The sequence below is a fragment of the Mesoplodon densirostris genome, chromosome 19 (genome assembly GCF_025265405.1).
Source record: "Mesoplodon densirostris isolate mMesDen1 chromosome 19, mMesDen1 primary haplotype, whole genome shotgun sequence".
Classification (NCBI taxonomy): domain Eukaryota; kingdom Metazoa; phylum Chordata; class Mammalia; order Artiodactyla; family Ziphiidae; genus Mesoplodon; species Mesoplodon densirostris.
This window is the reverse complement of record NC_082679.1, coordinates 48102210-48170844: the sequence shown is the minus strand read 5'-3', so window position 1 is coordinate 48170844 and position 68635 is coordinate 48102210. Positions and strand designations below refer to the sequence as shown.

The 68635-nt window shown below is 47.7% G+C and overlaps 1 protein-coding gene across 2 annotated transcripts; it reads right to left on the bottom strand.

The window, feature by feature from the left end:
• Nucleotides 1-13311: 13311 nt before the first annotated feature.
• On the bottom strand, nt 13312-57245 carry CDH3 (cadherin 3). 2 transcript variants are annotated; one of them, XM_060083197.1, is made up of 16 exons: nt 57186-57245; nt 56857-56977; nt 30493-30575; nt 29142-29267; nt 28756-28911; nt 28529-28673; nt 27084-27250; nt 26300-26428; nt 25194-25379; nt 23262-23503; nt 22732-22877; nt 21714-21938; nt 18423-18629; nt 15669-15799; nt 15152-15298; nt 13312-13521 (listed from the first exon to the last, which is right to left on the bottom strand). In XM_060083197.1, exons 1-16 carry the CDS (start codon nt 57243-57245, stop codon nt 13312-13314), a joined length of 2481 nt encoding a protein of 826 aa, XP_059939180.1. The 2 variants fall into 2 exon arrangements, with proteins under 2 accessions (XP_059939180.1, XP_059939181.1); XM_060083198.1 differs by having other exon boundaries at nt 29142-29277; nt 30485-30572; nt 56857-56971.
• Between the last annotated feature and the right edge of the window lie 11390 nt (nt 57246-68635).

The window sequence follows — 68635 nt, the reverse complement described above, 5'->3', positions numbered from 1 at the left end:
AAGTTATTCCCTGGGGGCTCATGAGTTGACATGTCTAATATCCCTGGAAAAATAAAACTGCTTCTGATGCCAGCCAGCAGGAGCAAAAGCAACCCGATATGCTTGTTGATTAAGATGAGGGGGCCTCCCTGGTGGCGCAGTGGTTAAGAGTCCGCCTGCCGATGCAGGGGATACGGGTTCGTGCCCCGGTCTGGGAGGATCCCATATGCCGCGGAGCGGCTGGGTCCGTGAGCCATGGCCGCTGGGCCTGCGCGTCCGGAGCCTGTGCTCCGCAACAGGAGAGGCCACAACAGTGAGAGGCCCGCATACCGCAAAAAAAACAAACAAACAAAAAAAAAAAAAACAAAAAAAGATGAGGGAAACTTTTCCCCCTTTATTAAGGGTCAACCGAATTATCAGGGAAAATAGAGTGACATATTAAAGTGAAATGACTTGATTTTATTGTTTTTTTCCTTCATGGAAACAATACATGAGATAATCATTTAAAATATTTCTCAAGGATGGTAAAGTGTAGTCCACCAAAACCAACCTTGACTTCATTTCCATAGAGACATAGAGAAGGAGGGAGAGGAGGGCCAGAAGGGTGGGGAGATCTCAGGAGGAGGAAGAGAGGGAATGTGGCCAAGCGGGAGCAGAGCGGTGGGGCCAGGGGCGGAGGGAGGAGGACGATGGCACAGAAGGGAGGCTAATGCGCTAGGCCTGGAGGTGGAGTGTGTATGAACCTCGGAACCGGAGGCCCAGCCAAGTTTCCCACCTTTCTTAGCCCTGATTTCCTTACTTGTCAAATGGGGGTCATAACGTCCTTGTCATATGGCACAATGAATGTTACTAGATCTGTATATTAAAAGGAGTCCACTGCCCTGGCCACCCGACTGGAGGGGGATAAAAGAAAGTTCTCTGCAGACTACCTGGCTTTTAAGAGTTTCCTTAAGAAAGTTTTGTGTGTGTGTTTTGTTTTGTTTTTGTTGTTGTTGTTTTTGCTGCACTGCATGGCTTGCGGGATCTTAGTTCCCCAACCAGGGATTGAACCTGGGCCCACGGCAGTGAAAGCGCCGAGTCCTAACCACTGGACCGCCAGGGAACTCCCAAGAAAGTTCTTAAGGTGAGGGGCTGATGATGATGATAGCTTTACTTACTATCATTTCCTTTTGGAGTTCTCATTGGCCCCATGTTATTCACAGCAGCGGTTAGGCTGCTCTTGTTTAAAACCTCTCTCATGGGGTCATCCAGGATGGGGTGCCCTCAGAGCTTCAGGACCGGTTGGTCCAGTGGCACCCCCTTCCTCCATCCCCAGCCTTCTCACTGCTGGGCCTTCCAGGGGTAGACAGCGTGACTTGTTCCTCTTAACTCCCCGCCGCCCACAACTGCCTGGCAGCTCATGAAATGACACACGCAGGGGCCCTGGAGCTCTCTCCTTCATGCCCTGTGCTCAGGCCTCGCCCCTCAGCTTTTACTTCTATCCAGTAAACCACCCCAAAGGAGGAAATGAGGAATGGGAAGTAAAGGAGGTGGGTTCCCTTCATGATATGGTGCCACCACTTCTCCTCTTCCTTCCTCTCTAGCTGACAGCAACTTCCCTCTCCCATCTCTAGTAGGAAGGAGAACAGACACTGTGAAGCTGGTACCAATGTCCCTCCCTTCCAGGGTCACCTGGCCTGTGTGCAGCCTGGAACCCTCTCCAGAACCCCACACCTGTAGAACCCTACTACACCCGAACATCTCCACTTACATGTCCAATAGGCGCCTCAAAGTGCTCAAAAATACAGGCAAGTTCAGAACCAAACGCATCATTGCCCTTCTCCAACCTGCTCCTGTCTTCATTTCAGAAAATGGCACCATTATCAACCCAGTCAACCCATTATCAACCTAATCTAGCGCTTAGATGAAGACACCTTGCAACCCTGCCCACCACTCTGTAAATAGTACCTCCATTAACTCTGCTCAGTTAATCTTTTGAGTTTGCCTGTTTCTTGCCAGCATCCTGGCTGATACATCTGGTCTCCCCTTTTACTCCTTCTCCCTCTCTAATCCGTTCTCCACACAGCAGCCCGAGGGCTCTGCCTCCCGCCCTCATTCCTTCTTTTCATTTTTCAAGTCTAACTTTTGAGATGGGTAAGGCGTTCACCTAGTTCAAAAATTACAGGACACAGAAAAGGTATAAAGTACAAGTGACCCTCTCATTCCTGTTAGTCACCCACCTAATTAATTCCCAGGCCTCTCCCCGCGGTTAACTACCTACTGTTAGGAGTTTCTTTTGTATTCTTCTAGAGCCATGCGGTCCAACACGGTGGCTACAAGCCACACGTGGCTATTAGATTTAAATCTAATCATTAAGTTAAGTTAAAAATTCTGTTCCTCGGTCACTCCAGCCGTATTTCAAGTGCCATGTGTGGCCAGTGGCTACCATGTTGGTCAGCAGAAATACAGAACATTTCCATCATCAGAGAAAATTCTATTGGACAAGGCTGTTCCAGAGTTTCTCTCTGCATATTTAAGTAAAAAATTCATATAGTCTCATTTTCCTCCTCTTCTTTTACACAAAAAGTAGCACATGTTCCACATTGTTCTCCAACTTGTTTTTTCACTTGATAAGATACCTTAAGGATCTTTCCACATCTGTACATAAAGAGCTTTCTTGTTGGTTTTCAGCTGTGGAATATTCCATGCTGTGAATGTGGCAGAGTTTATTTAAGCAGCCACCCACTGATGGACTAAGGGTTGTTACCAACCTTTTGCTCTTACAGTCAACACAACAACGGTGAATGGCCTTGTCCATCTGGAATTTTGCATGTATGCAAGTGTCTATAAAGAACACACCCATGAATTATCATTCTAGAGCACCGATTTGGTCATGCCTCTCCCCTGCTGAGCACACACTGCTCCTCCTGATCTCCTTCTCCAGCCCACGGCAAACTCCTACGCAGCCCTCAGGTCTCAGCTTGGATGTCACCTCTTCTGGGAAGCCCTCCCCGACTCCGCATCAGGTCAGACTAGGATCACCTGCCCTGTAATTGCCTGGTTCTTCCTGGTCTCCTCCCTCAGTCTGTAGCTTTATAAGGTAGGCTTGGGGCTGTCTTGTTTTTCCATGTATCCCCAGGGCCTGGTACTCAGTAGGGGCTCAATAAATATCTGCTGAATGATGAGGTGGGCACCAAGTTCCAGCAGTGGTTCTTTCTAGCACTTCGTGGGCTCCCAAACCAAGGAGCTGGCGAGGATAACCCCCAGCAAGCAGCTGATTCAGGTGGGGAAACTGAGGCACAGAGGTGGCAGCCTTTGGATCAGCCCCCGACTCCAACCTCTCCTTTTCTTAGCCCACCTTATAGTTAATAACAACAATAATAACAGTAGTAATATTACCTGTAAGGTTAATATTTATTGAGTATTTCTATGTGCTAAGTGCTGTTCTAAGTGTGTTACATGCATTAACTTATTTGATTGTTGCAGCAACTCTGTGAGGCATGTACTCCCATTATGCCCATCTTATGGGCAGAGGAACTGAGAGCTTGTGTCACAAATGGCAGAGAATGACTTGAACCCAGGCAGTGGGGCTTCAGAGCCCACACTCTTATGCCCTCTGCTGAGCTATCGACCATTCTTGGCAGCTTCTCCCTTTTCCAAAGCTCACTGTGGCTCCTCACTGACTCAAGCCCAGAGCTTCTTCTCTTGTCATCCCAATCGCCCCACCCTGCTACCCTGGGTCCCATCCCTCCCAGCTTGACTTTGTTTATTTTCTACTTCATTGGCTTCCTCCTGGAACAAGATCCTGAGACTGGAGCCAGACTGGCCTCTTCTATCCACTTGCTATAGCTACCTTCTGGGCCTCAGTTTTCTCATCTGTACAACAGGTCAATGGAAAGGGAAAGCATGGTACTCTCCTATCTTTTAGCCCCTTATCCAACTCCCATACATCTTTTAAGGACAACTCAAAGGGCTTCCTCCTTCAGGAAGTCTTCCCAGATTTCTCCAGCCCCTAAAGTTCCCTCCCACTCTTCCCTGAAGGCAACATTTAAGACTCAGATTAGCACTTAATTCTTCTTTTATTTTCTGGATTGTAAATTGTCCCCCACCCCCTCCCCACCAAAGAAAGTGATACTCTTTGAAAGAACATATAAGATAAAAAGTAGAGCTTCAGTCTTTTAAGTACCACCTTCATTGTTATTGGCATATCTGAGTTCCACCTTCACTAACCTTTACTTAATATTGTTTCTTTAAATGGACTCACTATTTAAAACATAAAGAAATTTATTTTAAGTAAAAAACTAACAGTATTGAAAATGAAAAAAAACCAGCATCACTTGCCGTAACTAAAGTAAAAATAAATACAATGATGACAGAACAGTGTCATTAATTTCTAGGCTCTCCTTCTCTGGTTAAGAGAGAGAACCATAAGGGTTAAAGTCATTAAAGATCTGCTAAGCATAAGAAAAGGGGGGGCTTCCCTGGTGGCACAGTGGTTGAGAGTCCACCTGCCGATGCAGGGGACAAGGGTTCGTGCCCCGGTCCAGGAAGATCCCACATGCCACGGAGCAGCTGGGCCTGTGAGCCATGGCCGCTGAGTCTGTGCGTCCAGAGCCTGTGCTCCGCAACGGGAGAAGCCACAACAGTGAGAGGCCCGCGTACTGCAAAAAAAAAAAAAAAAAAAGAAAAGGGGGACCCTTCCCTTGACGCAAGCAGGATTGAAAGAAAAGTGAAAATGGAACAACTCTGTCTGCGTGATTCAGGATCACGTAAGACTTTAATACCTTGCTCACACATCACCTCACACCATTCCACATCCCACCACAGGCCCGAAGCCCACACTCTAGGAAGCAATGACTTGATCAGAACAGACAGAACCAGCTTCATCTCCCATCTCTGCCCCTCTCCAGCCTCCGTTTGCTCCTCTGTAAGATGGAATGAGCATAACCACTCCAGGACTGATGCAGGGTTAAATGAGATGTCACAAGTGGCGTTCCTGGATTCTCTCAGCTCTGCTGCTAACCACCTGGGCATGACCACGGGTGACTTACCCTGCCTCGCTGGGCCTGAGTTTCCTCATTTCCAAAAGGTAAATTATAGGGGAATTCCCTGGTGGTCCAGTGGTTAAGACTCCACGCTTCCACTGTAGGGGGCACAGATTCGATCCCTGGTCGGGGAGCTCAGATCCCGCAGGCCACATGGCACAGCCCCTCCCCCCCCAAAAAAGAGGGAATTTATAAAACCTGCCTTGAGGGTCGTAAAGCATGTTTATTAAACAAACATTTATTGAATGCCTACTATGTTCCAGGCACTATTCCATGGGTTAGGGATGTAGCAGTGAAGGAAAGAAACAAAAATCCCTGCCCTTGTGGAGCTTATATTTAAATGGGGGGCAGGGGACAAATAGATAAAATATACAGTATAGTATGGTGAGAAGTAATAAATGCTATGGAAAAATAAGGCATGGTGGGTGGGGGCAGGGTCGCAATTCTGAAGTGGGACAGAATCTCTTGACAAGTGGACATTTGGGTGATGCCTGAAGGAGGTGAGGAGCCATGAGGTCCCCGAGGGAACAGCAGGCCAGCCAGGGGGCACAGCGAATGCAAAGGCCTCGAGGTGGGAAGCAGCCTGCACGATTCCCAGAAGAGCAGGAGGCTGACGTGGCCAGAACCACGGTGGGACTGAGGTCAGAGCAGTGGGAGGTGAGGTCCCAGGGGCAACGGGGTCAGATCCTGCAGAGCCCTGTGGGACATTTTAAAACTTTGGTTTTGATTTGGAGTGAAACTTTAGCGTATTGTCTTACACATGGTAGGTGCATAATTCACAGAAGCTCTAAAGGTAGTAATTCCCATACTTAGCACTGTCTGCCCAGAAGGCCTCAGTTGTCAGGTTCCAGGGTGACAAGAGACCTGCCCTTCCCTGCTCTATTGGCTGGCCCTGGTTTACTGGAAGGCAGTGTGGACCGGAATGGATGGAACCCAGCCCAAGCATTCCTGACCCACCCATCCCCTCTCAGATTGCTCTCCAGGCCCTGTCACACCCCTGCCGCTTGCTGGGCAGTGGGCACAGGAATGCTGAGGCAGCTGAGGGCTGGGCTCCACCCCTAACTTGGAGAAGGCCTAATAACAAGCCACAACAACAGTAACGATGGCAGCTTCCACTTATTGCACCCTAACTGCCAGTCAGGCAAAGCCCTGAGTACTTTTCACATGTCACCTCCCAGCGGCCTCTTTTCACCCCTTTGAGAGAGGTGTAGTCTTGAGAGAAGGGAGGCTGTGGGTCACACCCACCTCTGTGACCTCTAGGGGCTGCACTCTTCACCAGGACTCTGTGCCCACAGACTTGGGGCTCCTTTCTGACAGGCTCCCCGCTCAGTCCGGGGACCCCCAAGAGAGAAGAATCTTGCAACTCCTGCCTGCCAGCTCTGCAGCTGCCCGCAGGCCCGGACAGGTCCAGGCCGCCCCCTCAGTGGCTGAGAAGGGAGCTCTGGAGGGATCAGGTTTCTCCAGCTCCTGGATGGAGGCAAGATTGCGGAACCAGGCCTTTTCCCAGGGCTTCGTGAACTCAGCCTCCAGGCCGGCTGTGGAGGTGGCAGCCCAGGACTGGGCACCTGGGCCTCACCCCGTACCTGTCCGACCTCATCTCCCACTGCACTCTTGCTCGCTCCCTCTGCTCCAGCAGCCTCGCTGCTGAACTCGGCTGAAATCCCCCACAGCACTCCGGCCTCAGGGCCTTTGCACTTGTAATTTTTACTAGACATACCTGCATACTCGCTCCCCAGTACCCTCCAGTCTTTGCTCAAATGCTCCCTTCTCAGTGAGAAATGGAATAGTTCCTGCCATATCAATAAACAAAGGATGTCACAGTCATCAACGATTGCAGCCCTCCAATATGACCTGGTGAGCCCTGAGGAAACTGAGGAAGTGAAAACACAAGATACTGGCCCCAGATGTTGAGGTGCATATCAAAGGAATGATTTCAGTGAGCCCAGACTCTTGCATCTTCCCATACATAGAAAAGCGCTAAATTCCTTAACTTGAGATATATAGTTTTCTTTAATTAACTATAATCTTTTGATGCTCCCTGACTACCTGCCCTTTGTTGCAAAACTCGTAAATATCCTAGCTCCTCCCCTCGCCTCCTCGAGCAGTTTCTCAGAGCTATCTGAAACGCTGTCTCCCGGGCTGCAGTCCTCATTTTGCCCCAAATGAAACTTAACTTGCTGGGGGCTTCCCTGGTGGTGCAGTGGTTAAGAATCCGCCTGCCAATGCAGCGGACACGGGTTCGAGCCCTGGTCCGGGAAGATCCCGCATGCCATGGAGCAACTAAGCCCGTGTGTCACAACTACTCAGCCTGCGCTCTAGAGCTCCCGTGCCACAACTACTGAGCCCGCGTGCCACAACTACTGAAGCCCGCACGCCTAGAGCCCGTGCTCCACAACAAGAGAAGCTGCTGCAACGAGAAGCCTGTGCACCGCAACGAATAGCCCCCGCTCGCCACTAGAGAAAGCCCACGCGCAGCAAGGAAGACGGAACGCAGCCAAAAATAAATAAATAAAACATAAAGAAATTTATTTTAAAAAACCTTAACTCGCAACTCTCACGTTGCACATAACTTTAAAGTCAACATCAGCAAGGCCTTTCCCGACTACTAGAACTGAACCCTCACCCCAACCCCTTACTTCCTATGCCCCATCCCAGCTTCATCTTCCTCTATAGCCTCACCTTTCACTGTACCATCCATATTACTGAGTCATCTTGTTTATTGTCTGTCTCCCACTGAATGTCAGCAGGATCTCCCTTAGACTGGGCAGGAAGGGCCTTTGCCCTGTGCATTAGAAGGCTCTGCTCTGGCCCTCCTGCCCCTCCTATGGAGCTAAGGAGCTGTGACTGCTAGAACCTGTGCCCCCCACCCTGCCCTCTAGACCATTCCCTGCATAAATTGTCCCAGGCCCTCCCCAGGTCTGTCCTGAGGGCAGCCAGCACAGCCCAGGTGTGTACTCCTAGGCCCAAGGGGTGGTCAGTGGAAAGCTATTTGTGTAGGTCGGTGGACAGAGCCTGGACGGGTGGGCTGGGGTGTACATACACACACACACGTGTGCACAAGGACCCTCATGGTGTAGGATGGAGCCTGGGGTAGGTAGAGTAGTAGGCTGACCACCGCTCCTGGGCTGGGGTCTAACTCTGCCTGTGCAGCCGCATTCTGCCTAGTACTCTAGGTGTCTGGGAATCCAGATTAAAACCTGGCCTTCCAGATCGCCATGAAGACATGCTTGTCTATGTAGGAAGATAGGATATCTTTTATTTAACAGTTTTTGACCTAGACTCACATGGTAGGTGGGCCCTACACACATTTTATTTCCCCAGAGCCCCCAGTACATTAGGGCTGGGATTTTTAAGTTTTCTGCATTTCTGTATCCCCGGCAACCTAGAACAGTGCCTGGCATAGAACGCATACTCAATAAACAGTTGTTAAATTAAGGAATAAAGAAATCCTGGGGTGATGCCCCACATGCCCCAGATGCAGTTGGAAATGCTGTGGCTTTTGTGTGTCAGGACCTTAGAGTCTCAGGGTCAGGTGGGGCCAGCTCTGCCATGGAGGCGGCTAGGCCATACCTGAAGAGCCTCCTCCACTGCCTGCCTGCCCCATGTTCCCAATGTAGCTGGAGTTTTTTTTATTCCTCCTGGTAAAAAGAGCGCATACTAGGGAATTAAGGAGACCTGGACCCCAAAACTGTCTCCGTCACTTGTGTGAAGGGCACGGCCACATGTGTGGCCACATGGGTGAAGGGCACGGCCAGTCACCACCCGATAAACAGTGATCGCTAACACTATCACCATCACCATCACCATCACAGTGTCCAAGGCAGTTCCTGCCACATGGCAGCCAGTGTGGCTGTTCCACCCTCAGCTTCCCTTGCCCTCAGCGGCCAGGCTGGGAGGCGCTGGCCGTGCTGTGGTTCGAGTGGATGGTGCCCTCTGCTGGGTGCAGAGGGGAAGGGCCTTCGGGGAAGCCACAGCCACCCACCCTAACCACGGACGTCCCTTTCTGCAGTCGGAACACTAAGGGTAGGAAGGGCTGTTTTCGCCCAAGCTGTGAGTGTGGAGATAAAGGAGCAGGACCCTGTCAGCCTGTCAGCCACCACCACAGCAGTGATAAGAACAACACAGGAGCAGCGTTCCTGTGCCAAGCACCCTTCTAAGCACTTCACAGATACTGACTCATTTACTCCTCCACCTTCCAGGTGAAGAAAGTGAGGCACAGAAAGGTTAAGTGATTAGCCTAATGCATCGTGCCTGGAGGTGCTGGGATTTGAACCTGTGTCCAGAACCACGCCTCCTGGGTGGATTATTTTTGTGGGAGGTGGGAGGTAGGCTCTGCCTTTAGCCAGAAGGAGTGGAGCCCCCAGTGAGTCTGGAACTGGACACAAAGGGTGTGGGCTGCCCAAGGGGCTCCCCAGGGTGACTGCCCCCACCCTTTCAATGGCAGGACCGTTGCCCGGCTGACCTCAGGGCCCCCCCGCCCCTTACTGGCCATCCCTCAGCATTTCCTTACCTGGGTCTTCTTGCTGCATCCCTGTGTGGGCCTGTGGTTAAGGAAAGTCCATGTCTAGCATAGGAAGCCAGGAATTTGAGGCCTCGGCTACTTGCCAACCTTCTGGGGATGAAAGCCATCCCCTCAGGCCCCTTCAGGGACTGGCAAAGCCCACCTGGTGAGATGGCTCCTATCTTCAGCCTTTTGGGGAGGAAAAAAGAGATTGTCAGGTCAGCCACCAGGGAAAAGGCATGGTGAGAAGTGAGGCCCGGGCTCTGCCCATCTCTGCCCCGCTGGAGAGATCCTGGGGAGTCCCTGCTTTTGGAACCTCTATCTTTTCCAATCTGAAAAATGATAGGGGTAGATTGGGGGCAATTTTCAAAATGCTCTGCATTTGGGTTCTTAAGGAGAAACACTGGGAGGATGAGGCCAAAGGCAGGTCTCTGGGCACCCTGACCCCTTCTTCCCACAGATTTACTTCAATTATTTTCTTTGTTGGGTTCTGCAACTTTGGCTTTAAGTCTGGGGTAAAATCATTTAATAGAATGAGGCTGAGGGGTCCTTTCAGCACCAACCCGTCTGAACCCTCCACTTAGAATTAGGCGGCCTCAATCACAACCAGGACCACAGGCCCCCTCACCCCTCCCCAGTTGTTGGAGGGGCTGGCTTTTTTCTTTTTCGGCTATACTGCGTGGCACGCAGGATCTTAGTTCCCCGACCGGGGAGCGAGCCCGCACCCCCTGTAGTGGAAGCACGGAGTCTTAACCACTGGACCGCCAGGGAAGTCCAAGAAGGCTGGCTTTGAAGCATCTGAAGAGATGGATGCTCCAGGGAATTTATTTTATCATTATTAAGGGCGAAAAACTAGAAGCACTAATGTCCATGGATGGTAGTAAGATTAAATACATGCCAGCACATCCAAACTAGATGCGATGGAGACAATAAGGCAATCCTTTTACGTCCTGTTATGAAAAGATATAATGCAAAATGTGTATGTAATGCATAGGGGGGAAAAGATTGGAAGGATGCACGTTCAACTGTTAGACCTCAAAATGTGAAAGATTCACATTCAGGGTAGGCAAAGCAAACATGCAGGTGGTCCCCATTGGTATGGCGGGCCACACTGGTTGCTTACAGTTAGCACTCACTCTGAGTGGTTAGCACTGGAGACCTACCAGCTGCAAATAGTTTGACTTATTATTATAGGCCCTAAAGACCAGAGTCCATTTTGCAGATGAGACGCAGGCCCCGAGTGAGAGTGACGTAACGTGCATCCGCAGGTCGCAAGTGAGAGAGTGACATAACATCCATCCCCGTCACACAGCCCAGGCTCGTTCCTTCCAAATCACTCAGAGGCTGGTGGCGGGTTCCATCACCAAGGGAATCCAGATTCACCCGCAGAGACGAGGCTTGGCTAGGAAAGGCTGCTTTTTCTCCTCCACTCCCTCCAAAAATCTCAGGGGAGGAAAGCCAGCCTGGACAGTGGCTCCTTGGTTTTATTATTAGTCTCAGCTGAAGATAGGGTTTCAGGCTTTATTCAGGCTTCTCAGAGAGGCATTTAAGATAAGGGGCAGCAGGTGTTTGCTGGTTGAGACACCTAATCCTCCCCACACAGCCTTAGCAGTAGTAGCAGCAGGGCCCTGGTAGAGGGGAAGCTGAGGCTGCGGGAGTCAGAGGCTGCAGCTTGAGGGAGAGGCAGGAGGTGCTGTGACCGTGGGCTCAGGTGCTACGGTCGGGTGAGGAGCTTTCTTAGCAGACTCAGTTCCCTTTAAACTTCCCCATCCAGGGTCTGAGGCTTCAGGACACCCACGGCCTCACGCTTCAGAGCCTTGGTCTTAAACTCACAGGTGCATCAGAATCACCCGGAAGGCTTCTTAGAAAAGATTGCAGGGTCCTGCTTGCAGAGTTTCTGATTTGGCAGGCGATGCTGACACTGCTGGTCCAGGAACCGCACGCGGAGTACCGTCGCTTTAAAGAGTCCCTCCTGGGCTTCCCTGGTGGCGCAGTGGTTGAGAGTCCGCTTGCCGATGCAGGGGTCACGGGTTCGTGCCCCGGTCCGGGAAGATCCCACATGCCGCAGAGCGGCTGGGCCCGTGGGCCATGGCCGCTGAGGCTGCACGTCCGGAGCCTGTGCTCCACAACGGGAGAGGCCACAACAGTGAGGCCCGCTTACCGCAAAAAAAAAAAAAAAAAAAAGAGTCACTCCTGCAGGAAGGACACATTGATTTCAACTTCAGCGACATTTTCAGCTTCACTTTGGATTCTTTTCTTCTGGTTCATTGCAAAGACAAATTTAAAACTTCGCTTTAACAAGACACACATGGAATCCCTGCTGCCTCTTCATCCTTATTCCTGCATCCGTGCCCTGGTGTTGTCAGGAATGTTCCAATTTCATTGACATCCTGGGTGAGTTCTCTAATTTTCTGTCTGGCTTGATTTTGATGATGATCAGGCGTCGTTTAACAAAAACACAATGAGGCCATTCTTTAAAGAAGGAAGATCCCCTCAGAGGGTGATTACGAGGATTTGTTTAAAGGAAGTAATTGAAGTTAAGGGCTGTTTGGCTCTAAAAAGTACTGAATAAATGGTAGCTGTTACCAATGAACACAAATAGTGCTTACCATGTGCCAGATGTTAATTCACTTAATCTCCATAAAAACTCCCCATTTTATACATGAAAAATCTGAGGCAGGTAGAGGTTAAGGGACTTGCTGGGAAGGAGCGGAGCCGGATCCTCCCCACTCCCTGCCTTTCGACACAGAGTCCACAGCACAGAAGAGGAAATCTTCACGTACTGCACCACGTACGTGTGCGGTCACTGGTCCAGAAAAGACATCGCCTGCAGCCCTGGTGCCGCTAAGCCCAGGGGTAAGCAAGTTAACGGTTCTCACAGAGATAGCAGTTCTGAATCTGTAGGGAGGAGAGCAGAAGGTTTGCCCCTACCTGGGCCTGTCAACAGATCCTGAGCTTCCTCTACCATCAGGAGGAAGCTAGGCGGAAGCCCGCAGGGCTAAAAGCATTTTCTCCCCCTTGCACAACTCTGAAAGTTCTAGAAAACCACTGAATTGTACACTTTAAATAGGTAAATGATATGGTGTGTGAATTATACGTCAATAAACTGCTATTAAAAAAAAGTTCACTCCCCTGGCACCTCTGGGAAAAGTTCCTTTAATAAAAAAGTTCTAGTACATTTACAGCATTGTCATCACTCTTCCTCTACAGCACTCGATAGGGAAAGTAAAAAATAAAGGACCACCTAAACACGCTCGGTATAAAAACGCAGTAATCCATTCAAACAGGAGGCCTCGGGACCCAGAGATCAGAGAGAAATGCAATGCGTGAGGGCACGTGAGCCAGGTAGCTCTGGCCTGGGCTTCTGGAGGACCCCAGGGGCGGCTGAGGACCTGGTTCTAACTTTTTGAAAATAGCATTAAAAAAAAAAAAAAAATCCAGATTGCAATAAGAGGCCTCTTTCTAAGGAGGAGGGTCCATTCGAGAGAACGTCAACATGGGGCAGTCAGAGTCGGTCCAGGCCCGGTACACAGGGCTGAGCATCCTACGGCAGGGGAGAGACTCCTGGAAATTCGGCAACCCTGGCCGAGGCTAAGAGGTTTTCACTGTTGAAATCAAACTGCCCGGGTCCCTCCATGCTGAAAGGCTTAGAAACCTGCCCCTTTAACGTCACGCCTCTTCCCTCCAAGTTGCTAAGGCTACTTCTCAACAAGCTTCGAAGTCCCTGGTCGAGGTGGGGACGGAGACCCCTTGGAGATGCAGCTGCGGGCCTGGTGTTTAGGCCCCCGGCGCTGCAGGCGGGGAGGCCTAGTCGTCCTGGCCCCCGCCATACATGTCTGCCAGCTTCTTGAAGCGGCTGCCCCATTCGTTCAGATAGTCGTAGTCTTGGTCCTGGTCGGAAGCTGAGGAGGTGAGCGAGCTCAGGGAGGCGGCATCGGAGCCGCTGCCCTCATAGTCGAACACCAACAGGGAGTCATAGGGCGGGGCCGTGGGGTCCGTGTTGGCCGCCTTCAGGTTCTGGGGGACAGAGAGCAGGGGGTTAGGAGCTGCGGGATCAGACACCTGGCAGCTGTGGGAGCCCCGGCAAGTTAACTGAGCCTGCATTTCTTCATCTGCGAAGCCAGCTCTCCCCTCCTTTAAGGTTTTGAAGGTTGAAACTGAAATAATGCACATAAATCCTCAGCACAGGGCCCAGCCTAGAGCGAGTGCTCAGTGTGACAGGCCAGCAGTTCAGGGTGGGGGCTCTGAAATCAGACTGCACACACGATGTGTAAACTTAACCTCTCCATGCCATCTCTAAAATGGGAAGACTTCTTGTAGTTTTAGAGGAATAAATGAATATACGTAAATATAAAAACACTTATTAGCATAGTACCCGGCATATAGTGGAACACTATTTCCTCATTTGTGAAATGAGGAAGACAACAGGATTCCTACTCTGCAGAGTTGATGCAGGCAGGCATTAATTGAGACAGTATCTGCAAACTGTCCAACACAGATATTCCAGAAACTGTCTTCATCTAACTGAAGGGAAAATCTCCTGGTTATTTGGCTCCAAGGCAAAGTTGCCCTGAGCAACTTTCCCCAGCCACTTCTGTTTTTGCACAGGATTCTCAAATATGCTCAGGCTAAAGAAGAGAGTCTGACCACCAGCCTATTTCTAGAAAGCAAGAAAGGTAAGAAGGGTTCAACCCAGAGTGAGGTATCCTGACCACCCATTCAGCTCTGTGCCCACTGCTGCTTCCCTCAACTCCCCAAATCCATCCATCCTCCCCTCCTTCCTTCTTTCCTCCCTCCCCTCCCATCTCTCCCTCTTCCTTCCCTCCCTCGTATTAAAAACCTCCTTTTACTGCCTGCTGTCAAGGTACCAGGCTGTGCTAGGGTGATATCACTCATCTTCTATGTACCTAGGTTGTGGTTCTCACAACCCTGGCTATATATCTGATTTCTTTGGGGAACTAAAAGAATATCAGAGCCTAAAAAAAATGAATGTCTGGGTCCCAGGCATTGATATTTTTCAAAATTCCTCAGATAAATCAAATATGTGACCAGAATTGAGAATATCAGAGACACTTAGCTATTAGCAACAGTAGCTATCATTACCTAATACATGTTAGGTACCAGGTCAGCGGTTCCCAAACTTAAATTATCTGGGAATCTTTAAAAGAATTCTGAAGCTCCAGCCACATCCAGATCAATGGAATCACAGTCTCGGGGGGGTGAGTCAGAGGCATCGGTTTTTGATGTTCCCTAGGAGATTCCCTGTGCTAGCATGGTTCCAAGTGATCATGCATCCAATCCCTAAAGCACCCTACAACAGAGGACACCAACTTTGCTCCAGATTGGAATCACCTGAGATCTTTAAAAATTCAAATCCAGAGAGTCTGGCTCCAGAGTCTTCTCCTGACAACCACTATATTTGCTGAATAAAGAAGTAATTCCTAACCTATTCTTAACCACTCTGAAACTTAGGGTTTTATGGAGGAGGAACAGAAGCCCAGAAGTTACTCAAATATGCCAGAGGTCACACAGCAGGTTGGAGGTAGAGTCAGGATTTGAACCCAGAGCCAAGACTCCAAGCCTGTCTGTGCTCATGATGCTGCTGCTTGAATAAAGGGCTGCCCTAGGATGGCCCCCCTTGCCTCACCTCGATGATGAAGTTGCCGATTTCATCTGGGTTGGCTGGCCGTGGACGGTATGTGGGTGTGGGGATGAAGGTTGGTGCCACATCGTTGCGGAGAACCAACTCAGGCCGGGCCTCCAGGCCCCGGTGGAGTTGGGTGATGTCATAGTCCTTCATGAAAGGGGAAGGTCATGGGATGGAGAAGGACCCTTCCACTCCCCCCCGTTTACATTTTACCCTAGTTCCGTACCATTTGGATGTTCTGGTTCATGGGTAGGTCTTAGAAGACAGATAATGTCAGAGATCTCTGAAAGCCCTAGTTTCCAAACCCCCTCCTCCCCAGTTAAGCACAGGTTCAAGGTCAAGGTGGCTGGGGCCAAAGAGACTAGAGCCATGGACCAGACACCCTCTCAGAAGACGGATGCTTCAGACCAGGGTCTGGTTGACGCAGCTGACATGGTGAATTGGTTGACCCAACCATCCCTGCCAGTGGCTATGGGGGCCATCCACCTCCCGACCCCCAGAGCCCCCAGTGCCCCACCTGGTCCTCCTCGCCACCCCCCTCTTCGCCGTAGTAGAAGACGTTGTCACGGGTGTCGTCTTCTGGGAGCAGAAGGGGCTCCTTGATCTTCCGTTTCTTTCTCACCAAAAACAGGAGCACCAGCAGGAGGACTGCAAGAGATGGGGAGTGTGAATATTCACCCCCCAACAACCACACGGCTGGCCAGGACCCACAAACCCCCGGAGCCCCATCTAATTCTAGACCCCTCTACTCAGTAGCCAGAGCTTAACACACTTCAGTGGCCCCCTTGCACCTAGGAAAATCCCTGACTCTTCATCAAGGCTACAGGACTGGCCCCTGCCTGTCTCCAACCCTCCCTGCCACCCAAGTCTAGTCACATTGGCCTCCTCGGGGTTCCTCAAATATACCCAGCAGTCTCCCACTTCAGAACCTTCAACCAGGCTCGTGCCTCACCTGGAACACTCTCTGTGCATATGCATGGCTCTCACCCTTGAGCTCTCAGCTTAAAATCACCTCCTCCTACTGGCATTCTGACTTCATTCCCCCACCTGTAATTCTGTATCATTTTACTGTCAGTCTTCCCATATTGGTGGTACTGGTCCTTAAGGAAATCCTCCTTTGTGGGGATGGGAATCTCCCAGCAGATGTTACTTTTCAACATGACTCTTTTTCAGTCACTAGCTGTCCTCTAATAACCATAGACTTTAAGTTAAAAGCAAGACAGTGCAACTTTGATATAATGTAGTAATGTGAACTTAGGTGCAAATGCTATTTTGGCATTTTAAGAGAGGGACTAGGTTTTAGTAATATGGTTTGAAAGGCTGACAGTCTATTTGGACACAGTGGGGACTGGCCAGCTAGTGCCTAGTTGCTCGCCTTACCCCCAGTTAATCCCATATGAGGAGGGTACCGCCTGGCCCTCTCTATGGCTGTTTAATGTAAGAGGACAGAGCCACTGTTTAGCTTTATCCCTTTTTTTGCCTGCGGGTGGAACCACTGTCTCCCTCTGGCCAGACAAAACTGACCTAGCCTTCTTTGGGAGTCCATGGGTTCTCAGGATGCACACCCTCTGTGGGCTAGACTGTGACCCCTCCCTCACCTTTTCCTCCCCCCTGGGTCTGAGGAAAGGCAGGAGGCAACCCGGACTTCTCACCTGCACCCAAAGTTTATGTATCCAGCTGCCTACTGATACCTCCATTTGGACTCTTCCCACGGTCCTTCCCAAACTGGTTCATGGAAGCTCCATGTTTCTACTTGTTCAGGCCTTGGAATCATAGATGGCTCTTTTCCTCATACCCCATATGAATCTGAATCGATTCCACCTTGAAACATGACCACCTCTCACTCTGCCACCCTGGGTCTGAGTCACAACTACCATCTCACCCCTAGATTATGGCAGTAGCTCCATATGGCAATCTGTCCCCACCCTTGGGGCCCTCTACAGCCTGTTCAGTAGGAATCCTAGAAAATTCAAGTCAAATCACATTGTTCCTCTGCTTCAAACCCGATGACTTCCCATTTCAACCAGAGTGCTTACAATAACCTACAAGGCCCAACACGCTGCTCCGCCACACCCATCACGTCTCTGACCTCATCTCATCTCTTACTCTTCTCCCTCTTGCTTTTTCCATCCCAGTCATTGTTGTTTCCACACACAAAGCACAGAGCTGCCTCGGGGCCTTTGCACTTGATGTTCCCTAGATATCTGCATGATATGCTTGCTCACCTCTTTCAGGTCTTTACTCAAATAGCCCCTTCTCTGTAAGGCTACTTCTTGCCCACCCTACTTAAAATGGCAGACCTCCTCCCCCGACTTTCTTTTAATCCATAACAACACCTATTTCTCTGCCAGATTATTTGTTGTCTGCTCTCTGCACTGGAAAGTAAGCTCCATGAAGGCAGGGGCTGGTCTGTTTTGTTAAGTGTTGCACCCTCAGCACCTAACACAGTGCTTGCTACACAGTATGATGACTAACTAAAGCTTGCCCTTGTATTCGTATGTGATTGAATGCACGTTTTCTGTGTAAGGACAATTCAGAGAGTGAAAAAAGCAAATGTCATAGGTTCTACCTTTAGAGCAAAGAAATTAGTTTTTTTTTTTTTTTTTTTTTTTTTTTTTTTTTTTTGCGGTATGCGGGCCTCTCACTGTTGTGGCCTCCCCCGTTGTGGAGCACAGGCTCCGGACGCGTAGGCTCAGCGGCCATGGCTCAAGGGCCCAGCCGCTCCGCGGCATATGGGATCCTCCCAGACCGGGGCACGAACCCGTATCCCCTGCATCGGCAGGTGGACTCTCAACCACTTGCGCCACCAGGGAGGCCCAAGAAATTAGTTTTTAACTAAATATTTCTGCTCACTAGACCAATGGCTCTCAAGCTCTAACATGCATCAGAATCCCCTGAAGGGCTTGTTAAAACACAGATGACCGGGTCTTACCCCTAAGCTTCTGAATCAGTAGGTCAGGAGTGGGCCAGAGAATTAGCCTTTCTAACAAATTCCTGGTGATGCTAACGCTGTTGGTTGGAGACCATGACTTCAGAACCACTGCTCTAGCCACTAGATGATCTGACAGCAGGGTCGAGTCTGCTCCCAATGTATCCCCAAAGCCTGGCACCTTCCAGAACCTCCATAAACATCTATGGATTGAATGACACTCCCGGAATTAAGAGTACAAGGAACAGTTGCGCATTGTTGGTGGCCCCTTAGTCTGTGAAGTTCAGGGTAGAATCAGGTCTTCTATCCTGTCCTCCGAAGGGGAAGGGTGCCGGCACTCACACAGCAGAGCCAGGACAGCACCCAGGATGGGGAGGAGGAAACTCCCCTTCCAGCGTTCAGGGCAGGTCTCCACGTGGCCGTGGCAGTCACACACGGTGGCCCTGATCACCGTCAGCTGGTCCTTGTCGCCGTGGTCGGACAGAGAAAGGTGCACGTCGTATGTGTCTTGCTTCAGGAACTTCTTCAGGGACAAGGCCACTGTGTCTCCTGGAGTGGACAGATAATTATTCATCTCAGGAAACCACAAATGGTGGGAACCGAGCACACCATGACGGAGGTTTGAGGAGGCAGCCTCTGCATCTGGGCAACAGGAAGCAATATCCCCAAAGCACACTAAACCAAGTGTTAAAAACTGGTATTTGGCCAAAGCCAAATTTACCACTGTGGAAAGGATTATTTGGCTAGAAGAATAAATTCATCACTTTATTTAAAATAATCACAGCATTTTTTAAATACGATGTTTTTAAAAAGTCATGGCATGTAGAGCCAATAATTTCTCAGTACCATTAGCTGCTAGATTATTCCTTGCCACAAAACATTGTTCTTCCTAAAAGATAGCTAACCCAATCTGTTAATATTTACATTAACTGGCCACCTGTTTTCCTATTTGAAAGTTCACTACCATTTATTTCTGCAGCATTTTGCTCTTGCAGTAGTAAATATAGTGTTTATACCTCAACTGTATGATAGAATTTCAGTATCTGAAACACGGATAGTCTGAGTGAGCATCAATTATTAATAAATCCAAATGCATATGACTTGGTGATGTAACTGATGTTGTTAAGCAGATCAGAGAGGGTGCTAACCTGTGTTATCCCAGCATTAGCGACAGCACACAAGTTCAGAGATGCCGGCAGTGAGGCTGCAACAGGCACTGTGCTAACCAGCCTTCAAAGGCCCGGGGCGGGCAGCAGGCAGCCACAGAGCAGAAGCCAAGCCTCAGTGCAACGGGTACCACTCTGGGGAGGGTGTGCAGCACTCCTGGAGTGGGGAGGGGGGCTGTGTTTGTGGGTGAGAAATACAGGGTCAGAGGCCTCTCTGAAGAAAGGCCTTCAGTTTAGACCCAAGTTTCTCAAAGAGGGCGCTATTAGCTTGGGTGGAACTATTCTTCATCATGAGGAACCTTCCCAAGCATTCAAGTCCTCACCACTAAATGTTGGTAGTGTCCCCCCATCACTGGGACATTCAGAAACAACCCCCCGTTTCTAGCCCACCCACCCTCAGGCTTGCTGGCCTATTTCAGCAGTGACTAGGAGCCATTTTCAGTTCAAAGGCTCTGCACGCTCGCTGGGACCCTCTGTTAAAAGGCCAGAAGGGAGAATTCACCCTGTTGCCATTCAGCAGCAGCAGGCAGGGAGAGTTCTGTAGGCTGAATGTTTGGTCTACCAAGTGGAGAGGCCAACATGGGGTATTTCACCCAAACATCCCTCTTGCTATCCTGTTCCCACGCTGGAGGGCTGAGTTCTCAGCTGATGATGGTGCTGGTGGCAGCGTCAGTGACTAAACTGACACTTACTATGTGCCCAGCCCAACTCTGACATAGACCCCAACTGTAAGAGGCAGGTTCTGTTATCCTCATTTTACAAATGCAGACATTGAAGCTTAGGGAGGTCAAGTAAGCAGCCCAAGGTCACAGAGGTGTAGAGTTTGGATTAACTCCTCTGCCAAAAAAAAACACAGTCAGATAGAACAACTAAGTCAAAACCAAGAACCGGGTATCAATGCTAGTATCAAGTGTTGGTACCACTGAGCTTTGGGCATAATGCTCACACTTGACAGAGCCAGATCTGTGACTGTTGGGGAAACAGTGGTGGTGAAGATGGCCACTGGCGTCTACCGAGCACTGATATACCAGACAAGATGCCTTTCAGGCACTCATTTAATCTTCACAGTGATTGTATGGAGGTAGGTATTATTATGGCAGCCTTCTACAAGTAGGGAAACTGCAGAACAGTGAGGTTCAGTAACTTGCCCACAATCACAAACCTGGTCAATGGAAGGGCTGGATCTTGAACCAAGGCATTCCGGCTCCAGAGTCTACGCTTTGTAAACGATACAGTCAGGGAGGAGAAAAACTGGCTTCTAGGCCACAAGGTGGTGACAGGAGACCAACTTGGGTTCCCTCAAGGAAAGGTGCTGGATATATATCCCCAAATCACAGGAATCATAAAAATGAGACAATATGTGTGTCTGAAGCAGGTCTCCCCAGTCCTTTCTGGGCGGGGCTCAGCAGCAGTAATAGGTACGAGGCATTTCGTTACTTTGGGGCAGAACCTGAATGTTCTGGCTCCCCATTCCCCTCCTGGGGGACTCTAGCCCCAAGAGGAAGAGGAAGATGCTTTAAACCAGAGTGAGCAGGGTTTCTCCAGGGGCCTTAGTGGCACTTGGGCCTGGATGCATCTTTCTCACACACCTGGGTCCTTGCCCACTTGATGCCAGCAAGTCCCTTCTCCAGTCCTGTGACGACTGAAAAACCACTGAAGGCTGAGGAGCTCCAGGGGGATGGGAAAGAGGAAGGACAGGGAGGTGGCTGGAAGCAGGGATGTGAGGGGGTGAGGGACCCCAGCTTCAATTTCTGCTCCACTGCTTATCCACACTGTGCCCTTGGACACACTATTTAACGTCTCTGAGCCTCATTCTCATCTGTAAATAGGGATAGAAATACTGACCACAGAGGATGGTAGAAATATTAAATATGGAAAAGTACAAAAAGCATCTTGCATATCACCAGGGTTTGATAAATGGTAAGCTGCAAAGCATCCTGGTATGGCAGACTGCCTGCATTCCAATCCTGGGGCCATCATTTTCTAACCATAATGCCCTTGGCAAGATATTTAAGCTTCTGTAAGCCTTGGTTTCCCCATCTGTAAAATGGGTGCACGTGCATGTATGTGTGAGATAACAGTACCTTCTTTACAGGGTTGTTGTGAGGATTAAGTAGCCGAATCTATGTAAAGCATCTGAAGCGCACATAGCACACAGCAAGCATGCTCAGGCATGTTAGCTGTTATCACCATGCTGGAGTTCTGACTCCCTCATTATGTGAGAGTGAGAAAGGCACATTCCATCTCTCTGGACCTGTTTTTCCAACTGTACAGGCAGGTGGTTGAGCTAGAATGGTCTTTAAGGGCTCCTGTGGAATTCCAAAGGCTTACACTAAGTTAATAAGCAGCATTTAACTGACATTCTTGAGGAGACTGGTAATTCGGTGACCCACAAGACACTGGGGCAGGAAGGTGTGCCGGGTCTTGGTAGGGGGCAGACACCCATCTGCCACCACCACTCAGTTACCTTTCTCATTGACCTCTGCCGTCCAGTAGATGTCCGAGTCGTGTGTGAGCCGGGCCCGGAAAGGGGAGGTGTGGGGGGACAGGTCCTTGTCTGTGATGTTCAGCACCTGAGGCAAAGGGCTTTGGTTGCAGATGGTGATCTGACGGGGTTCAGGGACTGGGCCATGGTCGTTGACATCCATCAGTGTTAGCAGGAGGGTCCCCGTGCCAGTGGTGGGAGGGCTCCCTGTTCATAATCACACACATGATCTCTTTTCAGCATGTGCCCTTGGTTGGGTTGATGAATCAATATTAAGCTCCCCCAGGACCTACCCAATCAGCCTCAGGAGGGTCCTATTTACTGTCCAACTGTAACCTTTCAAGAGCCTCTGTACACTAGCTTCATTATAGATCAAACCAGTGATGACAAATGCATGGCAAACATACTATCATTCTCATTTTGTGTCCATGGCAGACATTACTAACTGATCACAGCACAGTTGCAGCCATTTCATCCAGACAGCCACTACCAATCTATTACAAAGAGAAACCTATTGGCCACCTCAGGGCTGATGCAGTGTTTGCTGATCAGCTTCAGGGAAGTTTTGCTTCCCAGCCCTGCAGTAACCTCTCGCCTGCCTCCAGGCCTTGGTTCAGTATGTGTCAAGTAGAGATGGTAATTACATCATCACCCCCAATCCTGTCATGGTGTGACATCACTAATCAATCATGACACTTTCCAGGCAGCCCCTTTCAATCATTCACAAGGGGAAAACAACAGGCCAATTCAGGGCTCAGTGAACCCCAAACTTAGGCTGAAAGGAGTCTTCAGGATACCTCCTAACTCCTGGGTCTTAGGGAAATTGAAACCAGCCAACCCTAGGACCACCCTCTAAAAGACCCCTCTGAGAGACCCCTCTGACCTCCCAGCTAGGATTGCTGACACCGCTTCCCCACACCACACTCTGTCTGTGGAGGGGACCTGCTGTGTCCTCGGCTCCAAAGGCGCTCACGTGGAGGGGCTGGGAGGAAGCTCTCACCATTGTCCGTGGCCAAGACCATGACTTCGTAGATGTTGGTCCTCACAAACTGCTCATCCTCACGGTCCAAGACCCCTGCAGCAGTGACCTGCCCACTGTCTGGGTCCATTGCTAGCCACCCTGCCGGGTCTCTCAGGATGTGGTAGCTGGAGCAGAAAAGTTGAGAAGAATCACACACTCAGAATACTCAGAGTTCTGGAGTCATCATTCAAAGCCTCCTCATGCCAACTGGCAGAGGGTTTCATAGGACTCAGGGCTCCTAAGCAGGATTACATGGAAAATGCATCTCACCCCCAAATGGGAGCCTGAGCAGAAGGTGGGGTCCCAGCAGGGACACATGAGAGGGAGCATGAATACCTGTCCCCTGGACTTCAGCCATGTGGAGGGTAGGAAGGGAAGGCCCTGTACAGGGGTGACGTTCAAAATATTTAATAGTCTTTATGGCAATTAGAACAAATTCTGGCTATAATAAACAACCCATCCAACAGTACCCATGCATTTAGCTGAATTTAAGCCCAGCTCCTATGTACCTGATCTTCTGACTCCCCTTGTCCGGGTCCTGCGCGGTGTAGGTGCAGACAGGCTCGCCGACGGAGATGCCCTCCTGGACCTCGATGACTTTGGAGGGTGGGTCGAACACGGGCGGCTCATTCACATCCTCCACGTGGACCACTATGGTGGCCGTGGAGGTTGGGAGCTTCACCACAAAGGGAGCCTCGTTGATCACTTCAACGTACAGGGTGTGCTGGTTTTTGGCCTCGAAATCCAAGCCCTGGGACAGAAGAGGAAGGAGGACCTGAGCCTCCATTTTGTGAGGAGGCCCCACGCAGTGCTGTGATGCCAGAAGGAAAGGGCCCACTATGAGGGGCTGGAGGCTCCCACCAGCAACAATATTGCCCCCTCCCTACCCCATAGAGCCTCCTACATTTCCTGAGTGGACATCCAGTGAGGCCTCTCAGACCACCACCCCAAAGGCAACTAGACTAGTAAGCCCTAAGCCTAGAACTGGTTCCCTATGGGGTGATGACACCCCCTAGGGGGTGTTGTAGAAACTTGGAGGAGGCATTTCTAGGTGTCCTAATGACTGGGGATGCCACTGGCATTTACAGGCTGGGGCAGGGACACAAAGAACTGTCCCATATCCCATGTGACTTGCCAATATCACCATGGACATTCATGTATTTATGGGTGTGATGTTCTGTTTATATTTATAGTCTAGAATGTGTTTTACATATAAACCGAGTTTTTGGTGTGGTTTTTTTTTTTTTGTTTTTTTTTTTTTTTTGCGGTATGCGGGCCTCTCACTGTTGTGGCCTCCCCCGTCGCGGAGCACAGGCTCCGGACGCGCAGGCTCCGGACGCGCAGGCTCAGCGGCCATGGCTCACGGGCCCAGCCGCTCCGCGGCATATGGGATCCTCCCAGACCGGGGCACGAACCCGTATCCCCTGCATCGGCAGGCGGACTCTCAACCACTTGCGCCACCAGGGAGGCCCGGTGTGGTTTTAATTTATACTGAATTTTCCAGGAATGCAACTTCTGAGGGGAGCTTGTAATTTGATTTGTTCAGGCCTTTCCCAAAGTTGTTTATTTGTTGTTCTGGAAAAACATCAATACCACTCGTGATATGAGTTACTAGAGTGACATATAGTATCTACTACAGCTGGATGATGAGCAAGAAACTGACCACTTCGTTATGTTTTCTAGTGTACTTGTGCCCAAAGTTTTACATATGGAAATATTATCAGTAACTTTTCCTGTAAAATTCTCCTTTATTTTGCAGTTAGGGCATTCCAGTTTTCTAGAAATTATGTAAGTTAGAGAAGTTATATTATAAATGAAGTTCATTTCACACTGTGAAAGGGGTGTTACAAAGTTTTGGTTGCAAGGAGGGGACAGCCTTTAAAGTATTATATAAAGCCCCACTTCTCAAACTGGGCCATTCTTCATAATAAACCAGGAGGTAAAAGAAATCAAAGAAAGATTGGACCCATCTTCTTGAAGCATCAATTTTATTAAAAGACTTTTTGAGAGGCAAGGGTATGCCTAACTACTAAGTAATTTAAAACATTTTACTATCCAAACACCTAGATGTGAATTATGGATTGAATGCAAAATTAGCAAGAATTCCAATAAAACAGAGACCCTCTGTGTAAGACTGATTGGGAGCAGCCACTGGACACTGCGATCTAGGGTGGGGGGCCCACTGATCTGCCTCAATTAGATCAGCAACTCTGTTTTATGAACCTGTTTTATGAACTGGGTCCCTGGGTAAGGTTTAGTTTGAACAAAGGAATTCCCCAACCCAAGAGGAATGGGAGAGTGTTACAAGCCACTGGCCTGGTACACTCCCTGGTGAGTGGTCCAACGTATGTCTCCCAAGGCAGGTGGTACCCCCTAGTCCTGGAGGCTGTAGACCTGACTGTCCCAGGTGTGGCCCTTGTACAAAGCCCAAACCGACTCACCTTCTTGGTTGTCAGGATACCCTGGTTGCTCTCAGGGTGGGTGGTGATGGTAAAATGGTCCCCGTTGTCACCTTCCACGATGCGGTAGGTAGCCTGCCATGCCGGTGAGTTGGGGGCATCCAGATCGGTCACTGTCAGCCTCTGCAGCTCGTGGCCCACTGCGTTCTCAGGCACACGGGCCTCGTACTGTCAGCGTGGGAAGCACAGCACAGTCAGAGCAGAGAGACTGACCACCTTGAGAGGCTGTTCCACTCTTCACTGGCTGTGAATCCTCCATCCAACTCTAGGGGAGCCCCATGCCGCTCACACTTTCTGGGACCGCCCAACCCACTTATTGGGGTTTCAAGGCATGCATGGATGCAGAACATCCCAAGAGTCAGTCTCACGGCTGCTGGGACAGACCACAGCAATCTTGGGCCTGCTTTCCCTACACCCAGGGGCCTGACGCTCCAGGAATCTCACTGATCTGGGTGCCCAAGGCCTCGCCATTGAGTAGTCACCTATATCTAGCTGAGATCAGAAAGGCATAAGGAAGGTGGCGAGAAGGGCTAGGGGTCTGATCGCTCTGGGGCACTGACCAGGAACTGTTTTTGGAAATTCTAGAACAGGTGGCAAAGATGGGGAAATCAGCTGTTGAGAACAAATTTTTAATCAGGCCTAAACAATGTTTAGCAGTCAGAGGTACCTACAGATGGAAGGGGGTGGGTGTCACCTTGACTGACACTGAGTCCTCTGTCACGTGAGGTGTACAAGCATCCACTGGGGGAATGTGGGCAGGTATAGGTGTGAGGCAAATTAGGACTTTCCATATCAACAAAGATTTTCACATTGAGCACTTGTGTACCTGGGACTGTGTTAAGAACTGGACATAGATTATTTCATTTAAAGCTGAGAAAAATGCAGCAGGAGACAATGGAACATCATCTCCATTTCACAGATTAGGAAACAGGGCACAGAGAGGTTAGGTAGTTCACCTCAGGTCACATAGCTCACAAGTGCTGGGACTGGGACTTGAAGCAATGTAGGCTGGTTCCAGAGTTCCATCAGAAAGGAGACACTTAGTCCTTCATCATCTGACGAGGGAAGAAGGAAGGAAGGGGCATTACCTTCTGGGGCTCAAACACAGGAGCGTTGTCATTGGCATCGAGGATTTCCACTACGGCCATAGCCGTGGTGCTGGAGCCGTCCCCGTTCATGTCCGTAGCCTGGATGGTCAGTGTGTACTCAGGGACTCTCTGGGGAGAAAAGGAGAGTGAAAGTGGAAGGCCACTGCGCGTTGGGCCCAGCCTTGGGTGTACGGGGAGGGAAGTGGAATGTAGTCCTCCCTCTCGGTGTCCTCTTGATTCCTGACCCACTGCTTGCCCACTGCAGGAAAGACCAGAAGCAAAGGGTGGAGGGGGAGCGGAACTGTGGATCCAAACGGTTCTCCTGGGCCTGTCGTGGGATGAAACCTGGGCATTGCCTCCTGACCCTGGGCGGATGCAGAATGGGAGCTTTGAGTGTGGATTTGGGCAAAGGTATTAATTAGGGAACAGGAGGCAACTCCAATATCCATGGAGCTAATTCTGCTTTGTGGCACACACGGGACAAATCTGGGCAATGTGCGTGCTAAGTGAGCCATTCCGAGAGGACATGAGAAAACCTGCAGAAAGTATTAAAGGTCTGCGTTTTACAGCTGCCTCCTCAGCCTTAACGAGATGGTTTGGCAACGTGCCACTGGCCCCAGGGAGCTGCAGGACATCAACGTGGGACATAGCAGCAGCCATTCCCAGCTGACTTGGGTCCCCACTGCTCTGCCCTGGGCTTTGGGGGCAGAGGCTTCCGCTCTGAGCGTCAGACCCCAGCCTGGGCTAGCCTGGGTAGGCAGCACCTTCCCCAAGGGCCACTTACCTCCCGGTCCAGGCCACTGGAGACGACGCTGATGGTGCCTGTGCTCCGGTGGACCGTGAACATGAGGTCCTTTGGCTCTTGACTATGGATGGAATAAGCAACTACCCCATTGTAGGTATTGATGGCATCGTCCTCATCCGTGGCTGTCACCTGCATCACAGAAGTGCCTGGAGGGGAGAAGGGCTGATGAGTGAGCAACCTTCCCTTCCAGCTCCTATTCCAGCCTTGCCCACTTCTGGAACTCCGAGAGGCTACACCCTGCTCACTGGCATGGTCCCATGTTCCACTTGTGGAAGAGATTGCTAATTAGTGCCCATTTCCCATTCTCCCCTTCCTTCTTAGAAACATAATCCTCATAATCATTCTAGGCTGAGCACAAGCCCACCGGGAACCAAGACTATTTAGCTTCTTGCAGCTAGCTGTGGCCACGAGACTGAAATCTGACGAATGGGATATACAGCTTTGGGGGAAGCGTTTTTCTGAGTTAAGGGGCTTATTCTTCCCACTCCTTCCCTCCTTCCGGATGTAATGGCCAGAGCTCCAGCAGCAACCATGAGGTAATCTTGGGAATAAAGCCAAAACAGCAGAGCAACGAGATGGAAGGAGCCTAGTTCCCCCCACACGTTAAAGCACCATTCCAGCCTGGCTTGACCACCTCTAGGCTTCCTGAATACAAAGGGGGAAAAGGTTCCATATTGTTGAAGGTACTGCTTTTCTTCTGGAAATGTCTGTTATGGGCAGCCTAACCAACTCACATTTCTCTGTAATTCTCCACAACTCAGAGACAGAGGGAGAGGAGGAGCCCTCCTCACCAGCACCTGTCTTTGAGGTCATTAATGTCACCTATTTCTCTAGTCTTTTGCCAGCCCCTCTCACCCTCTTCCCCAGCCTGACAATTCATTTTCTGCTCTCTGTAAACCACATTCTAACACCTCTCAGCCTTTGCCATCCACCTTGCAGCTGCCATTTCCCCAAAGAACCTCATGTCAGGTGCTTCATATCACACAGCAGTAGGCATGTGTTACTTCTAAACTTCACAGTTCTTTACGGTTGATATTAGCCCCATTTTCAGGTGTGAAGATTGAGGCTCAGAGGTCAAGGCCTTGCCCAGGGTCACAGCAGATGAGAGACAAAATCCAGATTCAAATATAGGTCTCTGCAGCTCCAAAGCTGCAGCTGGCTGATCATCTGAAGCTTCTGGGAAATTTTCAAATACACAGATTCTGGGGCTCTACTCCAGGGTCATTCTTCTTCAGGGATCTCGGGATGGAGTGGGGGAATCTGGATTTTTAAGAAGATCCCAGGTGATCTGAGGCACAGCCCAGGAAATCAGGTATGAAGGGTTCTTCCAGCCTTTAAGAGTCTGGGCTGATTCCAGAAGTGGACCCAAGGCCAGGTCTGGGCCCAGCAGACCTCTACAGCTGTGCCCTCCCCAGTCCTCTTACCGGGTAGTACCCCTTCCAAGACGCTCCCTCTGAAGACGTCCTGGGTGAACTTGGGCTTGTTGTCATTCTGGTCTGTTACAATGATGGAGATGTTCATGGGCTCTTCCACGGAGGCACCGTTCTCCGACACAGCGTGGCCAAAGAGCTGTAGATACACAGCCCTGGGGTCAGTCTGGCACTACCCTTCCTGGGGCCCTGCTCCTCGTTGGATGCTAAAGGTTACTTGCCTCATACTCGGCAATTTTCTCCCGGTCCAGTGGTTTATTCAACAGCAACCAGCCCGTTTCCTTCTCTATGGTGAAGACACCCTCTGGGGGGCTATCTGCCCCAGGCCCCGTGATGCTGTAGAAAATCTTGGTGCCTCTGTCTTTATTAGATTTGAGCTGGAAGCAAAAGAAAATGGCAGCTGACAAAGTGACAAATATCTCATGATTGTAGCAAAGAACCCTCTGTGGGGAGGGGTGGAGAGGCACTGCCTGATTAGAAACTGCTCCCATCAGAGAGTTTCCCTCTGCGGGCCCCAGGGCTCAGCAGCAAGAAACCTCATATTCAGGCCTTTGAATGAGAGTCCCTGAAGACACCAATGACTCCCAGGGAGAAGGCACAGTCATACCTGATGCAGCTTCTGGGGGAAGGGACCCTTGCCATTCTCAGGGACAGATATTGGCGGGACCACCCAATCTCTCTTGCGTCTTCGCAAGATACGTTTGGATGGGGAGATCTTCAATGCTTTCCTTTCCTGCAAGGAGAGAAGACCCCTTAACCCAGGTGTCCAGACAACTGGAACATACCCAACATCCTCTCACCTACGGGGGCTCAGGGCAAGGACAGAGGCCCAGATGGGTTTATTGTAAAAGAAAACTTGGAAATAATCTAAGTGTTCACTTATAGAGAAGGCCTAATTAAATACACTATAATATATCCATCTAGTGGAAATTGTATACAGCTTGAAAAATAAGGAATGTCTCTCTGTGCTGGCATGGAAAGATCTTTGATATATATCCATACTTAAGTGAAAAAGAACAAGGTATGGAACAGCTTAATGTAGTTTAGTATTTTATTTAACAAACACTTACATAGGGCTTAATATGTGCCAGGCACTGTTCCATCTTTTGTGTAAAAGGGTGGGAAAGTAAGGCATATATTCACATCTGCTTCTATACAGACAAAGTCTGGGGGATACTAGAAGCTTATAAGGGTGGTTATCTGTGAGAAGGGGATAGGCAGTGTACTGATGTATTTTTCAGTGCAAAAAGAAGGTGCAGACATGTGAATAGTATGTTAGTTTTGCATAAAAGAGGACCGAAAAGTTTATTTTATACCTATATATAATATATATAAATATATTTAATATAAATATAGAACAAATACATAAATTAGAAGGAAAGAAACTGGTAACAGGGTTATCTGTGTCTTCTCTTGGAGGGGTAGAGAAGGCATTAGACAGATGGGGAGAAAAAAGGGGAGGTTATTCATTCTATAACCTTTTAATATTTAAAATTTTGAACCATGTGGATATATTAGCTGTTCAAAAAATTAAATTAGACAAAACAAAGAAATGTGGCCAAGAGCCTCAGGTCCATCTTCCCAAAGGTTCATGAGATTGGCAGTCCTGTGTTGGGATCACCTTCACTTGCGGTTTACCGGCATGATATGGGAAAGAAGGAAAGGGAGGTGGGACAGGGAATTCAAGGGAGGAAGGGCACTGGGCCATTACTCACAAAGCAGGTCTGGGCCCCCCTGGCCTGACTCTGGCGCCCCCTACTGGGCAGCTGCAAGCACTACCCTGCTTATATCGGTACCCACGCGCACAGCTATGGGCAACTGAGGTCTAACCGTGTGTCCTCTGCAGGGGTAACATGGCTCACAACAGCCAAGGCAACCTCGGCCTCCTGGCCAGCAGCAAGCTGGGCATGCACGGAGAATGTCTTTCTTCTCTCCTGAAGGTGGACATGGTGTTTTACCTGGATTGTTTTGTTGTTCAGAACAGTGAAGTCACCATCAGTCAGCAGGGCCGACTCTTGCCCAGGGCAGTCCGTGAAAACTACTGTGGGGAAGGGAGGAAAAGAGTATTAGGAAGGAGGGGCTTCTGGAAGATACCCCGTGGGAGCCAAGACCTGACAACAGCTCCCTGACTGGATCAAGGACTATTCCAAGCCACTGGAGAAGAAGGCTTGGCTTACTTCCTCTGACCACCAATGTGATCAAATATGAGTTTCAGATGGGCTTCTGAGTTTGGTCTCAAGAGGGCGGACCACTTCGTGGTTTGTGGGCCGAAGAACCAAAATCATAGATATTCAGCGACATTAGCCCCATGGAGTCTCACGAGACACAGAGTTGACCCAAGGTCACAGCTGGAGGCAGAAGATTTTAAGCATTTCTGAAGGCTATGAGTCTACATATGCGCTGTATGCATCCTGTTACACCATCACCCACACAGATCATTCTGGATAACCTCGGGTTGTTTCAGTCTGTCATGCTCCTTCTGAATCCTCCCTGCTTGGCTGCCCTTTAAACAAGCATTCTGAGTTAATAACTACCATTCACTAATCCGGAGACTGGGCCCATTTCATCTTTACAACTATGCTGCCAAGGTAGGCATGAGCTCCTTTACAAAGATGAGAAAACTGAGGTTCAGAAGCCAGGTCAGCCTGACTCCAGGGCATATGCTAGAGAGTACTCACAACCAATGTTCTTACCCACCCTTCCTTGTGGCCAAAGCATGGAGTCAGGGAAACTGCCAGGGGCTACAACTGGGTCCATTGGCAACATGCCCTGACCCAGGCGTTCCCATAACACTGGCCCAGACACCAGGGCTCATCAGTCTACTAGACTGCCACACAACAAGGACCAGAGGGACAGTGCTGTGCCATGGAAAGGTCAGCGTGAGCTCTCCCAACTGTCCTTTTTTGAAAAATTGTCCTTTAGTTTCAGATGATGATGACAATTGTTTTAAATAATCCTTCCCTAAAATAAGAAAGGATAACAGATGAGGGTTTTTAAACCACAAAAGTAATGTGACAGAAGCAAGAAGAACTACAATCCTGCAGCCTGTGGAACAAAAACCATATTCACAGAAAGACAGACAAGATGAAAAAGCAGAGGGGCTATGTACCAGATGAAGGAACAAGATAAAACCCCAGAAAAACAACTAAATGAAGTGGAGATAGGCAACCTTCCAGAAAAAGAACTCAGAATAATGATAGTGAAGATGATCCAGGACCTCGGAAAAAGAATGGAGGCAAAGATCGAGGAGATGCAAGAAATGTTTAACAAAGACCTAGAAGAATTAAAGAACAAACAAACAGAGATGAACAATACAATAACTGAGGGCTTCCCTGGTGGCGCAGTGGTTGAGAGTCCGCCTGCCGATGCAGGGGACACGGGTTTGTGCCCCGGTCCGGGAAGATCCCACATGCCGCGGAGCGGCTGGGCCCGTGAGCCATGGCCGCTGAGCCTGCGCTCCGCAACGGGAGAGGCCACAACAGTGAGAGGCCCACGTACCGCAAAAAAAAAAAAATAATAATAACTGAAAAGAAAACTACACTAGAAGGAATCAATAGCAGAATAACTGAGGCAGAAGAACGGATAAGTGACCTGGAAGACAGAATGGTGGAATTCACTGCTGCAGAACAGAATAAAGAAAAAAGAATGAAAAGAAATGAAGACAGCCTAAGAGACCTCTGGGACAACATTAAATGCAACAACATTCACATTATAGGGGTCCCAGAAGGAGAAGAGAGAGAGAAAGGACCAGAGAAAATATTTGAAGAGACTATGGTCAAAAACTTCCCTAACATGGGAAAGGAAATAGTCACCGAAGTCCAGGAAGCGGAGAGAGTCCCATACAGGATAAACCCAAGGAGAAACACGCCGAGACACATAGTAATCAAACTGGCAAAAATTAAAGACAAAGAAAAATTATTGAAAGCAGCGAGGGAAAAACCACAAATAACATACAAGGGAACTCCCATAAGGTTAACAGCTGATTTCTCAGCAGAAACTCTACAAGCCAGAAGGGAGTGGCATGATATACTTAAAGTGATGAAAGGGAAGAACCTACAACCATTACTCTACCTGGCAAGGATCTCATATAGATTCGATGGAGAAATCAAAAGCTTTACAGACAAGCAAAAGCTAAGAGAATTCAGCACCACCAAACCAGCTCTACAACAAACGCTAAAGGAACTTCTCTAAGTGGGAAACACAAGAGAAGAAAAGGACCTACAAAAACAAACCCAAAACAATTAAGAAAATGGTCATAGGAACATACATATCGATAATTACCTTAAACGTGAATGGATTAAATGCTCCAGCCAAAAGACCAGGTTTGCTGAATGGATACAAAAACAAGAGCCATATATATGCTGTCTACAAGAGACCCACTTCAGACCTAGGGACACATACAGACTGAAAGTGAGGGGATGGAAAAGATATTCCATGCAAATGGAAATCAAAAGAGAGCTGGGGTAGCTATACTCATATCAGATAAAATGGACTTTAAAATAAAGAATGTTACAAGAGACAAGGAAGGACACTACGTAATGATCAAGGGATCAATCCAAGAAGAAGATGTAACAATTATAAATATATATGCACCCAACATAGGAGCACCTCAATACATAAGGCAACTGCTAACAGCTATAAAAGAGGAAATCGACAGTAACACTTTAACACCTCGCTTACACCAATGGACAGATCATCCAAAATGAAAATAAATAAGGAAACAGAAGCTTTAAATGACACAACAGACCAGATAGATTTAATTGATATTTATAGGACATTCCATCCAAAAACAGCAGATTACACTTTCTTCTCAAGTGCACACGGAACATTCTCCAGGATAGATCACATCTTGGGTTACAAATCAAACCTCAGTAAATTTAAGAAAATTGAAATCATATCAAGCATCTTTTCTGACCACAACGCTATGAGATGAGAAATGAATTACGGGGAAAAAAACGTAAAAAACACAAACACATGGAGGCTAAACAATACATTACTAAGTAACCAAGAGATCACTGAAGAAATCAAAGAGGAAGTCAAAAAATACCTAGAGACAAATGACAATGAAAACACGACGATCCAAAACCTATGGGATGCAGCAAAAGCAGTTCTAAGAGAGAAGTTTATAGCTATCCAAGCCTACCTCAAGAAACAAGAAAAATCTCAAATAAACAATCTAACCTTACACCTAAAGGAACTAGAGAAAGAAGAACAAACAAAACCCAAAGTTAGCAGAAGGAAAGAAATCATAAAGATCAGAGCAGAAATAAATGAAATAGAAACAAAGAAAACAACAGCAAAGATCAATAAAACTAAAAGCTGGTTCTTTGAGAAGATAAACAAACAAACAAAAAGTAATGTGAACATGATGAAGTATTCAAACAGTAATGTGAGCATGATGAAGTATTCAAACAGTATATAAGAGTATAACATTAAAAAGTAGAATTCCAAATAATATCCAGACTATACAATGAACTCCTAAAACTCAAGAACAACAAAAAACAAACAACCCAATTAAAAATAAATAAATAAAAAGGCAAAGGAGTTGAAAAGACATTTCTTCAAATAAGGTATACAAATGGCCAATAAGCATATGAAAAAATGCTTAATATCATTAGTCATTAGGGAAATACAAATCAAAATCACAATGAGATACCACTTCATACCTATTAGGGTGACAAAAAAAAAAAGTAAATAACGAGTGTTGGCAAGATGTAAAGACATAGGAACCCTCCTGCACTGGGAATGTGAAATGGTGCAGCCACTGTGAAAAACAGTTTGGTGGCTCCTCAGAAGGTAAACATAAAACTACCACATGATCCAGCAATTCTATTTTTAGGCGTATACCCAAAAGAACTGAAGTAGGATCTCAAACAGATACTTGTACACATATTTTCATAGTATCACTATTCACAATAGCCAAAAGATGGAAACAACACAAGTGTCCATCAAGAGATGAATAGATAAACACAATGTGGTCTATGCATACCATGGAATATTATTCAGTCTTTAAAAGGTATAAAGTTCTGACACATGCTGCAACATGGAAGAATCTTGAAAACATTATGCTAAGTAAAATAAGCTAGTCACAAAAGGGCAAATACTGCATGATTCCACTTATATGAGGTACCTAGAATACTCAAAGTAATAGGCATAGAAAGTAGAATAGAAGTTACCAGGGGCTGGAGAGAGAGGGGAATGGGTAGTTATTGTTTAATGGGTACAGAGTTTCTGTTTGGGATGATGAAAAAGTTCCGGAGACAGACTATGGTGATGGTTGCACAACAATTTGAATGTACTTAACGTCACCAAATTGTTTAAAATGGTTAAAACAGTCAAATTTTATGTTATGCACATTTTACCTCAACTAAAAAAAAAAGTAGAAGTCTGATGTGGGAGTGTAAAATGGGATAGTCATTTTGGAAAACTGTTGGGCAGTATTTGCTGAAGCTAAATATACATGTTCCCCAAGACCCAGCAATTTTACTTTGAGGTATAGACCCAACAAAGACACAAGACAAGTATAATAGTCACAGCAGCACTGTCTATAATAGCTAAAGACTGGAAATAACCCAAATGTCCATCAAGGTAGAATTAATAAAAATATGGTGGAATATTCATATAATTAAATGAGTCAACCACAAGGACATACAACAACATGAATGAATCTTACAAATATGGTTGAGTGACAGAGGCCAGATACAAGAGAGGACACGTGTATGATTCCATTAACATGAAGTTCAAAAGCAGGTAAAACTAACTTGGGTGAAAGAACTTAAGACACTGGCCATCTTTTGGGGAGAGGGTTAGTGCATGGAGGGGAGGAAGATGGAGGGCTTAAAATACAGAGCTGTCTTCAGCTCCCCAGAGCCCCAGAGCTCACACACAGAGGCAGGTTCCTTCGTGGGAAGGCTGGAGTGTGCCCCTGAGAAAGAGAAGATTGCTTAGATACCAGCCCTGCCTCCTTGACGACATCCCCGCTGAGGAGTCATGGGCTGTGACAACATGCTCGGCCAGTGGGAGGAGGGGAAAGAGGGATCTCGGCCTGAGTCAGTTCCAAAGGGTCCCAGGGGCAGGGAGATTCCCAGGGTGACCCTGCCCTTTACCTCCAGCACACAGCTTTGTACTCTCATCTTCTGAGGAATCTTGCTTTGCCTTTGGGCTAAAAAAGACCAGGAATGATATGTGGCAGAGTTTGAATCATCTTAATACAGGGCAAAAGTTAAATAACCTATGGGGCATTCACTCCATAGATTTTTTATCCAGCTATGCAAAATGTAAGCAGAATGTAGAACTGCATATATAGTATATGTAACTATGCACAGGAAAAAATTTTTAAAAGACTGGAAGAAATGAAGCTTCCCTATGACTGGGGTTACCAGCTACTTATTATCTTTATTTTTCTGTAGGTCCAAGTTTTCTCTTAACATGAATTGTGTTCCCCCCCACTCAAATTCATGTGTTGAACTCCTAATAGCTCAGAATGTGATTATATTTGGAAAAAGGGCCTTTAAAGAGGTGATTAAATTAAAATGAGATTATTAGGGTGGGCCCTAATCCAGTATGACAAGTGTCCTTATAAGAGGAGGAGGAAATTTGGACACAATTACAGAGAGAAGACTATTTACAGACACATGGAGAAGACAGCCATCTACAAGCTAAGGAGAGAGGCCTCAACAGAAACCAGCCCTGCTGACACCTTGATCTTGGACTTCTAGCCTCCTGAGTTGTGAGAAAATAAGTTTCTGTGTTTAAGCCCCCAGTCTGTGTGCCTTTGTTACAGCAGCCCTAGCAAACGAATACAGCAAGCATCAATCTCAAGAGTCGAGAATCCCTCCCATCATGAATTACTATTATTAACAGCTAACATTTGTGTGTTTTTTCAAAATCTGTATGAATTTTAAAAATAAAGTTATCTATTTATGGCTGTATTGGGTCTTTGTTGCTGTGTGCGGATTTTCTCTAGTTGTGGAGAGCAGGGACTACTCTTTGTTGCGGTGCATGGGCTTCTCATTGCGGTGGCTTCTCTTGCTGCGGAGCATGGACTCTAGGCTCGCAGGCTTCAGTAGTTGCAGCGCACGGGCTTCAGTAGTTGTGGCATGCAGGCTCAGTAGTTGTGGCATGCAGGCTCAGTAGTTGTGGTGCATGGGCTTAGTTGCTCCACAGCATGTGGGATCTTCCCGGACCGGGGCTCGAACCTGTGTTCCCTGCCTTGGCAGGCGGATTCTTAACCACTGCGCCACCAGGGAAGCCCTAACATTTGTATACTTTCTCATTTAATCTTCACCAAGCACCCTATAAAGTAGATTTTAACGCCCATTTTCTAAATTGGGAAAATGAGGAGTTAAATGCATTCACTGAAGTTACATAGCTAGGAAATGGAATGGCCAGAAGTGGTGCCTAGACCCGTCTAGATTGAGTCGTTTATATAATATGGTTATATTATCTTTCTGACACACTTGAGAGTTTGTTTTCTTATCTCCTCCCTAACCCCCATTACCTGTGGTCCTTCTCCATCTATTGAAATAGCAAAGATTGATTTTTAGATGCCCAGTGAGGCAGTGTGTTATTTGGAGAAAAGTACTAGACTCAGGGATAATAACAGTAACTCTCTTACAGGTAGTTGTGAGGATTAAATGAGAATAAATGTAAAGAACTGACAAATAGGATGCATTATGGCCAGGTCTGCTGCTAATATTATTAATAGTGATGGAGACCCCATTCTTGTGCAGGCACTGACTTTAACTTGATGGGTGATCCTGGGAAATGCACTTGAATTCTGTGGGCCCCAGAATCAACTGTTTGCTGAAGTTTTTGTTTTGTTTTGTTTTTTGGCCATGCCGCATGGTTTGCGGGATCTTAGTTTCCCGACCAGGGATTGAACCCACGCCCTTGGTAGTAAAAGTGCGGAGTCCTACCACTGGACCTCCAGGGAATTCCCATGTTTGCTGAAGCTTTGAGCCTAAGGCCTGTCTTCCCTTGGTTTGAAGGGAGAGAAGCATGTTATAAAAAGATGTATTCAAGAATAGTAGGGGCTTCCCTGGTGGTGCAGTGGAATCCACCTGCCAATGCAGGGGACACAGGTTCGAGCCCTGGTCTGGGAAGATCCCACATGCCGCGGAGCAACTAAGCGTGTGTGCCACAACTACTGAGCCTGTGCTCTAGAGCCCACGAGCCACAACTACTGAAGCCCACGTGCCACAGCTACTGAAGCCCGTGTGCCACAACCACTCAGTCTGTGCTCTAGAGCCCATGTGCCACAACTACTGAGCCCGCGTGCCACAGCTACTGAAGCCTGAGCACCTAGAGCCCGCGCTCCGCAACAAGAGAAGCCACAGCAATGAGAAGCCCGCACACTGCGACGAAGAGTAGCCCCTGCTCGCCACAACTAAAGAAAGCCTGCACCCAGCAACGAAGACCCAATGCAGCCAAAAATAAATAGATTAGTTAAAAAAAATAATAATGGGACCAAAGACACTTTCTTCTTGATGTAAAAAGAAGAAAAGCTTAAAAGGGAATACCTAAACTCACTAGGTGATTCAGCATTGCTTAAAGCTGTGTTAAGGATACATGCAAAGGTCCCTCAAAACTCTGTTAGTTGGAACCATCAGCATGTTGATGCAGAACTTGAATTAACTTATTAGGAATTTAGGTTTTCTCATTTGGAAGATGAAAGTTAGACTTCACAGAGTCATCTTGAATATCAAATAAGATAAAACCACAAAACCACAAATTTGTAAACCCCAGAACTTTATACGGACTCATAACACATGAGGAAATGGGGGTTCAGAGGTGAGATGGCTTGCCCAACATCATACAGCTAGTGAGTGGAATTAGAATAAGAACTCGGGGTGGTCATATTCTAAAGTCAGGTTCTTCAACACAGCATCCATCAAGAACTAGTAGAGTGTTTCCTAAGTGCCCAACATTCTTCTAAATACTAGGGATGCATCAGGGAACAAAATGTGTATCTTCAAGTACCTTTAAGTTCTTATAGGATACTGCCTCCTGTCCAAAATCACCTTTCCACAGCTATCTACCAAACTAATCAATAATGCATGGATTGTAACAGCAAAAGTCCAGACAACCTAAATGTCCATCAATGACAGATTAACTTTGTGTAATGATAAAATCTATACGAGAACACTATGCAGCCATAAAAAGCTGTAAAAGATAAGGAAGTCCCTATGTATTGACATGGAAAGATCTCTAAGACATATTGTTAAGTGAAAAAAAAAAAGATATGGGGACTTCACTGGTGGTCCAGCAGTTAAGGCTCTGCGCTCCCAATGCAGGGTGCCTGGGTTTGATCCCTGGTCAAGGAACTGGATCCCACATGTCACAACGAAGATCTCTAATGCGGCAACGAAGATCTCCAACACGGCAAGGAAGATCCCGTGTGCTGCAACTAAAGACCCGGTGCAGCTTAATTAATTAATTTTAAAAAAAGATATGGAGCAATGTAGTCTATGCTAACATTTGTATTTTAAAATAAATACTTCTGGAAGGTGACCCAAAAAAACTGGGTTTATGGGTGGAGAAGCTAGTAGCTAAGCAACAGGAAAGAGACTTTTTACTGTGTACCCTTCTGAATTTTGACCCATGTGAATGCATTAGCTATTCAAACACTGATAAAAAATAAAAATTAACTGTCACTTTTCCCATTCTTAAAACAGCCCTCTTCCTAAGGGAAGGTCTTCAGCTAGCAGAGGGGCTGGCCAGATAAGCCTGTCAGGTTTTTCACTTAATGAGTGCCTCTCAATGAACTCTCCAATCCTCTCCCACCAAGTTACCCAGCAGGGGGCTAATGCCTTAATCCCCCAAACTCTAAAAGCTGCCAGAAACCCAGAAACCCGTCTTCCTGCTGTCTACAAAATCTGCCCACCAGGAATGTATGGTACACCTCACTACCCTGTTTGCTGGCACATTTCCATTGTTTTATGGGTCCAAACATTTGTAGCACAGTATCTGGGCTGTCCATCTATTCTTAGAGGGGACAGTGCCAACAATCAAGGAGAAGTCAGTGGTCAGGTACTTCAATTGTACGTGCCTCCCAAGCAGGCTGTACATTCCAGTTGCCCCATCAGCCCTCAGCCACATTCAGCTGGATGCAGAATACAACCAAGGGGCATGAGTCAGGCAGGCAGGAACAAGCTTCAAAGACCCACTCTGTCCGAGACACCCAGCTAAGTGTTTTCTTATCCAAGTCCTCAAAAAATAACCCACAAGGTAGATACTACTCCCCTATTCTGACAACTCAGGAAACAAGAGACTGCCCTGGGGTTGAAGTTCCTCAGGAAGCAGCTTCAGAGAGGAGAGCAAAGTACACGAAGCCCCACAACTCGGAAGCAGCAGGACCAGATTTCAAATCCTAAAGGCAGAGGCAGATGAGTGATGAAGAATACGGGATTTGGAGTCCAAAAGACTTGGGTTCACATCCATGTCGTGTGAATGTACAGAAGCTGTTTTCTCATCTGGAAAATGGGAATAATACCTACCTCGTAAGATTATTGGGAGGAATAAGTGGGATAATGTTCACACAGCACCGAGCACTGTGTCTGGCCCAGAGTAAGCCCCCAATAAGAGGGACCTTTAGCCTACTCACAATTAACCAGGGCTTCTGACTCCAAGTCCATGCCTCTCTCTACACCATAGAGAAACCATCTCTCAGAGTGGGCATGGGGTTAGTTACAGCCATGTGCTTTACCTAGAAGCTGAAGCACGGAAGGGAAAAGGGGATACACAGGACCAAAGAGCATAACGGGGAGCTGGCTCAGTCTGCATTTGGAGAGGACTGTTTCGTAGGGGCTGCTCCATGGTTTATTGGGAGAGGCAGAGGATGGAGACCTCACAGCCAATCTGACCTGCCCAGGGAAACTCGCTGAGGCACCTGTAGAAACATGAGCAGTTTTCTTTGTAAGCCATGAGTCACACAGAGGCTGGTAAACGGTAAGCCCTGGGGCAGATCATTACAACTTCCTCCCAGATGCTTCTTGGCGCTACTGGCTTGTATCACTGGTTTCAAAATGAAGTTGATCTGAAACCAGGTCTCATCATTACGCACCCCCCTTCTACCCTACCTTCTCAAAGCTAGCGAAGGAAGCTGATTCCCGTTCCTGACTGCAGCCTAGCTCCACAAGGCCACAAATCTTGGCCAAGTCATGGAGGCATGAATGGGCTCGTGTCAAACTCTTTCTGGGACAAGTTGGTGAGCACTGACGAGCACACGGGGCAATAGTTCAGATCTTAAGGCTGAAAAACAGAGACGTAAACATAGCTCTTACTTCCACACCCACCTAGGACCTTAAAGTCATTTGACAGCTTTGTTTTTTGGGGTTGTTTTTTTTTTTTTTTTTTGCAGTACGCGGGCCTCTCACTGTTGTGGCCTCTCCCATTGCGGAGCACAGGCTCCGGATGCACAGGCTCAGCGGCCATGGCCCACGGGCCCAGCCGCTCCACGGCATGTGGGATCTTCCTGGACCGGGGCACGAACCCATGTCCCCTGCATTGGCAGGTGGACTCTCAACCACTGCGCCACCAGGGAAGCCCGATTTGACAGCTTTAAACTCAGTTTCTTCCACAGAGATTCTGAACCATAAAGTCGATGAACCTGATGAAGATGTAGATATCTGTACCACTATAAAGTGATAGGTTTCAGCACTGAGTCTGAACATACAATTCGTACTATACTGTTGGGGAAGGGAGTTAGTAACCTGAGACAGCTTTTAGAGATTTTTTTTTTTTTTAATCAGAGCTCTGTGTATCTTCACTAGATAGAAACATCCAAGGGAACCAGGAGTCCCTGGCCTGTGCTCAGAGCTCCTCTCTAAAGACCGTCCTGCCAAGCCTGGCCTCAGATCCTGAGCTGGCGCCACTATAAAACTTGGGCAAGAAGGGTTGAGTCCCTGGAGTACTAGAGCTGTTGAAAGAAGAAAGCTTTTTAAATAGACTTTTAAGAATTAATGGATATTAGGCTGGGAACTCATCCCAGGCCTGCTTTTAGGTTGGAGTTGCCTAGACACTTCCAAACTCTCAAGGAAACACCCATGAAGGTCCGAAGCTTGTCTTCTCAGCCATGACATACAGGTGCTATGTAGTCCCAATGTCCAACCTTACTGGATGTTCTGGCAAAATAAAACCACCCATCTCTCAGGGGTAAATGTCCTTCAAGTGATCAACACTTGATCACTTGATCACTTGACAGTTTTCCTATTGATCTCTGGGCATTTTAATGAGAAGGGAAGAGTAATATCAGTTTGAAAGTGTTGTGGCCAAAAGGCATCTTGTTGGGGAATGAGGGAGACACTGTCAAAGGTGCTTCCATTCTAGCTTGGTCTAGAGACACACCTAGCTTATAAAGTAAACAGACTTGTCCTTGTAGCTATCACTACCTTCTGTTAAGGGACTGGGATAAGAAGGTGCAAGGGGAAAGTATGTGGCATTGCCTTGAAAGAAGATTCTGGCATTTTCCTGAGTAAAACTACCCGTAGAAAAAAGTACACTTACTAAGAAATACAAATTAAAAGGACAAATGTTGTGAAATACTTAGGGAGTGAATGCTGCTATATATTGTTAGGGGGTGGGGGAAACGTAAATTGACACAAACTTTTGAGCAATTAAGCCTTAAACAAGTCCTTCGACCCAAGAATTGTGCCAGGAAGTCATCCAAGATGTGACAAAACCATACCTGCATGGATGTTCATGACTGTTGCTTAGTGTTTAAAAACAAGGTCTCAACAACTTAACTTTCAACAGAATACTTAATTACGTGTGCTACAGTCACTCAAATGTCTCATCTACAGCCTTAAATATTATTAAAAAGTATCAAGGAAAAACAGCGCTCTGCTCAGGGGAAAAAGGTCACAAAAACAGCCATTTATTTATTTATTTATTTTTATCAGAGTAAAATTGCTTTACAATGTTGTGTTAGTTTCTGCTGTACAATGAAGTGAATCGGCTATATGTATACCTATATCCCCTCCCTCTTGGACCTCCCTCCTCATCCTTTCCCCCATTTAGGTCATCACAGAGCACCGAGCTGAGCTCCCTGTGCTATACAGCAGGTTCCCACTAGCTATCTATTTTACACATGGTAGTGTACTTACGTCAAACCTAATCTCCCACTTCGTCCCACCCTCCCCTTCCCCCCGTGTCCACATGTCCATTCTCTACGTCTATGTCTCTATTCCTGCCCTACAAATAGGTTCATCTGTACCATTTTTCTAGATTCCACATATATGCGTTACTATACAATATTTACAAAGCAGCCACTTACAGTTTATAGCCTGAGTCTGACAATCATAAAATATTAATATCTTTATACTCGTTAAAAAAAGGGGGGATGGTGGGAGCTGTGGCACCAGGAAGGCAGACTAGCTCTCTCCAGAACCAATGACTTTCCAGGCCAAAGAAGCCCAAGGGGGACTTCCCTGGTGGCACAGTGGTTAAGAATCCGCCTGCCAGTGCAGGGGACGTAGGTTCGATCCCTGATCTGGGAAGATCCCACATGCCGCAGAGCAACTAAGCCCGTGCGCCACAACTACTGAGCCTGAGCTCTAGAGCCCGCATGCCACAACTACTGAGCCCATGAGCCATAACTACTGAAGCCCGCGCGCCTAGAGCCCGCACGCCTAGAGCCCGTGCTCCGCAACAAGAGAAGCCACCGCAATGAGAAGCCCACGCACCACATGAAGAGTAGGCCCTACTTGCAACTAAGGAAAGCCTGTGTGCAGCAACGAAGACTCAACACGGCCAAAAATAAATAAATAAATAAATAAGTTTATTAAAAAAAAAAAAAAAAAAGAAGTCCAAGATTGTGGAGGGTGAGCAGAATCTGATCTGAGGAGACTAATGGGCAGAGCCTGAAAGGCATGCGGGTGGGCGGGCGGAGCGGGGACATGGAGAGCCTGCGAGGCATGCTAGGACCCCAAGGGGCTATCCTGTGGCATGCCGGGAGATAAAGCACCCCGTGTCCTGCCACAGCCGTTTGTCGCCCTCAGAGGAGCCAGACTGATTCCCTAAAGCAGAAAGCAGTGCAAGTGGACCTACCTCCCTGGGTGTTCGTGATGATCCGTCACCACAAGATCACTCCCTTGGGGGATGCTAAGAAGTCAAGCACAGGGCTGGAGCTGAAGCGCTTGGTGAAAGGCATTCTTAAGTGGCCACTGGCGCAAGGAGCAGCTTTACACAGATGACAGCTCCTGGACAAGAGCATGACCCTGGGAGAGTGTGGCTACGCCTGGCAGACACCTCCATCTATACACCATTCACCCTGGACCTGGATCTTCCTGCAGATGGCGCCGATGGGGCATTTGAGGCCCTCAGCCTGTAGCCCTTCTCTGATCCACTGAAGTAGAACATGAAGCTGGATTGTTAGGAAAGCCAGGCAGTGGGGCGAGCTGTGGGGCAATGAAGCAGTGGGACTCGGGTCCTCTCCTTCAGATCAGATATCTTCAAGGAAGACCTGATTAGGGAAATGGACCTGGAAGGTCTATTAAGAATGTTCATTTGAAATGACTAAGGTCCTTTTTATGGGTGGTGGGCCTCCATTCTGCTTATCTTCCAGTTTTTCCATAGTAAACATGTATTTGATTTGCAATCAGAATGAGATGTTGTGATTTTTCCCCCCTCTGACTAGTATATGGCAACCCCATGTTGTTAAGGAGAAAGCAATTCTTTCTAGGGGAGTTTTGCCTCTCTGCAGAAAGCTCTTTGGAAAGATCTACACTACTCAGGTTCTTCCTCACGCTTGGGAGCTGGGTCCTCCCTTATGATTATAAACCCAAGCTGAGCTATACTTGACAGCACTCTGGGAGTTCCAAACATGGCTGACTCAAAGCTCAGTGTGAGGTGTGCTGTCAATGATTCCCACCCTCAAGAATGAGAGCAGAGATCCCAGCGATCAACCTGGGACCTCTGGGATACCAATTAAGGGTCTGGTGGGTAAAAGTGCTGCACATTGGCCCTGCAGCTTTGGGCAAGTCACTTCATATTTAAGCTGTTAACAGTAAGCACTCAACAAATATAAGCGCTTGGTAATTTCCAGTATCTAAAATGGGAACACATACACATACACACACACCTAGGCTCTTGTTAGGGCCAAATAAGACATATCGTGCTTTTTAAAGCACAATTAAGTATTCAAAACCAGGGATGGTAATTTAAAAAGCAAAACAAAAGAAGAAGGTAAAGGTCCTTCAGAATCCTGAGGTAAGCAGAAAATGAAGAAAAAAAAAAAAACGATCAACTTCCATTGAGACAAGCATTGGAAGTTAAATTCAAAATGCCATGCTTTCAGGAATTCCCTGGCAGTCCAGTGGTTAGGACTTGGCACTTTCACTGCCAAGGCCCAGGTTCAATCGCTGGTCAGGGAACTAAGATCCCTGCAACCTGTGGGGGCAAAAGCAGGCTGGAATGCCATGCTTTCATTCACATTTCACTAGTTTGTTTCTTCTTTTAGATCCTCTCTAAAAGAGATATATTCACCTCTTCATAGTGACCTTCACGATATCACAGAGCAACAGTTCCCAAATACAACTGATAAAATCACCTGGAGAACTTTAAAAAAAACTCAGATTCCCTGCTTCCAGCCCACCCATCACTTCTACTGAGTCCATTTCTGAAGGTGTATTTAGGGAAGACAGCTTATTGGTTTTTTGTGGTATTTTAAAAAATAAATTTATTTATTTGTTTTATGCCGCGTTGGGTCTTTGTTGTTGCGTGCGGGTTTTCTCTAGTTGCGGTGAGTGGGGGCTACTCTTCATTGCGGTGCGCGGGCTTCTCATTGCAGTGGCTTCTCTTGTTGCAGACCATGGGCTCTAGGCACATGGGCTCAGTAGTTGTGGCTCGTGGGCTCTAGAGTGCAGGTTCAGTAGTTGTGGCGCGCAGGCTTAGTTGCTCTGCGGCATGTGGGATCTTCCCGGACCAGGGCTTGAAACTGTGTCCCCTGCACTGGCAGGCGGATTCTTAACCACTGCGCCACCAGGGAAGCCCAGTTTATTGGTTTTTTAAAGTTCCTGATTCTCACCTTTATTTCTCGTAAGCAGGTAAATTGGTATGGATTTTTGAGGGCACTTCAGAGTATGTATTAAGATTTCAAATGTCCAGATTCTTCCTCTGACCAACATATATATCTGTCTTTTCAATATCTCCCCCTGGATGCTTTAAAGGCATAATCCATAATCTTAAAATCATGTCAAAAGCAAATTCATGTTCTTCTTTACTCTTGCCCTAAATATGGTCATTTTCCAGTGTCTCTCCCAGGGAAGAGTACATCAATGCACTCAGCTACACAAATCCAAAATCTGGGCCTCAGAAGCAGCCCAAAGTCTGTGTCTAGAGTACCTGGACTCAAGTTTTGGTTCCAGTGACAGACTTTGGGCAAGTATGTTTCCATACCTAGAAGGTGGGAATGATGCTAGTAATACCTACCTCAGTTAAATGAGTTAATATTTAGCACAGTGCCTAGTGTATTGTTATCTAGCATCTTCTTCCTTGACCATTTCTCCCTCAGACTCCCTTTCGCAGTCAATCACCAAGACTCATGCCTCTCCATCTCTACCTCCCCAACCTTAGTACTTACTATATCATTTTTAGCCTAAATGAGTACAAAATCCTCCATTTTTTAAAAAAAGGATCTTTTAAAAATGAAACAGATGATACATTTGAGAAAATAAGATCACTTCCTTGTTTGAAACTCATCAGTGAGGTGCCATTGTTCTCAGGATAAAACCCAAAATCTATAATGTGCCCAATCCCTGTCTCCATTGTCTAGCCACAATGGTCCTCTTCTTAAGTGTGTCATAACCCCTTACCACGGGGCCTTTGCACATGCTGCTCCTTCTGTCTAGAACAATGTCTCCCTACATTCCCATTCCAATTCTACCCAGTTAACTCCTAACATCTTTCAGATCCTAATTCGAAAGTTACTTTCTCAGGGAAACTTTCCCTCAACCCTCCCAAAGTAGATCAGTTTCCCCTGTTAAAAACTCTCCTAGCTCTATGTAACTCTCTTCCATAGAATTCATTACAACTTGTAATGATATGTTTACTTGCTATTATCTAATTGCCTATCTCCCTTACTAGTCTCTATAATGCCCAAAGGCAAAGACTGTGTTAGAATCTGCTTATCACTATATCCCAACACCTAGCACGGTGCCTGATACAAAGTAGGCATTCAATAATTGTTGAATGAACTATGAAAGTCCTTTGACCCAGCAATTTTTCTTCTAGGAATGCAGTCTAAAGATGTAAGTATACAAACTAGTCTAGCTGTAACAACACTGCTATTATCACTACCACTAACACCTGACATTTATTTATTTACTACATGCTTTTTCATACCCTAACTCATTTAATCCTCACTACAGCCTATGAGATCCCCATTATTACCCCTATTTTACAGATGAGGAAACTGAAGCATAGAGGTTAAGCAAATTTACCCAACCCTTACAGCTAGTAAGTAGACAAACAGATTTAACCCAGGCACAGCGGCTCTGGAACTCCAGCTCAGACACTCTATACATTATAATACAGTTATATTTTATGCAAACTTCAATTGTCAAAATTTGAAATGGTGCTGTAAATATTAAAGTCTCACTTTGTATGCAAAGTTTGAAGAAATGCAAATCTCCCAAATTAAGAAAAAGTGTAAAAAGTCACATAATTTCAATACAAGAGAGACTAGGGCTTCTCTGGTGGTGCAGTGGTTAAGAATCCACCTGCCAATGCAGAGGACATGGGTTCGAGTCCTGGTCCAGGAAGATCCTACATGCCACGGAGCACCTAAGCCTGTATACCACAACTACTGAAGCCCAAGTACCTAGAGCCCGTGCTTCACAACAAGAAGCCATGGCAATGAGAGGCCCACACACCACAACGAAGAGTAGCCCCTGTTCACCGCAACTAGAGATAGCCTGCATGCAGCAACAAAGACCCAACGCAGCCAAAAATAAATAATAATAAATAAAATAAATATTTAAAAAATCTTAAAAAATATACAAGGGAGACCAGTGAATTGTAAGCATCCGTCTAATTCCCTTATTCCACACACATACACTTCACATATGTTCATAAGAGGACATAAGTCTTGAATCATAGAGTTATGAATTATTTGAGGTTTTCAAGGATAAATCTTTTACATCAGTGCAATCACCCTGTGCAAGACTGTTCATTGCAGCAATATTTGGGTTTAAGAAAAAACCCATAAGCCCCTCTTGGAAAATAAGATCAGAAATGAGTATTCTCTTTAAGAATGGAAATCAACTTTTCATCAAAATGCTTGCTAACTAGATTTTGAAAACTAAAGAGAAGCTTGAGAAAAAATGCATTTTCGCTTTGACTGAATGGCACACTCTCAAGCTTTCAACACCCATGGAAAATAATGCAAGTGCTAATACATTTGATAGTTCACTTCTGAGTTATGCAATTTAAATTTAAAAAAATTTTGATTTCAAATACTTTTGAAACATTCAGATAACTAAACCTTAAAACAATGGTTAGTGTGAAAACTAATGATTTTTAAATGGTATAGTAACCTTATTAAGCTTACCTCAAAGCCTGTCTTGAAGGTATCGTTCAAACATAAAAATTTAATTTAATTGAATGGGGTTAGGAGGAACAATTCATTCAATCATCTTTCTACAGCAGTCTTTCCTAATAAGGTGATTTCTGACAGATTTCTAAAAATTCAAACACTTCACAATTTTTATGTTAACTCCTCCCCACTTCCACATATGTAAAAGATAAAAATAGGGGGTTAGCTAATAAATCATGGTATATCTACCATGTAGAAGACTATGGAGCTGTTAAAAGCAAGATAGATGTGTACTTACCAGTCTGGAAAGATGCCTGTGATTCAGTAAGTTAAAAAAAGGAAGTTGTAGGATAACATTTGTTAAGTATGACATAGTCCAATCCTTGTTTTAATAATTCCTGTGTGCATACATAAGTTCTTTGTCAAGAAAAAGGTCTACAACAGTTGTAGAGAACACAGATATGGACACCAAGGGGGGAAAGTGGTGGTGGGGTGCTGGTGGTGGTGGTGGTGGGATGAATTGGGAGACTGGGATTGACATGTATACACTGATGTGGATAAAATAGATAACTAATAAGAACCTGCTGTATAAAAAAATAAATAACATTAAATTCAAAAATTAAAAAAAAAAAAGAAAAAGGTCTACAAGAATTCACATTAAACTATTAACTGTGCTTACCCTACCGGAGCAGAACTGAGGAAGAGAGAACTTTCACGTGTTTATTTCTGATTTGCTTCTGTTGAGACGCAATGGAGTTCAATGGTTGAAGCTCAGGCAGCTTAGATTTGAATCCAAGCTCTGCTATTTACTACTCACATGATCTTGGGCAAGTTACTTAACCTCTCTGGCCTCAGATTCCTCATCCATAAAATGGGGATAGTAATAGTACCTACTTCAAGGGATGTTATGGTGATTAAACAAGGTAATACACGTAAAATGCTAAGAGCTGTACCTGTCACATAGTACATGCTATTATTTTATTGAAAAACATTGTTTTTACAGTGGATATTCACATATTAATGTGAAATCCCAACCAACGAGCCCAACTCTACACAAACTATATAGAATAGTATATACGAAAGAGGGTGTGATAGAAATAAAAAGCTCCCTAGGCAATCCTGATAGTCAGCCAAGCTTGCAAACTGCTGACTCAAAGGCAGGGGTAAACCAGTTGGAGTGTGGCTGAGTTCCAGTTGGGGAACACAGGAGAATTCTGGAAGCAGTAAAAGACCATAAAAGACAAGAAAATGGCAGGTCTTGAAGCCCTGGTGGGAAGCCCTGGCTGAAGCTGACTCCACAAGGAGAGGGAAAGGTGTGGGCCTGGCATCTTGTTCTGGCTTGTGTGCGGGGAGCCCTCAAGTACCTGTTTTTTCTCTCTGCCTGAAGCTACAAGATGGGGCTCGTTGTGAGAAGGCAGGCAGCCTTAAGCAAGACACCCAGGTTAGTAGCTGAGCCCTCCAGCCCTGCTCTCTGTCTGACCAACCAGCAGTCTACCTCCTCACGTCCAGGGCCACGGAGGCACTTCCCACACAGGGGAGTTACAACATCAAGGCCAAGGAGCTGGGACCAGAGTAACTTGCCTCAGGCCTAGAACCCCAATTTTCCTTGCCTGTGCCCAGATGTGCACCATCAGGCCTGTCCTCACTGCTGGCTTTGACAAGAATCTGAAGAACTTCCGAGTGGACCTGGACTTGGGGGTGGGAGAGAGTGGGGCTGCCAATTTGGGGGGAGGAATCTTCTTAGAAAAGCACACATGCACACAATTAATTCCCAGGGAGCAAAGACTTCTTAAAGTTAATGTGAGGCCCTGAAGTCGGACCCCCCCTGGGCAAGATCAACCTCCTTTTAGTCTCCAACACAGGTTTGAGGCTTGGTAAGAGAGATGTAATTTCGAACTAATCTTATGTGCTCTTGAACAAGCAAAAGTGGGGTAACAGATTGAGGAGGCAGAGGAAAGCCTGGGGTCGTGCCTCCCCAGCCGCATCTCGCCCCTGAGATACCTCAGAGTCCTGAGGGAGAACAGCTCTCCCCTCCGTCTTGGGTTCTGTGTAGCCCAAAGAGGCTCTCGTGAGGGGGAAGCAGGCACCAGCCCTCCCGCCTCCTGGCGGTGCGGCCCTGGCTCTGAGCCCTCTCCTCAGATGTCAGCGACAGAGCCAGAGCTACGAGCTCAAAGGTGGGGTAAAGGGAGGAAGGAAAGTGTTCATTCAGCATTCCTTCCCAGGATACGGCATTTTGGTTCGCTGAGCAAGCAGCAGGACCCCCGTACCCCTAAGTCCACTGGGACCGTGGCAGCTGCAGCCTGGAGGGGATTTTGTCACCTTGAGGAATTTGCAGGCTACTGATGCTCTAGGTAAGCCACAACCACGTGGGTGCCCAGATTTGGTTGGGTGAGGAGGAGGCGGCAAGCTCCTCCACTCAGAGCAGGGCTGGGGGAGGTCCTCAGTGCTGGGAGGAGGGGGTGGGGTGAGGAGAGGAAGAAGAACAGCCAGAAGCAGATTCTCTGCTGAGAGCTGACAGTGAGAGCACTGTCAGCTATTGGGCCTGGGATCTGAACCCTCCCTGTTCCCCTACATGCTAAAAGGGAGGCTGGGGTCCTGGAAAGACGTGTCCCCTCCTCATCCCCTCCCCCATGACTCCAGATCTTGGTGATTAACAGAGGCCAGTGGAGGGAACAGCAATTCAAAAGGCTTGGGTCAGATGTTAACTATTTCCAATCTTCCTCAGCTTGGCTGAGGCCAGAGGACTCACAACTCTGACTCCCAAATGGTTAGTACCTCGCAAGTAGGAGTCCAACCTGGTTCAAGCCCTAACTCCACAATTTACTAGCTGGGTGACCTTGGATAAGTTACAAAGTTACAAGCCTACGTTTCCTATCCAGTGAAATGGGGCCAATTCCACTCCCCTCATGGGGCTTTTAGGAGGATTAAAGGGGCTTATTACATAAAGTACATAGTGCAGTTTCTGGAACTCAGTAAGCTCTCCAGTAAATGGTATTATTAAATGTGTTTGTTTGTTTCATTTTGTTTGAAAGCCCTTCCCTGCCACCCCTGCTGCCTGGTAATGCCAGGTAACTAAATGAAACCAGGGGGAATATTCAACTGCGGCTGACCACGTCATCCTTGGGTCTGGGAAAAGTCGGGAGTCAAGAAGGGGTGGTGGATGTGGGCCCAGGGTCCTGGATCCAGAAGAGACTTCAGAGACAGTGGCCTGCATGAGGGCACAACTGGAACGTCAGCCACATCTCCTGCCTTTCCCAAACACCACACTGCCTCTGTTCTGGAGTGAGGGAAGTTCCAAGCTGGACTGGACCCTGCCTACTTCCCTTCTGTTGCTCCCTACCTTACACTCCATGGTCCAGCCAAACTAAACATATTTAAGTTCTTGGAACCCATATGCTGTTCCCTTGGCAGGAACACTCCCTGCCACCTCTCATGTCCCAACCCCTTCCCCAGCCTCTGGCTTGGACATCACTTCCGCCAGGTGCCCTCTACCTCCAAGAACAAGTCAGCAGCCCTTCCTATGTGACTCTATATTTTTCCTCCCACTTGATTACATGCATATATTACTTATTTTGTCCATCTCCCTCCACTAGCAGGTGAATGGCCCACAAGCCTGGGTTTTGTGTATGTTTTGCTCACTAATGTATCCCCGGCACCTAGAACAGTACCTGACACTTGGTAGGTGCTCAATAGATATCTGCTGAGTGAAGGATTCACCAGTAAAATTGCCTGGTGACTGATTTGCTTCCTCCTGTGGTCAGGGAGCTCACTGAGGTTGAGGAGCTGTGGGCCTTGCCTGCCTCTCAACTTCAAGCGCCCAGTAGGTACTCAGACGTTTGTTGGCTGAATGACCAGTCAGCTTGGCCTTGAGTCTCAGACACCTCACTGACTCTATAATGACGGAGGAGCTGCATTCGACCACCTTGGCCATATGAGGAGGCTGCTGCCTAGCCACACACCAGGCAGGATAAAAAATCTCCACCCATGAAGAAGTTCTCACCTTAGAAATTCAGGGCCCTTTCCAGATTCCCTTTCTACTTTGGGGAAAGTAACAAGCATTAGCTTAAGGACAAATAAAGGGAAGGACTTCTCTCCCCAAACAAAGGACGTGACCAAAGTACCTAATAAAAAATTGCTGTCTCTTAGCAAAGGGCCAGGTGGGAAGCAAGAAGCCAGAAGGGTCGGGTCTGGTAAGGAGACTGTTGGGAGAGGGAGATGTTAGAGTCCAGAAGAGACTCAGCTACTTCAAGACACAGAAAAACTGACTTCTCAGTACTCGGCCACAGTACTGAGATCCCCAGGTAATCCTCAGTTAACCCAGCAATTACGCTCCCAGGGATGTCCCTAACTGATCCGCCTGTGCAGTTTCCCTGGCACAGTGGTGTTCACGGCAGCACTAGCTGTAACAGCCAAAAAAATGGAAACTCCTCAAACGCCCACCAACAGCCGAAGTGTGGATGGTCACATGATGGAAACTATAGAAGAATGACAATCGACCACAACTACATCCAGAACTGTGCAAGAATCTCACAACGTGCACTGAAAGAAGCCAGATCCAAGAGGATGTTCTGTATGATTCTTTCACATAAAGTTCAAATATAGGCAAATCAATCCATGGTATTTGAAGTCCAGATAGTGGTTTTCTTGGGGGAGGGTAAAGATGGGGAGGGAAGCGGCATTTGAGGTGCTGATAATGCTGTTTCTTGATATGTGTGCTAGGTACATGGGTGTTTAAGTGTGTGATGTTCATCGAGCTGTATGTACACTTATCATCTGGACACTTTCTTCCACATGTTATTCTTCAATAACAGTGGTTCTTTGCATGGAGCTCATTCAGCCTCAGGACCGAAGCCTCCACTGATTTGGGGAGACAGGCCCTCTGTCCCTCCTCCTCCTCCGTCATCCTCCAAATGCTTTGCAGAGCTATCGTTTCCTAGAGACTCACTGCTCATGGTAAGCCATGCTTTCCTCACACAGCAGGGAGGTGAGGGCACCCTGCACGGGTAACCTAGGAACAGAGTGCCATGTGAGGAGATGAGAAGAGAGACTAGAGGTTTGAGACCTGCTCCCCAGACACCAGCTAACAGTGATGTACGTCGAGCTTTGGCAACCAACCCTACTCGGCTGCTGGGCCAGGAAGGCAGCTGGGTGGGCTGGAAGCCCCAGTTCCCAAATATTCATTCCACAGAGGCAGATTATTGGGCACCATGGACTCCCCCTGGCCTTACTGCTGACTGCCCCAGTGACCTCACACCAAGTTTCTTACCCTCATTTTACAGTTGAGTGGGAGTTACCATCACCTGCATGGCAAGGCTCTTATAAGCATAAAAAGTAACTAATATTAGACAGCTCCACCAGGGCAAGGTTTTAGTTTTGTTCATTGTTTTAGCTGCCATTCTAGAATAGTGCCTGATACATGCAGATGCTAAATATATGTTTACTGAAAAAATAAAATGTAAATAGAGGGCATAGCCCGGAATGGGAGCTCCAAAACAAAGGGCAATTTTTACATGAGTTGAAATAAGCAAAACCATCTTGAAGTTAACTCCTGCTCAGTCAGATTTATTACTGAACTTTGAAGTTTTCTACCAAAGCTAATGAGGGTTAGCTTTAATCTTACCCAAACGCTGACTAAGGGTGAGCTGAACCTGCGGAGGGGGCCATAATGACGTACTGGATTTCTTTTACTGTAATTAAGCTGCTTCTCTCAACTGTTCTCCATGAAGGATGTACAGACCACTTTAGGTCACTCACTTTAATCACTGCACTAATACCACGAAAGCTCCTTCCTCCCACCTCTCCTTTGTCTTTGCTTCTAGACTACACTTGAAGGCAGACCCCAGACTGGGGGGTTGGGGTGGGGGGAACATTCCTACTCTACCTCCTTCCAGATTAACCTCTCACTCTTGGTCTAGGCAAGCCTGGCTTCACCTGACCCAAGCCCCCATCACTAGGACACTTAAGAGACTGTATTCAAGCTGGTTTCCTCTGCAGGAATGTTTCTGGAAAACCCTAGGATGAAAAGGAATAAATGACTAAGCGCTCTTGGGGTAGGGAGCTGCTACTGGTGGGATTTGGTGCTACAATATTCCACTTCTTCATTTCATCCACCTCCTACTTTCCGGTGGTAAAAAAAATGCCAGGGAACTTGGGAGTCAGAAACTTCCATTCAAGTCACATCTGGTCACTGCAGAGATGACTTTGGGGAAGCCACAACCACTGAGGTTTCATCTGTAAAATGGGCAGAACTTCACAAGATGGTCATAATTCACACAAATACCTACTGGGACCTATTAAGCACCAGGTCCTGGGCATAAACCTAGAGGTAAAAGTCATGTCTGTGACCCTCAAGGAAGCTCACGAGTTTAGTCTAGGGAATTGAATCCATTAAGCTGTTCCTGTGTTTCTCCACCTCTAAAACCTGCAGCAGGGCTGCGCTATAGGGTTTCTGAAGTCCCAACTCTGGGATTAAGAGCTCAAGTTGTTTAAATGTACATCACCAGCTTCAAGAGAATGTCAGGAGGATAAAGCAAGCTCAGAGCTGTGCAAATGCTTTGAAGAGGAAAGTGCACATGCAAACAAGGTATTAATTATATCAGATAATTTCTCTGAGCTCAACTTCATAAACACCTGTGAAATTTATAACCCAGGGGCGAACAACAAGGGCAACTGTTCCTTAGCTATAGGGAAACTGTTGTCTGCTTGGCCAAACTTGAGAGTTTGTATGTACCCTCAGGACAACCCTTTCAACATGGCTGGATCCAGGCTGGGGCTCCTGTGTATGGAGGATAGGGAGCTGGGGTGGAGGTAGAGACGAGGTCAGCTGCTGAGGACTAAGAGGAGAAATACCACTATTTTTTGCCGGGGAGTCCCAATTTATTGGGACAAATTGGGCCCAGAAACTCAATTTTATTTAAAAAGAAGGCAGCATCCCATTTCACAGCAAGACTGCTCTAAGAACTCGGCACGTTGCAGGGAGCTGCACTCAAGGTTAGCCAAGCACATTAACCCACGTTTTGTTTTATAACCTAGGTGTGCTCCTGGCATGAACCCACCATTTTCACAACCATAAACCAGACATCCGAGAAAGCAGAATTTTCTCAAAAGGTTTAAAATGCCTGACGTCACCAAGAAGCACTTGCCAACCGGACCGTGAAATCGAAAACCTGATCACTGCTTCCCCCCCAAGAACCTCAAGCTTAGTGAAGTGACAGTTAATCTGATATTTCTTGCTTCAGTAAGAAAGATAAGGCACAGACAACACTCAGAGCCACAGCCTGCTCTCCCAGACTGTAGTCGGAAAACTTGACAATGAGGGGGAGGGTGTACAGATTTGGCAGAAGTCTGGTTAGCAATAAAGCTTCCTCAGGGAGCCGGAATCGGATTTGGGGCCCTGCCCAAGTTAACATTTTTACAGGTTGGCTGAGTTGCAGTTTGTTAGCCAGTCAGTAATAAACCCATGTGCAAGAATTTAAAGTTTATGAGGCATGGCCTCTTAATGCTTCTCCTCAGCTCCCCTACAGCCAAGAGTTTAAGGAGCTTGGCCTAGCCTGGGTGTTAATTGTTTTGTCAATATGCAGAGTTATGTGGGGGGAAAAGAAGAAATAAAGGCTTCTACAGAACTCAAGGCCCCCACTCCTCTTTTGGAGAAACAAAGGAGAGCCATTCTGTGCCCTAGGTAGCTCTCCCGCACATTCAAGCTGTGGGAATTTGTACCTGGGGTGAGGGGTATGCTGATGGGGGCATTAGAAAAATGCTAGGTGGCATAGGTTTTTTAATTGCTTTGAAATTTTTAAACTTTAGATCCCCTACCCAGAAAAATGCATACAAGTTCTTAAACAATTTCACAGGTTAAGGATCCTCTGGAAGCCCACCCAAGGATCCTGGGACACACCTCTGTTTAAGAACTTGGGTTTGATCCGGTGGAGGAACCCGCACTGCCCTGGATGGAAGGAAAGAGGCCCCCATCAGCCGTCAGCTGCCTGGATCTCATAACACACTGGTTCTGAGCACCAAAGTAAATCCCACCCCCTCAAGTTTTTAAACTGTAGAAGAAACTGTGAGATCAAAAATGTGCTTTGATCCCCCACCCACTGCCCCTACAACTCAAGACCTTCTTGCTCCTGGACCCCCACTCCTTCAAGGGCCCTAACATTTCAGTCCCAATACACTGGGGGTCGGGGGGTGTCCCCAGTGAGTGATGGCCCCAGTCCAGGTGTGCCAGGCCCAGTTTTCAGGCAGGCTGCAGGGGCGCGGGCCCTCCGGGAAGGGCAGGGTTAAGAGTGCATTCCAGCTGCCGGGCAAGAAAGGGGGCGGGGGAAGGGAGCGCGAAGAAGAGAAACAGACCTGGTCTGTCAGTCGGAGACACAAAGCACGGTACACAAAGGGGGCCCGAGAGGGGCGAAGGGGGCTGCCCGGGGCACGGCTCATCCCCACACCTGCGCGGGGGTTGCGGGAGGAATGTGGAAGGCGCATTCCTCCGCTGGGGCCAGCAGGGGAGAGCTTCCCACGTCCAGGCTGGGTGAGCGGCTCAGCCGCCCCGCACCCCGAAGAAGGGGGTCCAGGTCCGCCGCCGCAGAGGGGCAAGGAGGGGCTGGACGTCAGAGGGCGCTAAGCTCTCCGGCCTTTCTCTCCATACGCCCACCCCCATTCCAGCCCCGAGGATGCTTTCTGCGCCTCCCCCGCACCTGAGGAGGCGCCAGGAGCCCCCCGCCGCAGCCCGGACACCCCCAGCGCAGCCCCCGCCTCGAAGTTCCGCCAGGCGGGCCCCCGTGCGGAGGGGTCTTACCATTCCCCCGCGCCCGGCCCCGCTCCAGCTCCGCGCCTCGCGCCTCCAAGGTCACTTCAGCTTCCCCGAAGCTTGCCCGGCACGGCTCGGAGGCCGCGCGCGGCAGCCAGTAAACCTGCGCCTAAGGGAAGAGGGGGAAAGAGGGAGGCTGGGTCACAGGCGTGCCCGGCCCTGCATACCCATCCCGGGGAGTCCTCACAGGCTTTCCCGGACAACCTTGGCCCCAGGCAGCCCAGTCCGGCTCTCTCCCCGACGCCACCGCCGCGTGCGGACCCCGCCCGCCCTCTGAGGAACGTCCCGGCAGGGGTCAGGGCAAGGCAATGGAGTACCTGGAGTAGGAGGAAGAAGCGGAGGAGGAGGGACGCGAGAAGCCCACTAGGGAGCCCCATGGCTGGAGAGAGAGGGGTGAAAAGCTGCCGCGACAGCGGGCTAGTGCTCCGCTAAGCTCAGCGCGTCCCTTTGAGAACCGCGGCTCGCGGGAGCCAGCGGGGGGGGGGGGGGCCAGGTGAGCGCAGGTAGGTGCTTATTGGTCCAGCGCCGCAAGGTCCCGCCTCCTCGCAGGTGGGGCCGGGGCTGGCTCTGTGGAGGCACCCCGAAGCCCCCACACCTCACTGTCCTCTCCCGCGCCCCTCCTGCGTTCTCTCGGGTTTTCTGGAGTTGCTCCCGGCAGAGACCCAGGCCCTGTCTCGCAGATTCTGGGTTCGAGTGGGGAAAAAAAAAAAGGCAACCCACTCTCCGCCGCACACGAAGAAAATTGTTCTGTGCCTTGTGGAAAACAAAGTGGAGATGCATCTGAACCCGACTGGAAACAAAGGCGCCCCATTCATGCTCCCCCGAGGCTCTCTGTTATCCAAGGCTTTGATGGAGGCCGGGTGTGTCTGCCCCTCACCCGGCTACAGCGGGGAGCGGGCGGGTACCTCCTGCCTCTTTCCCCACCTCCCACATCAGCCTGCCCCCAGGACTCCGAGTGTTTAAAACTGGCAGTGAGGTCCCGAGGGACGGTGTTACAGAATCTGCTACAACTTGCGGAAAACTCATTACTTCCCTGGCACAGCCGAACATAAGGAGGCTGGGAGAGAAGATCCCAGATTTCGAAGCCGTGGTGACGCCAAAAGGTGCGAGGTAGAGGGGTGGTTATTAGCCTCATCACCTCCAGCAAGCTTCCCACCCCCCACGTAGGATATAAATAATTAACAATGTCTCAAGTTTTGTAAAATGCAAATAAAGGCATTTTAAAAATCGCGACTGTTTTTATTGGTCTAAAAAACCTACTATAATCTAAGTAAAAACTGCTGGCTGCGAGAAGCAGCCTTCCAGTGAGTCTCCCTACGAAGCAGCTCTTCTGTATCCTTACTGGGGGACATGCGACGGAGCTGGAATTCGTTCCTCTACTTCAGACCCGAAGTGCTTTACCCGTGGCGGCACGCAAGTGGGCCCCGGGCCCTGAAACGGTCCTGAAACTCAGTCGCTCCACACTGCACGCCCTCTCCCCACCGAGCTGAGTTTTCCCAGCCAGTCACAACCTCCTGTTCCCTGAGGCCTCCCCACCTTCCCTAGCTGTCTTGAGAATCTCAGGCTGACTCCTCAACACTTGCCTTCCTCCTACCCATCTCAGATTTAGGGGTTTGAGGAGGAGACTAGAGTCTCCAATTATAGAGTTTTTGGCTCTCAAGGGCTAGCCTGGAAGCCTGCCTGTCCTTCCCACCACCAGGCCTGCGGCTAAGAGGACAGTTTGCGTTGCGATCGTGGGAGTCCTCTCTCTAGCCGACCATGGGCTCTGGGGCCGCACCACCTGCGTTCAAACCCGGATTCCATCACTTATTAGCGCTGTGACCTCAGGCTAGCGAAATAACCCCTCTGAGCCTCAGTTCCACATGCATCTAGTGGGGCTATTACGATATCTGCCCTCTATAAAGTACTAGGATTGAATGAATTGATACATATAGAAGAGGATTAAATTAGCACGTTTAAGACGCTAAACTCAGCACTTGGCACAGAGCAAGTGCCCAAATGTTGCCTGGTATTATTGCTTTAGGATCCAGCTCCTTTGTCCTCGGCCTCACGAGCCGTTTCTTTCCTCTATAGCACCCTCACGTTCCCCAAACTAAGAGAATGAGAAACGCTGTAATCCTTCAATTTCACGGCTGAAGGTAAAGCAAGCAATTGGCATCTGATATCAGGGGAGCGCTCCGTTATCCCGCCTGTGGTCCCGGCAGCTGGGGGTTGGGGATGCACGACGCGCAGGAGAAGCCCGAGGCTGCTGGCTGAGCTCCAACCCCCCCGCCTCGCTCTCCCGCAGGGGGCGCTTTCCGTGCCCGAGGGGAGGTTAGATACCCGCGCAGAGGCTTTTCGAGGCTGCGCAGGCCCCAGACAGTACCTGGTGGCCCCGCCTATCCTCGCCCCGCAGGTTCCTTTGCGCCCGCCGGGAACCAGATGCAGCCATTAGGTGGACAGTTAAACATCAACGTGCGTCGGGATACAGGTCCTAATTAAGTAAACACCTGGCTGGAGGGCAGTTTGCGCACGCTCATTTCCGCCTCCTTCCAGGGCACTCAGCATTCCGGGCGGGGGCGGCGAGGGGCGAGGAGAAATTGAGAGTCAGCTCTTCTGCCTGCACTTTGGACCACACTGCTGTCTTCTCTGCAGCTCCCTTAGTCGGTCGGCCGTTCATTCATTCATTTAAGAGATATTTGCTGATAGCCTGTTGTGTGCCAAGCACTGGAGATACAACAGCGAACGAAGCAAAAACATCCCTGCATCCTTGGACCTTCCATCACAGAGTGTGAGCGTTCAAGGAAACTAAATAAGTAACTATATAGCATGTTAGATAATATGTACTATGCAGAAGAACAGAATGGGAAGTGCACGGAACAGAAGGTAGAGCCGGCTGGAAATTGTAAATAACATAATCTAGAAGGTGTTTAGGTCAGGGTCTAGTGGGAGACAGAATCCAGCTCGGATGGTTCTAGTCTTAGTGAAGGGACTAGAGGAATGGGCAGGGTTCAGGAACCAACAGGGGTGTAGAAGGTCCGGAGATCAGCAGCAAGCAGAAAAGCAGTTACAACTTGGAGGACTGGAGGGCAAAGGGAGGAAATGGTATCATTGGGAGTGGGGGATTGGAGGGGAGGGGGGGAGCTGGAGAGCTGAAGCGGAGGACCACCCTTCCCAAATGCAGCTGTGGTCCAGGAGGGACAGGCCACTGCCCAGAGCAGAGCAGGGAGGATGTGGTGGGGGGGAATAACTCAACATCTCTCTCCTTTCACCCTTCATCTTCTGGCATTGCCTGCCATGGATCAAACCCACCCAGAAGCCTGAGGGCAAGAAAGCCCAGGTGGTGGTGTCTGTAGGGGTCATCTTCCCAGGCACAGGGCAGAGAAGAGAAAGGCAGAAAATGGAGGAAGGGCTGATGAGCAACGGGGAAAGCCCAGAGGCCTCCTTGAGAAATGAATAAAGCCCGAAGGAAGTGAGGGAGAAAATTACGTTAAGCATATCTGAAGAAAGAGTATTCCAAGCAGAGAAAGTAAGGCAAAGGCCCTGAGACAGTAGGTTACTTGGGACAGGAGAGAGAAAAAAAAAAAGGCAATGTGGCTGGAGCGGAGTGAGCAAGTAGGAAATGAGTCAGATTTGGGAGGGTGAGAAACAAATCTTGTACAGCCTCATAGGCTACTGTAAAAACTTTGCCTTTTACCCTGAGCAGGAGGGGAGGAAGACACTGGAGGCTGTGAGTAGAGGAGTGGTGTTGAGAAGACTACAGGAGATGAGGGCAGCAACAGTGAGGCCAGTTGGGATTCCACTGCAGTAAGCCAGGCAAAAACAGAAATGGCTTGGTTCAGGGTGGTCATTGTGGAAGGGGTAAGAAATGATCAGATTAAAACAAACAAAATAAAAAGTGTTGGTGAGGATGTGCAGACATTGAAACACTTGTGCACTGTCGGTGGGAATGTCCACTGGTGCAGCCACTATGGAAAACAGTAAAACAGCTACTAAAAAAAATTAAAAATAGGATTGCCATATGACCCAGCAATTCCATTTCTAGGCATATACCCAAAAGAATTGAGTGTAGGGACTCTAACAGATATTTGTATAATACATCTATGTTCATAGCAGCATTATTCACAGCAGTCAAGAGGTGGAAGCAACCCAAGTGTCCACTGACAAATGAATGGATGAACAAAATGCTTAATAGGTACAGAGTTTCAGTTTTGCAAGATGGAAAGAGTTCTGGGGATGGGTGATGGTGATGGTTGCACAAAAATGTGAATGTACTTTATGCCACTGAACTGTATGTTATGTGGACTTTACCACAATTTTTAAAAGTTACTTTAAAAAAGTGATCAGACTCTGGGTGTATTTTGAAGGTATTGCCAACGAGATTGGCTAAAGGACTGGATGGGGGTGTGAGACAGAGCAGGTCAAGGATGACTCCAGGGTTTGGGGCCTGAGCAACCAGCAGGATGGCAATACCATTTCCTGACATGGGTAACGCACATGTAGTGGACACTGTCAGGGCGCTGCTCAGATCCCCTGGGATCCCTTTGTTGGTTTCTGAACTCCCCCTTGTTTGGCTTCTGTGTGCTGATTCTCCCAGCAGCCTGTACATGTGAAGGGCCAGAGGCTTGCCCTTCAGCTACTGGGGTCCCTTTGTCCTTGCAAGGAAGTGCCCAGGAGTTCACTTTCCCAGCCCTTAGCCAATGACCAAGTGGTGCTGGAATGTGGAAGCTGAGGGCCGGTCCGCCTCCCCCCAAACTCCCAGGGGTAACTTACATCCAGCATCCCCTGCTGGATCAGGCTGAAGCTACCCTCCAGGGACTTGGTCTGAAATCACACCCTTGCTTGGCTTCTTGCCCTCTTTATCTTGCTTCTCCACTCCCTCACCAGTTCCTCCTGGGAGTCCTTCCAAATGTAATAAGTCACTCAGGTACATGAATCCTTGTCTCAGGGTGAGCTTCTTGGAATCTCATTGCAGGTAGAGCAAGTTTGGGATTAGGGGAAGATCAGGACTTCAAGGTGGGGCATGTTCAGAGATGCCCAGTAGTGGCATGTTGAGGAGGCAGTGGTTGGAGACACGGGTCCAGGGGAGGCGTCCTGCCTGGGATATACCTTTGACACAATGGAAGAGCATCTATTTGTGGAGAAAGACGTGCCCAGGGAGAACCCTGAGCCTCTGGGGGCCTTCCCATCTCCGCCAGAGCATGGCCTTTTTCAACACAGATGTTCATCCCGTCCCAGATGCCTTCCACCCAGACAGGGCTGGGACTCTTTCACTCATTTTGCTCTTTCAGAAAGAAGTGCACATTCCCTGTGCTTCTTGTCTACATTTCACATTTAAACACGTGCTACTTACTGTCTTGTGGGATCTCTGGCATTGTTACTTTCATCTGAGGGTCCTTCTGCCTCACTCTCCAGTACCTCTTTTCCCCTCCTTGAAAGCTCCTGGGGTCAGGGATCAGGATGAGCAGAGTATCACCTCTGCAGATTTCCCCACAGCACCCTGCCAGCCGAAGGCCTGTGGCATTTAAGTTAGGGTTGGCAGACCTATGTCTGAATCTTGCCTCTGAAAACGACTGCCTGGGTGATCTGGGGTGAGCTCTTTAATCTCTCAAAGTCCTCTGGAATGAGTAATTCCTATTTGGTGAGTGATGGTGAGAATTATCCCAAACTGAACTGACCTTCCTCTGCAATTCTGCTCCTCCCACAATCTTTCCATCTCAGCCTGAGGCAATTGCGTCCTTCCAGCGGCTCAGCCTGCGCCGTCTTTCACTCTCTGACTCATCTGCTACCACTTGTTCACTCTGCTTTTTCAGCGCTGGCCTCCCTGTGGTTCTCCGAACACACCAAGTGTGGGCCTTTGCACAGTGCTTCCCTCTGCCTGGATCGCCCTTGCCCAGATGTCCACCCGCCTTTCTCCCTCACTGCTTCAGGTCTCTGCTCAAATGTGGTCCCTCTGAGAGGCCTTCCCTGACCTCCCTACATAGAGAGCCCTCTCTCATCACCCTCTTTCCCCTGCTTTATTTTTTTTCATAGCACTCATAGCACTTAATAGCACTAATCTATTAGTACACATATATTTTTTTTTTCGTGGGGGGAAGGCAACATACAGTAATGATTAAGAGCAAGGACTCTGGAGTCACACTGTCTGGCTTTGAATCATTAATGCAGCTCTTCCAAGCTGTGAGACCTTGGCCAAGTGACTTTCAACTCCCTTGTGCCTCAGTATCCTCATCTGTAAAATGGGATAAGCATAACAATACCTTCCTCATAGGTTATGGGTTAATATTTGTAAATCACTTTGGAACACAGCAAACCTAAGTATTCATTAAATTGTATTTATTGTCGCTCTCCCCTCACTGAGTGTATCCTCCCTGAGAAGCAGGGATTTTTGTCTGCTTTGTTCATTGCTGTACCCCCAGTACACAGAACAGCCTGGCATAAAATAGATACTGAAATATGTATTGACTGAGTGAAATCAAGAAGATAATAACCGTTAAGCATCTGACAGAGTGCTAGAAGCAGAGTAGACACAAAATCAATGTGGGTTCCCTGACCCACCTCACAAGAGCTGATGTGAAATCCAGTGAGCTAATAGGCAGGAAAGTGTTTTGCCAAGTGTCACACAAATAATACAAGTCATAATGTAATGAACTACTAGCACACTCTGGATTCAGACTCTAAGTACTTTCATGCATGATCTCACTCTCATCCTCTCAACTCTACATGCTAGTTCCCTTTTCACAGACGAGGAAACTGAGATTAAATCCCTTGCCCAAGGCCACACTGCTAGGACAGAGGCAAAGCCACAGTGCAACCCAGTTCTGTCTCACTCCGAAACTCATTGCCTGAATCAGTTTCCAACCTACTATTCATCAGTGTTTGCCGGAAGAATGAATTTGGGGAGCAGGTCTTTGGTATATTAGGAAGAATTGCACAATATCTGATCTTTTAAGAACCTCTTAAAATAAACATATTTGCCTCTGGTCCAAGGTTAAATTCTGGGTCCTCCAAGAAATATTTAGAAAGAGCTTTTCTGCCCATTTTTGGTAGCAAAATTCCCAGAGCTCCACTCCCACACAGCACACTTACAGGGCTGTGTCCCAAAGACAAGCGGGTGTTTTCCAATCTTTTCTAGGAAGTACCCTTAAAACCGGGTGCGGCCGTATTCCTGCTCCTCCCCTCCCCTGCCCAGTGCCCCTACAAATGCTTCCAGTCTTACTTCTTTATGTCTGTTCCTGAGCTTTCTGGGACCCTCCTTTCTGCCCAGTGATGTCTCTGGCCAGCTTTCCCATCTATCACTTCTTAATCCTTAAAGGTGCTGAGGCAGCTGATCCCCAAAGAGAAACCTAATCCACATACCTTCCCTTTCCTTGAACCTCGGGCAGGGCTCCGCTGCACCGGTGAATTTTTGCCAAGACCTGAGCTGTCAGTTTCCAGAGATAAGAGGCTAAGCACTTATGTATGTGTGTACACTGAAGGCACAGAATCGATTAATCAATAAGCACTCACAAAGCCCTGAATCCCTGTGGTTGGCTAAGGTCTAGAGACTTTGAGAACTGTAGGGCTCAAAAAGACCTTAAAGAAAATAATAACAACAAAATAATAATAATCTGTCCTCAGAGACATTCTTCATCCTTCCCCTGAAAGGCAGGGGTGATCTCTGCAGATGAGGTTTCCCAGGCTCACTTGAGAGATGACTTCCTGCTGGGTTCAGCCAATAGGAGGCACTAGTGGGAGACTGGAGGGTGGGACAAAGGGAAAAGCCGGGGTATGCCTCCTCCTTCAGCTGTTTTGATAATGGCTGTGTTTAATCTACAGCTACAGCTCCTGCTGTCGGTCCAGGTTCTGCCAGACTCTGGGCTCTGGAAACACCACCATTTCCCTCTCTTTCTCCTGCTAAGGGGTGGATGACTTCTTGCTGCCTAATCTCTAGGTTGTATCACTGTCCCCTGTTTGGCTTCTTAGCCTCTCCATCACCTCTGCATTAAGTTCCCTCTGTTTTAAATACTCATACCCAGTGGTTTGTCTTCCTGATTGGACCTTGACTGACAGAACAGTTAAAACTTACCCAGTACTTACTGTGGGACAGACACTGTTCTAAGCGCATTATGTAAATTAACTTATTTAATTCTACCATCTGAGGAATGATTATATTTTACAGATGAGAAAACTGAAGCACAGAGAGTCTGATCTACCCTAGTGAGATACCAAATCTGGATACGTCTCAAAAACTAACTGCCAGGAAGCTAATTAAAAATAGAGGAGGTGATGGATGCCATCCTGGCCCTACTGAGTCGGACTCACCAGTCCATGAGGCCCAGGAACCTAAAGATTTAATAAGCTCCCTAGGTGATTCTGATTCAACTAACCAGGCACCCCTCCATGAACTGGTAGTCATGAAACCCTGACCTCATTTTGGCTATGAGGACAGTAAGATCCAGATCAGTTGTACAGCAAGCTCTGTGGCAGACAAAAACACCGCCAAGGACAGTGCTTTCTGCTACTTCCACTGCCTTCTCCTTCAAGGTCACATGGCTGGTTCTGATGTTTGGACTTGCCCTCCCCAGGAGCCATCTGAAGGTACTTCTTATTAGAAATGTTTTGGAAAATTCAGTATATAAACAGATGTGTAGGGCTTCCCTGCTGGCGCAGTGGTTAAGAATCCACCTGCCAATTCAGGGGACACAGGTTCGAGCCCTGGTCCAGGAAGATCCCACATGCTGCGGAGCAACTAAGCCTGTGTGCCACAACTACTGAGCCTGCGCTCTAGAGCCCGCGAGCCACAACTACTGAACCCGTGTACACAACTTCTGAAGCCCACACGCCTAGAGTCCGTGCTCCACAACAAGAGAAGCCACCGCAATGAGAAACCTGTGCACCCAATGAAGAGTAGCCCCCGCTCGCTGCAACTAGAGAAAGCCCGCATGCAGCAACGAAGACCCAACGCAGCCAAAAATAAATAAATAAATAAGAGGGTTAACCTAAATTATAAAACAAAACAAACAAAAAACCCCACAGATGTGTATGCAGAATTGCTGAGTGGTGATCAGTATTTGGGAAAAGGAAAAGGGAGGCAATTTAATCCACCTAATCTCTTATTTTCAGTCCTTTCTGAATAACTTCGGAGAGATAGTTAACCCTCCCCTGATTCTACCTTCCCCATTCTGACCAAGACTGTGGTCAGGCCAACAATCTATATTTTTCAACAGAGGCCCAAGGTGATCTGCCAATTTGGAAAATACAATCAAAATCCAAAATGTTCAGAGTCTGAATGGACTTCTGTCGTTGCCCTTCCCCCCATGTCACTGCTGTATTCCCAGCACCAACAAACAGTACCTGGTACACAGTAGGTGCTTAATAAATATTCACTGAGTGAAATAACAGTAATAATTATTCTTGCATTGTGAAAATATTTTCTGTACAGTTATTCACTGATCCTCACGATGGACAGAATAGATATGAGTCCTCTTTTTACAGAAAATGAAACTGAGTTCAGAGAGATCAGGTGACTTACCAGGTCACACAGCTAAAGAGAAGTGTCAGAAGCTCTCTCCGTGAAATTCTTCCCTCCCAGATGATGGTGGTGAGAAGGAACACAGGTGGAAGAATGTAAATATGAATGCAGAATAAATTACCAAAATAGAGGTCAAATTAACTCGATAAGGATCAGAAATTCTAGCATTTATCACTGGAGGAAGAGATTAGAGATTCGAAGATTCCAGGAGATACACAAGTCCCTCTATCTCTGGACTCTTAACTTTACCGTCATTAAATTCAAGCAATCCTTGCTTGCCTGCTATATTGGTAATAGTAATCTCCCTCTCATCCCTTATGGTTAAATGCTAAGTGCTTTGTATATCTTATTCCATTTAACCCTATTATCTCTCTCCTGAACTACTGCAGTAGCTTTCCTTCGTCACCCTCCAATCTGTTTTCCCCACTTCTGTCAGACTGATCATTTACAACTGCCAAGTCTGATCACTTTGGACCTCTGATTAAAATCCCTAAATGCCTCCCCATCATGCTCTCTCAAGGTCCTGCTTGGTCTAGGCCCCACCTATCTCTCCATTCATTACATTCAAGAAATATTTATTGAGTGCCTACTATGTGTCAGATGCTATTCTGAGCACTGAGAATGCAATGGTGAATCAAATAGACAAGATCCTTGATATCATGGACTTTGTAATAAAAACGTAGAGAAGTAAACAAGATAATTACAGACTATTGAAAGTGCTAAGAAGGAAAAAAAATAAAGCAATAAGATAGTTACTGGGGAAGCCCATTTTTTAAAAAAAAATTAATTTATTTTTGGCTGCGTTGGGTCTTCGTTGTTGCACGCGGGCTTTCTCTAGTTGTGGTGAGCGGGGGCTACTCTTCGTTGCGGTGTGTGGGCTTCTCATTGCAGTGGCTTCTCTTGTTGTGAAGCACGGGCTCTAGGTGTGCGGGCTTCAGTAGTTGTGGCATGTGGGATCTAGAGGGCAGGCTCCGTAGTTGTGGCACTCGGGCTTAGTTGCTCCACGGCATGTGGGATCTTCCCGGACAGGGGCTCTAACCTGTGTTCTCTGCATTGGCAGGCGGATTCTTTCTTTTTTTTTTTTAACATCTTTACTGGAGTATAACTGCTTTACAATGGTGTGTTAGTTTCTGCCTTATAATAAAGTGAATCAGCTATACATATACATATATCCCCATATCTCCTCCCTCTTGCGTCTCCCTCCCACACTCCCTATCCCATCCCTCTAGGTGGTCACAAAGCACAGAGCTGATCTCCCTGTGCTATGTGGCTGCTTCCCACTAGCTATCTATTTTATATTTGGTAGTATATATAAGTCCATGCCACTCTCTCTCTTCGTCCCAGCTTACCCTTCCTCCTCCCCGTGTCATCAAATCCATTCTCTATGTCTGTATCTTTATTCCTGTCCTGCCCCTAGGTTCTTCAGAACCTTTTTTTTTTAAGATTCCATATATATATGTTAGCATATGGTATTTGTTTTTCTCTTTCTGACTTCACTCTGTAGGACAGACTCTACGTCCATCCACCTCACTACAAATAACTCAATTTCGTTTCTTTTTATGGCTGAGTAATATTCCATTGTATATATGTGCCACATCTTCTTTATCCATTCATCTGTCCATGGACACTTAGGTTGTTTCCATGTCCTGGCTATTGTAAATAGAGCTGCAGTGAACATTTTGGTACATGACTCTTTTTGAATTATGGTTTTCTCAGGGTATATGCCCAGTAGTGGGACTGCTGGGTCATATGGTAGTTCTATTTTTCGTTTTTTAAGGAACCTCCATATTGTTCTCCATATTGTTCATCTTTGTTTTTGCCTGGTCCTTATACCATGAGTATTCTATACTTAAAATTTTTCATAAAATCAGCTCACTTTTAATTTAAACAAATTTACTTTAAAAAGCAACATTACTACAGTACATAAAATGGGAAACCAATACCACTTGCCATGACTAGAAGGTAACTGATTTAAAAATCAGTACAATGAAAATAAGACACAACATCATTAAATTCTAGCTGGTTATTACTGCCTGCTGGGGGCTGAGCCTGGGACCAGCTCTGTTTAAAAAGGGAAATCATGGGGCTTCCCTGGTGGCGCAGTGGTTGAGAGTCCGCCTGCCGATGCAGGGGACACGGGTTCGTGCCCCGATCCCGGAAGATCCCACATGCCGCGGAGCGGCTGGGCCCGCGAGCCATGGCCGCGGAGCCTGTGTGTCCGGAGCCTGTGCTCCGCAACGGGAGAGGCCACAGCAGTGAGAGGCCCGCGTACAG

Bases quoted from the DNA above. Each gene is read 5' to 3' on its own strand.
- CDH3 (XM_060083198.1), bottom strand. From the start codon at position 57,245: ATGGGGCTCCCTAGTGGGCTTCTCGCGTCCCTCCTCCTCCGCTTCTTC. The intron at 28,674-28,755 runs GCAAGTAACCTT...GTGTATCTACAG, and splicing joins AGAAAATTGCCGAGTATGAG to CTCTTTGGCCACGCTGTGTC. The intron at 18,630-21,713 runs GTAACTGAGTGG...TGTCCACTCCAG, and splicing joins GGCAGAGGTCAATGAGAAAG to GAGACACAGTGGCCTTGTCC.